Here is a 72,089-nt window from a genome sequence, read left to right on the forward strand (position 1 = left end):
AGTTTAGTATAAGAAATCTAGTTGTTAAGCAAGGAATAATGGTAATGTATATGTAAGGATCAAGATGCAAGTGAAGCATAGCAAGAATGAAGGAAAAGCAAGTATAAATGGGAAGAGACGTTCATGGCAAGGTGTTTGCAAGGTTGCAGCACCTTGGCCATGGTCTCATCAGTAAAAGAAGAAGGCAAGTGAGTAGAATAGAGAGCAAAAGAGAGAATCATACCTTAGAAGATGATAGTTGGAGAAAAGAGACAATGATTTTTGTAGAAGATCATCACCCAAGCCAAAGAGGAGCATAAGAGGAGCCTTCCCACGTTCTCAGGTGTTGAAATGAGTGAAATATCGTTCTAGGTTCGAGGTTTCACTTAAATATATGAAGGAATATCCAAAAAGCATCTTTTTCTCGATTCTGGGCAACTTTGGTTGATGGTCCTTGGTTGATGGTATCGACCAAAACCATTGACCAAAATAGGTAACAGGTTTCAGCAGAAAATCCAGAAATAGTTCAGCAACTTTGAACAGGGATTCGGAGAGCTATACAAGGTCAAATTGAGTGAGGTTTTCTCCAACAAGTCAATCAAGAAGTCTAGTTTCCAGAAATACCTTTGGATAAAGCATTTGAGGTCATTAGGTCCACCAACTAAGCTCACCTTCTTTGATGCGCAAGCAGGATTTGCCAGACACAGTTCAGCAACTTCGGACAGGGATTTGGAGGGCTATATGGGGTCAAATGGAGTGGGGTTTTCTCCTACAAGTCCATCAAGAAGTCTAGTTTCAGGAAATATATTTGGATTGAGCACAGGATTTCATTTGGTATTTCAACTAATTCACCCCTCTGCGGTGCGCAGATTCAAAACTAACACTGACAATGCCCTCAAGTGAGGGGCATCATCGTCAATGTCCACGGGCTTGGGTTCCGACACCAAATCAACAACCAAAAGGGTCCACAAGTATATTTTCCCCCAATTTGGGTCTTCGGACCTACAAACATAATAGGTCCCGGGCCGGGCCAAGGTAGGATAAGGCCAACCATTACAGATCTACCCTAAGGGAAAGGTCTGACATGGCTTCCTAAGGTTTTCAAAGATAATAATATTGAAATTAAAGTCCAACTTTTAAGGTCTAACATTGAACAAGTCTTTTTATATCCCAAAATAAATAGGGTGTCCGGGCTAGGTTTGGGCTGGATGTTACACTTATGATCTGTGAAGATAGCGATCTTCTCACCGTACTGGTAATGTCTCCAAATCTTCAAAGCAAAGACAATGCCGGCAAGCTCTAAATCATGAGTGGGGTAGTTCCGCCCAAAATCCTTAATTGCCGAGAGGCATATGCCACCACCTTACCATGTTGCATCAACACGCAACCCAAACCAATCTTGGAAGCATCAGTGTAGACTGTCAACCCACCGGAACTCTCATCAAGTATAGTCAAAACCGGGGCCCTTGTCAATCTAACTTTCAGTTCTTCAAAATTCTTCTCACAAGCTTTGGTCCACACAAACTTCTCTTCTTTTCTAGTTAGCTTAGTCATAGGAGCAGCCAACCTAGAAAAGTTCTCAATGAACCTTCTATAGTATCCCGCCAATCCAAGGAATCTTCTTATCTCCGTCACGGTCTTCAGTCTTTCCCAATCAGCAACTGTTTGCACCTTCTTAGGATCCACATGAATAACTTCGGCTAAAACAACATGGCCGAGAAATACTACCCTTGAGAGCCAAAACTCACACTTGCTAAACTTAGCATAGAGCTTCTTTTCTCTCAACCATTGCAATGTGAAATTTAAGTGTTTCACATTCTCTTCTTCATTCTTCGAGTAGATCAAGATGTCATCAATGAAAATGATTACAAAATATCGAGCACATCATGAAATACTCGGTTCATAAGATCCATGAACACGGCAGGAGCATTAGTTAAACCAAAAGGCATAACTCTACATTCATAATGTCCATACCTTGTTATAAATGTTGTCTTAAAGATATCACTTGACTTCACTTTCAATTGATGATATCCAAATCTCAAGTCAATCTTCGAGAACATAGCCGCGCCTTTCAACTGATCGAGAAGAACATCAATCCAGGGCAGCGGGTATCTATTCTTGATGGTCAACTTGTTCAACTCCCGGTAATCAATGCATAGACGCATGCTACCGTCCATCTTCTTCACAAACAAGACTGGAGCTCCCCAAGATGATACACTTGGTTGCACAAAACCCCTCTCTAAGAGCTCATTCATTTGTGTTTGCAACTCTTCTAACTCGATAGGTGCCATTCTATACGGAGCTTTAGATACCAGAGCCGCTACAGGAGTTAAGTCTATGGAAAACTCAATTTCTCTATTAGGGGGCAATCCTGACAGATCATCTGGAAACACATTAGCAAAATCAAAGCAACCCTGACTTCTTCAAGTCTCTTCCCTTCTTTGACCTTGCTTCAAGGTGAAGCACTTTCCACCAAAGCATGGACTTGCATTAAAGCGGTCAAAGTTTTCTTGCTAACTCTTCCCTTTTCTCCTTGGAACTGGAAAACTGAATTTCCTTCCTTTCGAAACTGAATCTTCTTTGAAGAGCACAAGATTACAGCATTGTAGGATGTCAACCAATCAATTCCCAATATTACATCAAAATCCTTCATATCAAACAACACTAGATTTGCCTTCAAGTTCTTTCCACAAATTAACACAGGACATTCTTCTAACACTTTATCTAGTTTAACAGCAGACCCAACAGGGGTACTAATCAACAAACAACAAGATAAACACCGGGGTGTTAGGTAGTCTTCAAAGCAAAAGTAGATGAGATGAACGAATGAGATGCACCCTTATCAAACAAAACAAATGCTGGAAATGAAGCAACTAACAATGTACCTATAACAACATCATGCCAAGTATCCTGTTCAACACCAGATATGTTGAATACTCTACCAGAGGGAGGGGCAGGGGCAGGAACAAGAGCACTTTTAACGACTGGAGCATAAGGTTGGGCAGATTTCTTCGGGCAAAAGCTAGCAAAATGGCCTGTCTGCTTGCAAAAGAAGTAGAATCTTTCTGTCCAATAGGGGCCACAAAAGTGGGAGGTCTTTGGATTGCAGGTCTAGGATTCATCATCCCAGGCCGAGGTGGATGCACAACTCCCGAAGGTCTAACTCCACTGGACTGACCATGCTGACCCACAGGGATAGAACTGGAACTCTTGCCAAAACTCCTTGGCTAGAAGGCAGGAGCAGGTCTAGCAAAGCGCCGATCAGTGCGGTCCACATAGCTAGGTTGCCTAGGCTTCCAGGGTCTCTGTACTCGAGCATTATTCGTCTCATTCTCTTCAAGCTTCTTCGAGTTTTGAACAACCTGAGCATAACCTTCCTGGGGTAAGACCATGAGATACGCCTTGATAGAAGGCCGCAGTCCCTTGAAAAACTTTTTCTCCTTTGCCTAGACGGACTTGCTGTATTTGGGGGCGAAGAAGAAAAGTTCTTCAAACCTCAGCTGATACTCTAGCACTGACAAAGAACCTTGCACTAATGCCATAACTCGTCCTCTTTGGCATCTTTTATAGCCTTAGGAAAATAATTCTTGCAAAAAATTCCTTAAACCTTTCACAGGAGACAACGTCGGCATTAAGATTTTCAAGAATGGGCCTGGTGGAGGTCCACCATGCATCAGCCTCGTGCTGAAGCTTCTGCTCGGCGAAAAGGACCTTTTGGGCTTCCGAACACTATAAGTGCTTGAAGGCCTTTTCTAACTCCCTCAGCCACTTATTAGGGAAAAGAGCATCTTTAGTCACGCCGGTGAATGACGGTACTTTGTAATTTTAGGAAGCTCTCCATCAGCTTGGTATGCGGGTTTCCATTGAACCTCTTCCTCTCCACATACAGGACTGCAACACCCAGATTCCCTTGGTCTCCAACACGGTTCTCTTCACGGAGAGTCATGAAGCCAGTCATCATCTGATTAAATTGAGCCTGTTGTTGCTGCATCATATTGGTCATGACGCTAGCAATATCTTTGAAACTTTCGATCTCGGGGACATTAGGAACCCCATTTGTAGTATGGCTATCCTCTTGAGTTTGCTGGTCGGCGCCCCCAGCAGGTGCTTTTGATCATTCGTTTTCAATCCAGATAAACAATGCAATGGAAGGATCAAGAACAACCAAAGAAGAACACTGAACTACCTTAATCATAGCAAGTGGTGAAGCATATGAGCCAGATGGCCCAGATGGAGGGACTGGTCCTTTAGGAAGAATTCGCACATGAACTAGTGGTGGAGTGCCTAGACTTGATGAGCCAGATGGCCCAGATGAATGGACTGGTCCTTTAGGAAGAATATGCACATGAATTGGTGGTGGAGTGCTTGGACTTGATGAGCTAGATGGCCCAGATGGAGGGACTGATCCTTTAGGAAGAATACACACGAACTGGTGGTGGAGTGCCTGGACTTGATGAGCCAGATGGCCCAGATGGAGGGACTGGTCCTTTAGGAAGAATACGCACACGAACTGGTGGCGGAGTGCTTGGACTTGATGAGTCAGATGGCCCAGATGGAGGGACTGGTCCTTTAGGAAGAATACGCACATGAACTGGTGGTGGAGTGCTTGGACTTGATGAGTCAGATGGCCCAGATGGAGGGACTGGTCCTTTAGGAAGAATACGCACATGAACTGGTGGTGGAGTGCTTGGACTTGATGAGCCAGATGGCCCAGATGGAGGGACTGGTCCTTTAGGAAGCATACGCACACGAACTGGTGGTGGAGTGTCTGAACTTGATGAGCCAGATGGCCCAGATGGAGGGACTGGTCCTTTAGGAAGAATACTCACACGAACTGGTGGTGGAGTGCCCACATCAGATGACCCAGTTGGAGGAATTGAAACTCCTTGGAACCTACTCTAGCTCCATTAACAGCAACACCTATGATGGCCGGTGATAGAAGGATGAACAACACCAAGAACTTCATTGCTAATGCAGGCATGTCTAGATAGTAATTGTCTCGTAGAAGGAAATGAATTTGTTGAGGCAAAGAAATTGAATTTATATATAGAGAACTAAGTGATGGTAGAAACCAATATAATCTTATATTTAGTTGTGAAAATCACAATTAGTTTTACTTTATTTTGGCATTCACTAACAAAGTACTCAAGAGAGATTATTTTAATGTAAGGAAGTTAATATCTTTTTAGGAGTAAGGAATTCTCATCCACCATGTAGTACCTACTTTAGTTTTCAGCTTTCTTACTAGAAAACAAATGATGATACATGTTATTGGACTTGATCCAAGCGACAAACTAAAAGAAGAAAAAATTACCTACATCAATAGAATAACAGTTACATTTACACAATTAGTAGGTTTACATTAAATTTCCAATTTTAATTACATTTTTTTATTGGAAAATTTCTACCTCTCCCTTGTATTTATTCTCTATTTTCTCTTACACAATTTGACAGTTACATCTTCATCCTCATCCGCATCATCCTCATCATCATCCTGGATTCTAATTTTATAAAAACATACGCAATGATGACTAATAGGGTTAGGACTTGTGTAAGGGTAAGGAGATAGAGGGCCATGTTGGAATCATGTATTAGGAGTAATGTTGCAAGCATTAATTACCTTCAACAACAGAACTGGAGAACCAACCTTTGGACCTCTATTCGTTTTTCTTTTTCTTTTTTATCCTTCATCCCAAGTCTTCTCCTAAGGAATTTCTCCAACAAGTAAGCAACGCAGCAACCGAAAGAGACTGGTACATGAAAAAGCGTAGATCTGGCTTGTGTGTATAGTAGTGCATATGGCAATAATTTTCACCTAATGATTTTTTTCCACTTCTAGAACCACAAGAAAGTTTGTGATCGTATCTCTACCTCAAGGCTTGCACTATGAGTATGTATGCAATAGGATAATAAAATTGACTTGAGAGCTAAGTTGCATCGAAAATCAAGAATATGGTAGATAAATTTGAGCAAGTTGCGAAGAGAAACAAAAACATTCAATCATTATGTACATATATGCTAAAGGAGTTAAGAAAGCATCTTCCCATTTCTTGTCCATTCATTTAGGGTCTGTTGGGTTACATGAATCTAGAGATTTCAAATCTCTGGATTCACAAATGGGATATTTATACCTGTTTGGTTGTGTGAATCCTTAGATTTATGCGTATGAGGTGAAATCCAGAGGTTTCATCCCTACTATAAAAGCATTAAATATTTAAACCATGACTCCATAAATGTTTTTTTATGATGAATTTAAATATTTCATTTCAAAGATTCAGGCTAACTAAACAGTTAATTTTATGAACCATGACTCCATAGATTTGAAATCTCTAGATTTTTGAAATCTCTAGACAAAATAGTTGAAGTTTTTTCTTCAACAAAATAGTGATGTATTCGCATGGTCTGCCGAAGACATGCCAGGAATTGATCGGGCTATCGCAGAGCATAAACTCTGGATAGTTCCAAAGGTGAAACCAGTAATCTAGAAAAGGAGAAATTTCTCCATTGAAAAATATGAGGCCTTTCGGGGTGAAGTCAAAACATTGAAGAATTTTGGTTTCATAGAACCAATTGAATGCCCAACTTGGTTAGCCAACGAGGTAATGGTCAAGAAGGAGAATGGGAAGTGGAGGATGTGTGCAGACTACACAGACCTCAACAAGGCTTGCCCTAAAGATTGCTATCTGTTGCCCTGGATTGATCTCTAGATAGATGCGACTGCAGGATATGAAACTTTGAGTTTCATGGATGCCTACTCAGGGTATAATCAGATCCTTATGAATAAGGATGATGAAAGGTTTACGGCTTTCATGACTAATCGTGAAAGCTTTTATTACAAAGTCATGCCATTTGGCTTGAAAAATGCAGGAGCTACATATCGAGGGGCTGTCAACAAGATTTTCAAGGACTTAATCGGGAAAAATGTTGAAGCTTATGTTGACGACATGCTAGTAAAGAGCTTTACAAGAGCAAATCACATTGCAGATTTAACTGAGATATTTTCAGTGTTACGAAAATACCAAATGAAGCTGAATCCGGAGAAATGTGCCTTCAGAGTCTCATCAGGCAAATTTTTGGGCTTCATGGTGTCACAAAGGGGTATTGAGGCTACTCCAGCCAAAATACAGGCTCTAATTGACATGGAAGCTCCAAAAATTGTTCGAGATGTACAATGCTTAACGGGGAGAATTGCCGCTTTAAATCGTTTCATCTCAAAATCTGGAGAAAAGTGTCTACCATTTTTCAAGGCACTTAAAGATCCGAGGGGCAGCAAGGAAGCGAAGTGGACTGAAGAGTGCCAGAAGGCTTTCGAGGAATTGAAGGAAACACTGGGACAACCACCACTTTTGTCCCGACAAGAGAAGGGGGAAATCTTACAGCTATATCTAGCAGCGTCCCTTTCAGCGGTCAGTGCAGTACTTGTTCGTGAGAAAGATAAGAAACAGTGGCCAATTTACTATGTAAGTCACGTGTTACTTGATGCGGAGACACGATATTCGCAGATCGAGAAGCAGGCTTTAGCTCTCATGATAGCAACCAGGAAGCTACGGCCATACTTTCAGGCTCATCCAATAGAGGTATTTACGACTTTCCCTCTTAGTAAAGTTCTTAATAAACCTGATTTGTCTGGAAGGATGGTGGCCTGGTCGGTCGAACTCAGTGAGTTCCAAGTGAGCTTTAAGCCCAGAACGGCAATCAAAGCTCAGGCGTTAGCTGATTTTGTAGTAGAAACTATTGCACCAGTGGAGACCTGTCACATCCTCCCAGCCGGTACCCTAACTGGCATACCCTAGAGTGTGATCCATAGCCCCGAAGATCAAGTATTGAGGAAATCATCCTCCCACATATACAATAACATAATCATAAACAAGAAATTATCAAGGTTTAATATTATAAATAAGGTTCAAAACAAGAAGTGAATAAACAATATAATCAGAGTGTGAAAAATGATACCAGATATCTGAAGATATCCAAAGAAGTAGAGAGAGGCGGAAACTCACTCCACAAAATACAACGGAACGCAGTATGTAAGTCTAAACGAAATAACAACTAAATCAAAGGAACTAAGAAAGATAACTAAACATAAGAGTTTTCTATCCTATAGATGACATCTTCAAAATAGTGGACTTCATCAATCCATTTGAGACGTTCCAATTCCACGTTGCCTTTAATCATGGTACGCAACTTGATCAACTGAGGGATCATCAGAGTAATCTTGATTGTCGCCAACACCTTGCGCGTAGTACGCTTCATTGGCTTGCGCTTCAGTGTATGATTCTTCATAGTAGTCAGTACCTGTAGGATAGTCTAACAAAACAGTGTACAAAAAGGAATGAGTTTCAAATAAACTCAGTAAGGTAGTTAATCCATAACAACATAAATAACATGTGGCGAAACATAACAAGATGCAATGTAGTATGAAAAAGATAATGTATGTATGGATCTAAACTCTATGTATGCTGGTCTTTATTGGCAGACATGCTTTATGTCATAGCACCATACTTCTATGGGTAGGTCACGCATACGGCTCCGTTTGGTAGTGGGTCCGGCATCCCTCTCGGACATTCCATGGTTGGGGGTTAAGTCAACTCTCTCTCACATCACCATTTGGTATAAATCCTGGCGCATGTCAGGGTAACAGCCTAGCCCAATGCAAGTCATCTACTCAGTTACATCAACTCAGGTCCCGATACTTCCATTCCTCCCCTCTCAGGATCCTTTCCGGTATCCTTTCCACTAGAGTCAGCGTATTCGACTCACTCAAATACAGACTCATCAACCCTATTGGTTATCCACATATGATAAATGGGAAGCTCTCATGTTCTCTCACGGATATAACTCACTGGTCTTAAGCACCCATGAGCCCAAGTCTAACCATATGCAACCCTCCAATACATGGCCCCCACAATGTGATTCCCGTCCTCTCACGGGTTGGTTACCGGTCTTGAGCGCCCGTGAATCCCCATTGTTGCCACGGGTCATTCGGTCTCAATACCCTTCCGATTTGGGTCTGATATAACGGGGACATCCTAGCCAAACACTGCTAGACAGCCCTAGGTATGACAATCAATAATTCGGGAAAGCGTCGATGGACAACCCCGGAAACATCCCATACTATTTCTGATAATGTCCAAGGACAGAAGTGTCAAAAGGACACCTCTCAATCCCAAATCATACCTAATCAGGCACAATATCAGATCAGACATGACATACACAGTCAACAGTTCATCATATACAAAAGAGAATATAAAGTCATGATCTAATCATTAACAACATGATAATAACCAATTCATATAAGTATGAATAATGAAAAAGATTACCTAAACAAGTGCTACTGTTCTCATAGTAGTAAATCAAAAGTAAAAGTATACAAACAGAAATTAAACTCATAGTTTCATAAAGATAGAAACCAGAGAGTATGTGATCTATGTAGTTAAGGAGATAACAGTCCTTACCTTCTAACTTGTAAAGGAACTTAGGGAAATCAAGCAAGACCTTGACTAAACCTAAGAAGAAAGTCCTAAACAAGTGTATACAACATGTTAGGAAAGATACACAGAAGGAAAGATCACAAATCAATCAAAACAGACCAAGAATGAGGTTGCTGTACTCATTGGTCTACTGCCTCAGTCGACCAATGAGTCGACCAACAGAGACAATAGCCTTGAAGAATCAGAATTTTTAGATTAAGAAACCGAATTTGGTGGTTCAAAAGGGTACAAAATAAGAGGGAAATTATAATGGTAGTATCCTAGTATATAGAGGACATCAAACTACCAACCAAATCAAGTTTCCAAGTTACAACCTAGGAACAAAAAGGTTAACCAAATTAGGTCAAATCATGGATCATGAAGAAAACATAGTATGATCAAGGGTAAATAATTAGAGGATGATAGGATACTAAGGAAAACACATTGATTGGCTATTAACAGGGTCAATTAACATATAACCAAGAATTAGGGTTTCACCCTTTTTGGCTCCCATGAAAAAGGTTGAGATCACAGGAGGGAGGGAATTAATGATTTGCCAATAACAACAAGAAAAACTAAAGAATATTAAATTTAGATCAACCTAAATATTACCCATGAGGTTTCCCTCACATGGGAGGTTACCGAAAGGTTTCCAGAATGATCATACAAGGGTTAGGGTTTCAAGAAATAATTGGCTAGGGTTTCAAGAATCTAACTGGTTAAGGTTGAGATCATGACGATGATCATAGATCTCAAGGAATCGAATGAGATCATGGAATAGATGGTTGCAAGAATGCAGCATCATCTTCCTGATCTCAATCAAGAACAGATTAAAGAAAAGAAAATCAGAGATAGAAAAGAAAAGAGATCATAAACATACCTTTGATGCAGGAGGATGAAGATCACTTGAGTTCTTGCGAGATATCAACCAAAGATGCAAGGGAATTGATTAGAAAGGGGTTCTAACTCGTTCCAGAGGCTTAGGAGGCAGATGAGGCGGAGTATTCCCGAGATTAAACTTAAATAGAGTAGCCACGACCTAATTTTCAAAAACAGAATCAATTGGTCGAGTGATTGGTCGACTGGTCCAATCGACCAATCAAAACAACAACTTCAAAACAGGGAATTGAAGGCTCAGATCAAGTCCAAACATCAAGGGGTTTTGCACACAGCTAAAGTGACATACTTAGTAGAGAGAAATGCCTTTGAACCAATACAGAGAGCACTCCAAGTCCATCAACTAATCCGATCTTCATCAGGGTACAATTTCCATAAATGGAACACTAACATCAACACTCAAGGATTTCACTCCAGCCATCAAGTCTTCTACTGGAATGGCCCAAAGCTGACTTCTTGCCTTACTTCGGGTTGCTGGACCTACAAACAACAGGGTGACAGAGTGGTGTCAGAGCCCCAGGTTCAATAAGACCCTAACCATGGAAGCGATGATGGAGCATTCCGAGTTACCGATCAAAAGGGTAACTCAACTAATCTTAGAGCTGAATAATAGATAACCGAGATAAGTGACTGAATAAATGAAACCTAACTGATTGTGGAATAAGACACAATAGTATAAGTGAAACAACTTGATCTCATTAATCACATAAAAAATTTTTTACAAGTCTGAAAGAAATTACATTTGGGAGAACATAAAAGGAAATTCCTAATGCTATCTATCTAGGTGATCTACTCCGACGATCTGTCTGATCCCTCCTCGATCTGAACTCATCCTCGAGTCGTGTAAACCTCTCACCTAAAGTGTGCATGTATGTCTGCATCCTCATCTGTCGAGCCTCAATCCTCTCGAGTATGGAATAAATCGAAGACTGATGAGAAGCCACACCTGGAGCCTCAGAAGTCTAGTGAGATGGACCTTCATCCTCAAAAAATCATGGAGCAAGAATCTCCTCATGCCCTTGATCATCATCCTGAGCTGGAGGATCACCATGATCATCATCGTCTCCATGCTCATCTACATCGTCATCCTCGGCATCCCCATCAATGTCGGCCTCATCATCTGATCTAACTGCATTACCAAGCCCCATCTTCCTGATCGACCATGCACAGAGGTCCTCACCTATCTCTGTATCAGGAATCATCAGTGTGTCCTCTAGATCCACCCGGAAGTACTGGAAGATGCGTGTCAAGACCCGACCAAAAGCTAAGTTCCTGACCCCGGGAAGGTCAACTCGGTCTATCCTGATATGCTGCATGATGTGAGCCAAGTCTATCTGCACGCCAGTGTAAATGCAATAGATGGCTAATGCCTCCATGATTGTCACCCTACTGTGATGCCCTGCCTTAGGAACAATGTTTTGCCCGACTAAGCGAGCGATAACTCGAGCAGATGGTAGCATAGAAGTGCCACTCCTGGGCATGTAGCAGTTCTCATCGTCCCACAGAGTCATGCATACTTCGTGTGTCTCGTGTGGAAGAAAAGCCTCCATGATGTCAATGCGAGGAGGAATCCACCAACGAAAGTCTGGTACGGACGGCACTCCCAAGATCGTAGCCAACTCGCTGGTGGTGAATATGATCTCAATGCCTCTGACCACAGAGCTGATGACAATCCGAGAACCCTCTTGCGGGTCATCCTCGAATCGGTAGGTCAGGTTACTATAGAAGTACCTGACAAGCTCTGGATAGACTGGATATGGTGTGGTGTACAAAGGTAGCCATCCCATCGCCTCTAACCTCTCCCGTATGCGAAAGGTCTCTAGCTCATCTAAGACTACCAACCGCCCGTACTCGATCGGTATGTCATAGAAGTAGCACTCAAATAGGAACCCTGCCTGAGGTGAAATAAAGAGGTCCTCCTCGGTAAGCTCCTGTCGTTGAGCATGCCCTATACCTCTGTCAGCCCTCCGTCCTCCTCTGGGCATGATGAACTTGTGGAGACAAGGAAGAAATTTCATTTTGATTAGTTCCCTTGTACATTTGTTAGATGAAGGGCATTTTCGTAATTTTTTGAGAAAATTAAAATTTTTGCGAAAATGCGATTCGAACGTACTAGCATGTGCATAAAACTTGGATAAACATGCTGGGATGTTTCGTTTGGTGAAAATCTAACATTTTGGCCTTGTGGAAGTGAAAATTCAGCAAGATATGTGAAGGAAATCCCTCTTTGGGCTATGTTTGAGATTTTTTCAAAAGTTGGAATTTCGGCAAACCGAATGTGGGAACACCTTCCCCATGGTAAATTAGTCATGTGAGACTTGGTTTCATGTCAAAATTCAATTTGGTTTAAAAATGAGACAAGTGTTTGCAAAGTTGGAAATATTGAGATGAATAGTGATTTTTGGAACCTAAGAATGTGAAATCTTGTGTTTCATGCTTAGTTTTGGTTGTAGAATGGTGGGAGCATGTTTCTAAACGTCCCTAGACATGACTCTAACCATTAGCACCAACCATTTTGCAGTTTTGAAGGAAAACTATATCTTGGTAAATGAAAACGCAAGAAAAGAGAAGAAGAGAATGAGACTTACTTGTGTTGTTGATCAATGCAAGCTTGCAGAGTGTTGGAAGTTTCAAATCACCCCTAAAACCCTTAGAGACCTTAAGAAGAAGTTTTCCCCAGAGCCAAGATTGAGATTGAAATGTTTTGAAATGAAACGAGTGGGCCATATATTCTATTTTTCGCAGGGATATTTTTGGTCGATACTATTGGTCGATGCCATCGACCAATAGGGAAAAATTTATGCTTTTGGGCTTTTTGTGGAAATCTGATTTGTGATTTGTTTCTTACCAATGTTGGACTATAATCTTGCTATGTTGATGAATTTAAGCATGTTTTGGGCATTCCTTGCTATTGATCAAATGATCTTAACAAGTTTGATTTTCGATGTTGTAATTTCCGATGTTTGCAGAATGGTGCTTCTAAGGAATCGTTTGATTGGTTCTGATAATTCCAGAGTTGAAGATGTGCCTGCTGGGACCCCAGACCAGCAAAGACAAGGAGAGCACCCCACCCCTAATGGAGTCTCCGATGCTCTTGAAATCGGAAGCTTCAAAGACATTGCTAGCATTATGAGCAACATGATGTAGCAACAGGCGGCACAGTTCAATCAAATGATGACCGGATTTTTGGCTATGCGAGAAGAGAACCGAGCAAGTGGTTCAAGAAACCCTGGCCGTGCAGCTCCGTATGTGGCGAGGTCCACTGAGATCCCGCATACCAAGCTGATGGAAAGTTTTCTTAAACTTCAAGTACCATCTTTTACCAGAATGACCAAGGACACCCTCTTTCCTAATAGATGGTTGAGAGAACTGGAGAAGGCATTTAGACACCTGCAGTGTTCAGATAATCAGAAGGTGTTGTTTGTAGAACAGAAGTTTCAACATGAAGCTGATGCATGGTGGACCTCCACCAGGCCTATTCTTGAGAACCTTCATGCTGGTGTGGTTACTTGGGAGTTGTTTAAGGAAGCATTCTGTAGAAACTATTTCCCTGAGTCAGTGAAAGATGCCAAGGAGGCAGAATTTATGGCATTGGTGCAACGTACCCTTTCTGTGCTGGAATACTAGCAGAAGTTTGAAGAACTCTATTTCTTCGCTCCTGATTCCTTGAGTTCCGATGTTGCCAAGGCGAAGAAATTCTTCAAAGGGCTGTGACCTTCGATCAAAGTCCACCTCACTGCCTTACCTCTTGGAGACTATGCTCAGGCCGTTGAGAATGCAAAGAAAATTGAGGAAACTGAGAAGGAGAATGCGCGAGCACAGAAACCTTGGCAATCCAGACCTTCTGGATTTGTTGATCGTACTGACCGTCGCTTTGTGAGGCCTACACCGTACCCCACTCCCACCTATCAGCCCCGGAGTGTTGGGCCGAGTCCCAGTGTTGTTCATGTAGGCCAGTATGGCCAGTCTAGTGGGACCCGACCTGCAGGAATTGTTCAACCTCCTCAACCTGGAACGGTGCACCCCAGGCCTCCATTTCAGAGACCTCCAGTGGCAGCCACCTCTGTTGGACCGAAGGATAATGTTTGCTTCTTTTGCAAACAGCCCGGCCATTTTGCCCGCCTCTGCCCTAAGAAGTCTGTTCAGCCTGGTGCTCTTGTTCAGAAGAATGTCCCTGCTCCTCCTGCCGGGCGAGTTTTCAGTATATCTGCTACTGACCAAGAAGCTTGTCATGATGTTGTTACAGATACATTGTTAGTCGCTTCTTTACCAACATTTGTATTGTTTGATACGGGTGCATCTCATTCATTCATTTCATCTACTTTTGCTGTGAAGACTAACCTAACACCCAGATGTTTGTCTAGTTATTTGTCAATTTGTACCCCTGTTGGGTCTGCTGTTAAACTAGATAAAGTGTTAGAAGAGTGTCCTGTTTGTATTTGTGGTTTGAACTTGAAGGCAAGGTTGGTGTTGTTCGATATGAGAGATTTCGACGTGATCTTGGGAATTGATTGGTTGACATCCTACAACGCTGTGATCTTGTGCTCCTCAAAGAAGATCCAATTCCGATTGGAGGGGAATTTAGTTTTGAGTTCCAAGGGAAGAAGGGAAGAGTGAGCAAGAAGACTTTGACCGCTTTAATGCAAGTCCCACTCCCTGGTGGAAGATGCTTCATCTGGAAGCATGGTCAAGGAAAAGAAAAGACTTGAAGATGTCAGTGTTGTTTGTAACTTTGCTGATGTGTTTCCAAACGATCTATCAGGACTACCCCCTGATAGAGAGGTTGAGTTCTCTATAGACTTAACTCCTGGAGCGTCTCCGGTGTCTAAGGCTCCTTACAGGATGGCGCCTACCGAGCTAGAGGAGTTGCAAACTCAGCTGAATAAACTCCTGGATAGAGGTTTTGTGCAGCCAAGTGTGTCACCCTAGGGAGCTCCGGTCTTGTTCGTTAAGAAGAAAGACGGTAGTATGCGCCTATGCATTGACTACCGAGAGTTGAACAAGTTAACGATCAAGAATAGATACCCGTTGCCTCGGATTGATGACCTGTTTGACCAGTTGAAGGGCGCGTCTGTGTTCTCGAAGATTGACTTGAGATCGGGGTATCACCAGTTGAAAGTGAAGTCAAGTGATATCTTTAAGACGACGTTTCGAACAAGGTATGGACACTATGAATTCAAAGTTATGCCTTTTGGTTTTAGAAATGCCCCTGCCGTGTTCATGGACCTCATGAACCGGGTATTTCATGATGTGCTCGATAAGTTTGTGATCGTGTTCATTGATGACATCTTGATTTACTCGAAGAATGAGGAAGAGCATGCGGAACATCCGAACTTCACTTTGCAAAGGTTGAGAGAAAAGAAACTCTATGCTAAGTTTAGCAAGTGTGACTTTTGGCTCTAAAAGGTAGTGTTTCTTGGCCATGTTGTTTCAGCCGAAGGTATTTGTGTTGACCCGGAGAAAGTGCAAACGGTTACCGATTGGAAAAGACAGAAGACCGTGACTGACATAAGAAGTTACCTTGGATTGGCAGGATACTATCGGAGATTTATCGAGAATTTTTCTAGGTTGGCTGCCCCTATGACTAAGCTAACTAGAAAGGAAGAGAAGTTCATTTGGACTGAAACTTGCGAGAAGAATTTTGAAGAGCTGAAGGTTAGATTGACAAGTGCCCCGGTTTTAACTATACCTGATAGTTCCGGTGGGTTGACAGTCTACACCGATGCTTCCATGATCGGATTGGGTTGCGTGTTGATGCAACACGGCAAAGTTGTGGCTTATGCCTCTCGGCAATTGAAAGCCTATGAGCGGAATTATCCCACTCACGACTTAGAGCTTGCCGCAGTTGTCTTTGCTTTAAAGATTTGGAGACATTACCTATACGGTGAGAGATCACTATCTTCACAGATCATAAGAGTTTGAAATACTTCGTCACCCAAAAAGAGCTAAATATGAGACAAAGAAGATGGTTGGAGTTGGTTTCTGACTATGATTGCGATATCCAATATCACCTAGGCAAAGCAAATGTGGTTGCGGATGCTCTTAGTAGGAAAGGTCAGAGGAAGGATTTGAACTTGTGTGGTTTGAGTCGACCTTTGTTGTTGTCAATGGAAAGGTTTGGCTTAGAAGTGGTTCCTGAGGGTTCGGATTGTATTCTTTATGCCATGACGACAAGATCCACCCTTAGAGACCGGATCGTTGCTTTGCAAAGTTCTGACCTTGAATTGAAAGAGAAGATTGAGAAGGTTGCCACAAATTCAGAAACGGACCCTGCTTTTAGTACATCTTTAGATGGTACTTTATTGTTTAGAGGTAGACTTTGTGTGCCTGCTGTTGATGAAATCAAGAAGGAAATATTGAAAGAAGCACACCAATCGATCTTTACAATACACCCTGGAAGTACCAAAATGTATAAAGACTTAAGGGAACATTTTTGGTGGAATAGTTTGAAAGCGGATGTTGAAGACTTTGTTGCCAAGTGCAAGACTTGTCAGCGTGTTAAAGCCGTTTGTCAACCTTCGTCCGGATTGCTTCAGCCCCTTCCTGTTCCTAGTTGGAAGTGGGAAGATATCTCCATGGACTTCGTGACTAGCTTGCCGCGGACAAGTAAAGGAAATGACACTGTGTGGGTGATTGTTGATAGGTTGACTAAATCAGCCCATTTCATTCCTATGAAGATCACTTACACTTTGGACAAGCTGGCTAGACTTTATGTGGACAACGTGGTTCGTCTGCACGGAGTGCCGGTGAGTATCGTCTCTGATCGTGATCCTAGGTTCACCTCAAGGTTTTGGAATGGATTGCAGAAAGCCTTGGGAACCCAATTGAATCTGAGTACAGCTCATCATCCACAGTCTGATGGACAATCTGAGCGGACAATTCAAATTTTAGAAGATATGCTTAGATCTTGTGTGGTGGATATGGGTGGAAATTGGGATGAACACTTAGCTTTAGTTGAGTTTGCCTATAACATTAGTTATCAATCAGCAATAGGCATGGCTCCTTTTAAAGCTTTGTACGGTAACACTTGTAGAACACCTTTGTATTGGACTGAGACAGGTGAAAGAAAAGTCTTAGGCCCGGAAATGATTGAAGCTACAAGTGCTATGGTTGAAATGATTAGAGAAAGGATTAAGTCTGCCCAGTCAAGATAGAAATCCTATGCCGACAAGAGAAGGACCGATCTGGAGTTTCCAATCGGAGAGAAAGTTTTCCTTAAAGTATCACCTATGAAAGGAGTGATCAGATTCAATGTGAGAGGAAAGCTTAGCCCCCGCTTCATCGGACCTTTTGAAATCTTGGAAAGGGTTGGATCTGTTGCTTATCGCTTGGCCTTGCTTCCATCTCTTGCTGGAGTTCACAATGTGTTCCATGTTTCGATGCTTCGGAAGTACATAGAGAACCCGGAACACATACTACAGCAAGCACCCGAAGGACTTAGCTCCGATCTTTCTTACGATGAAGGACCAGCCGAAATCCTAGATAAAAAGGACAAGCAGCTGCGGAATCGCACCATCCCTTTGGTGAATATTCGGTGGAAGAACCATACCCCGGAAGAAGCTTCATGGGAAAAGGAAGAAGAAATGAAGAGGTTTCCTCATATTTTTGGAAGCACGGGTACGCTTTCAATTTCGAGAACGAAATTCTTTTAAGGGAGGGAGAATGTAAAATCCAGCTTTTACCTAACCTTGATCCGACCCGGTCATTGTTGTGTTTGTAGGTCCGAAGACCCGAAGTGGTGGTAGGAGGGACTTATGGGCCCTACTGGTTGATGACGTAATGTCGGAACTCCAGTTTATGGACATTGATGATGCTGCTCCTTCCTTGAGCACATTAGCAGTGTTAAGTTAGAATCTGCGCACTGATGAAGAGTGAGACAGTTGAAATATCAAACGGACTCCTGTGCATAATCCGAAGGTACTCCCTAAAACTAGACCTCTTGAGTGAACTGTAGGAGAAAACCCCATGCAATTTGACCTTGTATAGCCCTCCAAGTCCGCACCTAAAGTTGCTGAACTATTCTGTAAAATTCTGCAGAAACATGTTTTGGTCGATACTATCGACCAAATGTATCGACCAACAAATTTGCTGAACCCAGATTTAAAGATTCTTGGAATATTCTTTTCTATTTATTTATTCTTCGAGACTGGAGCCCTATTCTCGCATTTTTAACATCTGGGAACGTGGGAGAGCCTCTCAAGAACTCCTCCTTGGTAGTGGTGAAGCATCTTCTTCATCAATCATTGCCAACCACTCATTCCTACTTGTTCCACTTTAAAGGTATGACTCTCTCTCCTAATCACTTTCTCACTCATCTTTTCTCTATTTCACTGCTGGGACCATGGCCAAGGTGCTGCAACCTTGCAAACACGTTGCCATGAACCTTCAAAACCCCATACAATGATGTTTTCACCGATATGACTATGATTGATTCACCTCATGATCATTAACTACACATTTCCATGATTTATTGCTTACCAACTTGCTTTATTTACCAAAACTGAGATGAAGCTTATGATTAACCTAATCTGTACCTTGCATATGAGTTCAATGTTACTTCTAAATGATTCCCTACCTAATCTCCCATGTTTTTCCCCCAATTTGCATTAAGATGTAGCCAATGCCATGATCTACAACTCTTAACCTTGATATGTCAATTTGGGGATTTCCAAATGGACCATTGGATTATGATGATTTCTTGATAATTAGTGCCCCTATGTTGTGCTTAGACTATCCTTCAAGTTTCGTGTTGATCCGAGACCCGGAAGACCAAATCTGGGTAAGAATCCAAAAATCCAGCTTGTTGTCCGAAAATTGATTTGGTCGATCAATAGAGTTGCTGTCACATCCCGCCCTAAATCCACCCAGGGGGTACCCTATCTGGGTTACTCGGGAGTGATCCACAACCCAACAGATCCAGTTTAGGAACGATCATATCCACTTATCACAATAATATAATCAAAAGCAAGAACAATTTATAGTATTCAAGTAATCTAATAATAAAAGTTAAGAAATGATCACAGAAGGATCACAACGAACATCAGAGTGCGGAATAACAAGTACCAAATCAAAAGACAACTGTGCGGAAGGTAGATCGAAATAAGGTAAAGGTTACAACCAAATCTCCAAAGAAGGAAAATAAAAAGGTAAGCAACTAAGTTACAGTTTCTTCTAACTTATACAATGTCTCCTCAATAACATAATCATAAGAAACTAAGCCAGGCCGGATCTACTCCTGACAAATATGAGTCTTGAACTGATAGCCTTCACCGATGTAGTCACCGTAGCCAAAGTGGTATGAGTCACCAACTTAGTCCTCAAAGTGTTGACAGTCACAGTCAACAGTAGGAGTACCTGCAGAAAAGTCTAACAAAATATGTTGCAAAAAGGATTTAGTTCAAAAGAACTCAGCAAGGAAAGTTATTCCATAATACATAAGCCATATGATATCAATCATGAAATGATGCAGATGATATGAGACATAAGATGCAAATATGATTCTAACTCTAAGTATGCTGGTCTCTATGGTAGACATGCTTTAAGTCATAGCACCATACTTCTTTAGGTAGTCTCAGTCACTCATCACCGGGGGGAAGTTGGGTCCTGCATCCCTCTCGGACAAATCCATGGTTGGGGGTTTCAGTCACCACTCTCTCACATCACCATTTGGTCTAAGTATTGGCGCATGTCAAAGTAAAGCCTAGCCCAATGCAAGTCATCTACTTAGTCATATCATGTCAGTTCCAGATACGTCCATTCCTCCCCTCTCGGGATCCTTTCCGGTATCCTTCACACTAGAGTCACGGATATTAGTCACCGGACTCATCAACCCTATTGGTCATCCACAATTAGTAGACGGGAAGCTCTCACGTCCCCTCACGGATCATTTCACCGGTCTTGAGCGCCCGTGAGCCCAAGTCTAGCCATTTGCAACCCTACCAATAAATGACCCCTTTCGGGTATCCGCAATGCAATTCATGTCCTCTCACGGAGTGGTTACCGGTCTTGAGCACCCACAAATCCACACTACTACCACGGGTCGTTCGGTCTCAATGCCCTTCCGATTCGGGTCTGATATGACAGGGGCATCCTAGCCATACATCTAGACGAGTCCTATGTATGTCATTCAATGATCCAGGAAAGCGTCGATGGGCATCTTCGGAAAACATCCCATACTATTCCCTCGGATGTCCAAGGACAGAAGTACCAGTAGGGCACTCCCCAATCCCAAATCATACCTAAGCAATCACATGCTTATTTCCATCCATTACATATCAACAATACATTATCATATTGAAAACATGTCATAACATCTCATAATACAATATATAAATAAATGACAAGAATAAGTAAACATGATAAATCAAGTAATTAAGCATGGTGTTACTGTCATAAGGTAACTACAGTAGTCATATGATGTCTAAAATCAATTAATAGGTTAAGTCTACTAAGTTACCAACAGCAGTGTAAAAGTCATACAGTCTATGTTATATGGCAATAACCGTCCTTACCTCAAATTGTGAAGAAGATGATCCGAAGTCACAAGAGAATGGTCCAACTATAGTCTTAAAACCCTAAACAAACATATATGAAGGATTAGAGAAGAAATCAAAACAATCGGAGATCGAACGGATCAAAAATCGGGCAAAAGTTTCGACAGCAACCTTGTTGGTCGATACATTGGGTCGATAGTATCGACCAATAGGCATCGACCAAAAGAATTTCGGACAGACAAGTGGCTTTTTGGGTTTTGGCTCAAAATTGGTCTTTCGGGTCTCGGATCGATACGAAACTTGGGGAACAGTTCAAACACAATATAGAGACACTAATTATCAAAGAATTAACATCATCCAATGGTCAAATTAGAAATCCCCAAATTGGCATATCAAGTTCAAGAGTTGTTAATCATGGCATTGGCTATTTCTTTGGGTTTTGGCTCAAAATTGGTCTTCCGGGTCTCGGATCGATACGAAACTTGGAAGGATGCTTAAGAATAGTAGCAGGAGACTACGTAGCAAGAATTAACATGATCCAATGGTCGAATTGAAAACCCCCAATTTGAGGTCCTAGGTTCAAACTTGCAAGAATCATGTTCTTCAATGAAATCAATTACAATTGCAAGAGAACTTAGGAATTTAATCAATAGAATGATGAGCAGCAGAATATAGACAATTACTAACATATAATCAGACCTAATTGAAAGAGAAAATCAGATTAAGAGATGAATTCATGTTGTAAAGAAGAGGAAAATCAAAATAAGAAAGCAAGAACATCATGTATGAGAATCATAGCATGGAAAGAATGAAGAGAGGTTTAATCAACCCAAGAGAGCTTGTAGAAGAGGTGGTTGCAAGGTTGCAGCACCTTCTCCACGAACTCAGTAGCAAGAACAAGATGAGGTAGAAGTAGATTAGAGAGAGAGTGAGAGATTACATACCTTGGAGAAGAGATTAGAGAAGAGAAACAATGATTCTTGTAGAAGATCATCACCCAAGCCAAGGAGGAGGCTTAGAGGAGCTTTCCCACGTTCTCAGATGTTGAAATGAGTGAAATAATGATTTAGGTTCGAGGTTTCACTTAAAAGGACAAAGGAATATCCAAACAGCATCTTTTTCACGATTCTGGGCTTGTTTTGGTCGATACCTTTGGTTGATAGTATCGACCAATAGTATCGACCAACAGCAGTTTCAACAGAATTCTCAGGAATAGTTCAGCAACTTCGAACAGGGATTCGGAAGGCTATACAAGGTCAAATTGAGTGAGGTTTTCTCCTACAAGTCAATAAAGAAGTCTAGTTTCCAGAAATACCTTTGGATCAAGCATGGGAGTTCATTAGATCTACCAACTAAGCTCACCTTCTTCGATGCGCAAGCAGGATTTGCCAGACATAGTTCAGCAACTTCGGACAGGGATTTGGAGGGCTATATGGGGTCAAATTGGGTGGAGTTTTCTCCTACAAGTCCATCAAGAAGTCTAGTTTCGGGAAATACTTTTGGATTGTGCACAGGTGTTCATTAGGTCTACCAACTAATTCACCCCTCTTCGGTGCGCAGATTCAAAACTAACACTGACAACGCTCTCAAGTGAGGGGCATCATCGTCAATGTCCATGGGCTTGGGCTCCGACACCAAATCATCAACCAAAAGGGTATACAAGGACTTTTCCCACCACTTCGGGTCATTGGATCAACAGACAATACAAATTCCGGGACGGGAGGGTAAGGATAAGGCCGGATATGGCCTCCTAAGGCTTTCAAGGATAACAACATTGAAATCAAGGTCCAACTTCAAGGTCTAACATTAAACAAGTCTTTCTTTATCCCAAAACAAATAGGGTATCCCGGGCTAGGTTTGGGCTGGATGTCACATTCTCACCCCCTTAAAATAATTTCGTCCTCGAAATTGGGAGAGTACTAGGATTCTAAGGAGATGGAGGACATTGCTTTTATCTTGACTTTTCTTCTCCCAAAATCTTCGGAAAACAATTAACAATAAAACTTTTGTAAGAAAACAAGGGATAAATCTAACATGCCTTGAAATCAAATCAAAAGTATGATAATGGCTTCATGAAGACTTCACAAGGATCATGGCAAAGACCAATATGAAGATCATAAAACCCTAAGAATGAAAGGAGATTGTCGAAGAGATGGTTGCAAGGATGCAGCATCTTCTTCATAGTCTCAATCACAAAGAATAAAACATAGTAAGAGTAAAGTAAGATCATGGCTTTATGAAGATTTCATAAGGATCATGGTAAAGATCAATATGAAGATCATAAAACCCAAAAAAAATGAAAAGAGATTGTAAAGAGATGGTTGCAAGGATGCAGCATCTTCTTCTAAATTTCAATCACAAAGGGTAAAACATAGTAAAAGTAGATCAATACAATACAAGAGAGATTACTAACCTTTGATTGAGGAACAGGGGATGAAAAGCTTGAAGTCTTGAAATAATTAGAAGGAATAACAAATCATGAAGATCACACTTGATTTCCCTTCGAAATCATCATGTGGGGAAAACACAAGGTTATAGGGTGTATGGAGGTCCACTCTAGAACAGCAGGGATTGGAGGATCAGTCATGGGAATTACTTAAGATCACCCTCCTATCAAAGGTTATAGAAGGCACAAGGAGAAATAGAAGGGAGAAATATCAGCTTCGAGGTAAACTTCTACCAATTAAAACTAGGCAACTTGTACGACAGAGAATAAATCGAACAATATATATGGTAGGTATGCATTTGGCACAGCAGGAAGGTTAGGATTATGTGGGATTTCACATTCTCACCCCCTTAAAATAATTTCGTCCTCGAAATTGAAAGCACACCTGGGCTTTCAAAAAGATGAGGAAACTTCTTCAGGGGTTTGATTGTTCCACCGCATCTTTACCAAGGGGACGGAAAGTACAATGAAAATAGGTTTAATAGGTAAAGAACAATGGACTCTTGGCTGACTTCTTAAATAGATGATAGGAACTCAAAACAAATGCTGATGTTAAGAATGCAAGAGATGCATAGGTGACAATTCGAGCGAAGACAAAAACAAAGGGTATGAATAACGATCTTGAAGTAAAGTTTTCTTCTCAAAAGGTTCAAGGGTTCCAAAGGTCTTCCATAAACATCACACTTCCAACAAGTCAACCACATTAAATCAGCTACACAGGTCATTAAAATCTGAACAATGCATCAAAATCCACTTTTTCCCAAAACTGCCAAAAACAGCAAAATCTGCGCCCTGCTGCCAAAACAGCCTAAAAGGGGCCACTTTCTCCATTTCAATCACTTCAAACACTTCTAACTTCGAGTCTGGTTCAGGGGAAAAGGTTCTCTAGGGTTCCTAAGGTTCCAAGACTTCAAGAGGCTTCAACAACTTCACACAGACTATCAAGATCAACAACACAAGAAAACCTTCATTCTTACCTTTCTTTCTCTTCAAATTTCATTACCAACAACATGATTTTCTTCAAAACTGAGAAATGCTTGCTAATATTGGTTAGAAACATGCCTAGGGGTGTTTAGAAACATGCTCCAACCAATTTCAACACAATTCCCAACTTCAACCACAAAGATTTCCCACACTTTGCACCAATTTCACTATTCACATTATAAAAATCCCAACTTTACAAACACTTGCTCCATTTTCAAACCAAAAGGAATTTTGACACCAAACCAATTCCTACATGACTGTTTCAACATGAGGAAGGTGCTCACACACTTCGTTTGGCCAAAATCCAACTTTCCAAAAATCACAAAACCTTGCCCAAAAGAGGATTCCTTCTTCTAAAGTTGCTGAATTTTCACCTCCACACTGCAAAATTGATAGATTTTCTTCAAACGAAACATCCCAGCATGTTTATCAAAGTCTTATGCACATGCTAGAATGTTTGAATCGCAATTTCGACAAAATTGAAATTTTTCGAAAAAATTACGAAAATGCCACTCTTCCATTCGAACAAGCACAAGAGCCAATCCAAATACAAAATTCTCTTGACTCAATAGGTTCACTATGCCTAGGGGAGGTAGGAGGGCTGATAGAGATCGGGGACACGTTCTACGGCTAGTAGTTCTATAGGAGGGATCTTCCACAACTTTCATCCTTGCTACAATTTTCCAATATCCAAGGGTTTAGATGGATCTTCTCCAAATAAATCTTCTTAACATGTTAAACCAACTCTTGTACACATGCTAACAAGTCCAAATCGCAGCTTCCATCGAAAACAACAAAAAAAAAAATTCAAAAATTTACCAAAATACCCTTCTTCACAAACTATTGCATACTTAACTTCCTTTACTCATGAAATGCAAATTTCAACTTGGCCCTTCAAATTCCCATCAAACCACCACGAAGAAAACACTTAAGGGTTAGGAGAGGTAGGAATGAGGATCAAAGTACAATTCCTACACCACAAGCAAAGGTAATACAATGGTAAGGAGGCAATGGTCCAGACTCCAATTGAGGTTCAGGTTCAAGATGAAGATGATGATGAGGACGAGGATAATGAGGATGAGACTCAGGATCAACAGGTTCAGGAAGATGAGGAGGAAACTATTCTAGCTTGATAATTTGAGGATGGAGGTCCATTGTATACAATTTTCGAGGCACCGGGTGTGGTTTCTCATTAGTCATTGATTTCTTTCACACTTGAGAGGATAAAGGCTCGATAGGAGAGGATAGAGTTCTTATATGTATACTTTGAGAAACAGTTTTGTATGACCGGAGGAGGAGTTCACAGCTAGGCGGGACCAGACAGATCATCGGATTCGATCACCTAGATATATGGTGCTAGGAGTTTCCTTTTATGCTTTCACAGATATATTCTCTTTCAGACTTGTAAAAATCTCTTATGTGATTAATGAAATTTAGTTTATTTCACTTATGTTATTGTACATTCTGCAATTCTTTTATTGCATTAGAAGTTGTAAATGTTTAGTTATGACTTATAACTCATGACAACTACTCACGACCATTACTCCCAATGACAACACCCGACTCAGACTCATACGATGACACACGACTCAGACTCATGACAACATACAACGACAACCCGACTCAGACTCATACGATGACACACGACTCAGACTCATGACAACATACGACGACAACCCGACTCACAACTGAGACTCACCGACAAGGATGACTCACGACGACAACTTTCAACTCAAGACTCGACTCACGACTCAACACACATACACAATACTTCAAACTGACAACTTAATTCTAACCATGACTACAACCCAAGTATAAGTCATAAACTTTGATTATTGTGTATTATTCATGCAAGATGTATTATGCTTCATTTATTCAAGTTTCTAATCCAAGTTTTCTATTATTCACTTCTAAGAAAGTTTGAGTCACTTCTAGATCTATGACTCAAAGATGCTTTCATTACTGTGTTCTATGGTTATGATCGTCCGAAAACTAGGGCTCTGATACCATCTGTCACATCCCGCCCTAAATCCACCCAGGGGGTACCCTATCTGGGTTACTCGGGAGTGATCCACAGCCCAACAGATCCAGTTTAGGAACGATCATATCCACTTATCACAATAATATAATCAAAAGCAAGAACAATTTATAGTATTCAAGTAATCTAATAATAAAAGTTAAGAAATGATCACAGAAGGATCACAACGAACATCAGAGTGCGGAATAACAAGTACCAAATCAAAAGACAACTGTGCGGAAGGTAGATTGAAATAAGGTAAAGGTTACAACCAAATCTCCAAAGAAGGAAAATAAAAAGGTAAGCAACTAAGTTACAGTTTCTTCTAACTTATACAATGTCTCCTCAATAACATAATCATAAGAAACTAAGCCAGGCCGGATCTACTCCTGACAAATATGAGTCTTGAACTGATAGCCTTCACCGATGTAGTAACCGTAGCCAAAGTGGTATGAGTCACCAACTTAGTCCTCAAAGTGTTGACCGTCACAGTCAACAGTAGGAGTACCTGCAGAAAAATCTAACAAAATATGTTGCAAAAAGGAGTGAGCTCAAAAGAACTCAGCAAGGAAAGTTATTCCATAATACATAAGCCATATGATATCAATCATGAAATGATGCAGATGATATGAGACATAAGATGCAAATATGATTCTAACTCTAAGTATGCTGGTCTCTATGGTAGACATGCTTTAAGTCATAGCACCATACTTCTTTAGGTAGTCTCAATCACTCATCACCGGGGGGAAGTTGGGTCCTGCATCCCTCTCGGACAAATCCATGGTTGGGGGTTTCAGTCACCACTCTCTCACATCACCATTTGGTCTAAGTATTGGCGCATGTCAAAGTAAAGCCTAGCCCAATGCAAGTCATCTACTTAGTCATATCATGTCAGTTCCAGATACGTCCATTCCTCCCCTCTCGGGATCCTTTCCGGTATCCTTCACACTAGAGTCACGGATATTAGTCACCGGACTCATCAACCCTATTGGTCATCCACAATTAGTAGACGGGAAGCTCTCACGTCCCCTCACGGATCATTTCACCGGTCTTGAGCGCCCGTGAGCCCAAGTCTAGCCATTTGCAACCCTACCAATAAATGGCCCCTTTCGGGTATCCGCAATGCAATTCATGTCCTCTCACGGAGTGGTTACCGGTCTTGAGCGCCCACAAATCCACACTAATACCACGGGTCGTTCGGTCTCAGTGCCCTTCCGATTCGGGTCTGATATGACAGGGGCATCCTAGCCATACATCTAGACGAGTCCTATGTATGTCATCCAATGATCCAGGAAAGCGTCGATGGGCATCTTCGGAGAACATCCCATACTATTCCCTCGGATGTCCAAGGACAGAAGTACCAGTAGGGCACTCCCCAATCCCAAATCATACCTAAGCAATCACATGCTTATTTCCATCCATTACATATCAACAATACATTATCATATTGAAAACATATCATAACATCTCATAATACAATATATAAATAAATGACAAGAATAAGTAAACATGATAAATCAAGTAATTAAGCATGGTGTTACTGTCATAAGGTAACTACAGTAGTCATATGATGTCTAAAATCAATTAATAGGTTAAGTCTACTAAGTTACCAACAGCAAGTGTAAAAGTCATACAATCTATGTTATATGGCAATAACCGTCCTTACCTCAAATTGTGAAGAAGATGATCCGAAGTCACAAGAGAATGGTCCAACTATAGTCTTAAAACCCTAAACAAACATATATGAAGGATTAGAGAAGAAATCAAAACAATCGGAGATCGAACGGATCAAAAGCTGGGCAAAAGTTTCGACAACAACCTTGTTGGTCGATACATTGGGTCGATAGTATCGACCAATAGGCATCGACCAAAAAAGAATTTCGGACAACAAGTGGCTTTTTGGGTTTTGGCTCAAAATTGGTCTTTCGGGTCTCGGATCGATACGAAACTTGGGGAACAGTTCAAACACAATATAGAGACACTAATTATCAAAGAATTAACATCATCCAATGGTCAAATTAGAAATCCCCAAATTGGCATATCAAGTTCAAGAGTTGTTAATCATGGCATTGGCTATTTCTTTGGGTTTTGGCTCAAAATTGGTCTTCCGGGTCTCGGATCGATACGAAACTTGGAGGGATGCTTAAGAATAGTAGCAGGAGACTACGTAGCAAGAATTAACATGATCCAATGGTCGAATTGAAAACCCCCAATTTGAGGTCCTAGGTTCAAACTTGCAAGAATCATGTTCTTCAATGAAATCAATTACAATTGCAAGAGAACTTAGGAATTTAATCAATAGAATGATGAGCAGCAGAATATAGACAATTACTAACATATAATCAGACCTAATTGAAAGAGAAAATCAGATTAATAGATGAATTCATGTTGTAAAGAAGAGGAAAATCAAAATAAGAAAGCAAGAACATCATGTATGAGAATCATAGCATGGAAAGAATGAAGAGAGGTTTAATCAACCCAAGAGAGCTTGTAGAAGAGGTGGTTGCAAGGTTGCAGCACCTTCTCCACGAACTCAGTAGCAAGAACAAGATGAGGTAGAAGTAGATTAGAGAGAGAGTGAGAGATTACATACCTTGGAGAAGAGATTAGAGAAGAGAAACAATGATTCTTGTAGAAGATCATCACCCAAGCCAAGGAGGAGGCTTAGAGGAGCTTTCCCACGTTCTCAGATGTTGAAATGAGTGAAATAATGATTTAGGTTCGAGGTTTCACTTAAAAGGACAAAGGAATATCCAAACAGCATCTTTTTCACGATTCTGGGCTTGTTTTGGTCGATACCTTTGGTTGATAGTATCGACCAATAGTATCGACCAACAGCAGTTTCAACAGAATTCTCAGGAATAGTTCAGCAACTTCGAACAGGGATTCGGAAGGCTATACAAGGTCAAATTGAGTGAGGTTTTCTCCTACAAGTCAATAAAGAAGTCTAGTTTCCAGAAATACCTTTGGATCAAGCATGGGAGTTCATTAGGTCTACCAACTAAGCTCACCTTCTTCGATGCGCAAGCAGGATTTGCCAGACATAGTTCAACAACTTCGGACAGGGATTTGGAGGGCTATATGGGGTCAAATTGGGTGGGTTTTTCTCCTACAAGTCCATCAAGAAGTCTAGTTTCGGGAAATACTTTTGGATTGTGCACAGGTGTTCATTAGGTCTACCAACTAATTCATCCCTCTTCGGTGCGCAGATTCAAAACTAACACTGACAACGCTCTCAAGTGAGGGGCATCATCGTCATTGTCCATGGGCTTGGGCTCCGACACCAAATCATCAACCAAAAGGGTATACAAGGACTTTTCCCACCACTTCGGGTCATTGGATCAACAGACAATACAAATTCCGGGACGGGTCAGGGTAAGGATAAGGCCGGATATGGCCTCCTAAGGCTTTCAAGGATAACAACATTGAAATCAAGGTCCAACTTCAAGGTCTAAAATTAAACAAGTCTTTTTTTATCCCAAAACAAATAGGGTATCCCGGGCTAGGTTTGGGCTGGATGTCACAGTTGCTGTCAGCAACTTTTGCCTAGTTCTGATTCGTTTGATCTCCAATTGTTCTGATTTCTTCTCTAACCTTTTATATATGCTTGTTTAGGACTTTAAGGCTATTTGAGCCACTTGCTTGTGATCTTGGACCATTCTCTTCTCCGATTCAAGGTAAGGATAGTTATCGATATAATTACCTAAGATATGGAATCTTGACTTGGTATCCCTAACTTAGTAAATATAGTTTCTATTTCATATTCTTATCATGTTAGACTTGCTACATATGTCTTTCAATAGTAGCTTTGTGTTTACATTATGTTATTTCAATGTCTTATCATGTTTATCAATTTCAATATATGATGACTTATGTCAATGTCATGAATTGAATGTTTATTATAATGTTGTATCTTGTGAACTGATATGATGAACTTGGGCATATGATTGCTTAAGTATAACTTGGGATTGAGGGGTACCCTACTGGTGCTTCTGTCCTTGGACATTGGAGGGAATAGTATGGGATGTTCTCCGAAGGTGTCCATCGACGCTTCCCGGGTTATTGAATGACATACATAGGACTTCTCTAGATGTATGGCTAGGATGTCCCTATCATATCAAACCCGACTCGAAAGGGCATTGAGACCGAACAACCCGTGGTAGTAGTGTGGATTTGTGGGCGCTCAAGACCGGTATCCACTCTGTGAGAGAACATAAATTGAATTACGGTTACCCGAAAGGGGCCATTTATTGGTAGGGTTGCAAATGGCTAGACTTGGGCTCACGGGCACTCAAGACCGGTGAAATGATCCGTGAGAGGGACGTGAGAGCCTCCCGTTTACCATTTGTGGATGACCAACAGGGTTGATGAGTCCGGTGAGTAATATTCGTGACTCTAGTGTGAAGGATACCGGAAAGGATCCCGAGAGGGGAGGAATGGACGTATCTGGAACTAACATGATATGATTAAGTAGATGACTTGCATTGGGCTAGGCTATACCTTGACATGCGCCAATACTTAGACCAAACGGTGATGTGAGAGAGTGGTGACCGAAACCCCCAACCATGGATTTGTTCGAGAGGGATGCAGGACCCAATTCCCCACGGTGATGAGTGACTGAGACTGCCTAAAGAAGTATGGTGCTATGACTTAAAGCATGTCTACCATAGATGACCAGCATACTTAGAATAAAATCATATTGCATTATATGCCTCATATCATCTGCATCATGTTATGATTATCTTGTGGTTTATGTGTGGTGGAATAACTTCCTTGCTGAGTTCTTTTGAACTCATTCCTTTTCTGTTGCAATATTTTGTTAGGCTATTCTACAGGTGATTACTCTGACGGCACACTCCCTGAGACGGACTCGGATACCTGATACTACTATCCGGAGACTAGCTACATTGAAGACTTCGGTGACCGTACCGAAGAAGATCACCCGGCGTACCAGTGTTAGCCCGGGAGTTGTATGGGAGCAGTCATGTTGGATCTCCATGGTCCTTACCTTTGAAGAGGACATATCTATTGTGGAGGAGACTTAAGAGTAGTTAGCCCCCTTTTTTTTGTGACAATTAAACTTAGAAGAATTGTAATAACTTTAACTTATCTTCATAACTTGAGACTTGTACTTACCTAAATTTTGACCTCACTCCCGCTTGGTGAAGGAGTGGATTCCGCCCACTGCCTTCTTAATTTATCTGATTTGATATTTATTTTCGTACTCTGATTATCCTTGATATCTCATTCCTGAATTCTATTTTATTGATTGTAGCTTAATATTGATTGTTCATGATTGTGTTATTGTCGATGTGGCTGATGTGGTCTCTGAACTATGGATCTTCGGGGCTGTGGAACACATCCCGGGTATGCCAGATAGGGTACCGGCTGGGTGGATGTGACACAGTTGATCAAGTTGCGTACCACGATTAAAGACAACGTGGAGGTGGAACGTCTCAAATGGATTGATGAAGTCCACTATTTTGGAGATGTCATCTATAGGATAGAAAACTCTTATGTTTAGTTATCTTACTTAGTTCCTTTGATTTAGTTGTTATTTCTTTTAGACTTACTGTCACATCCACCCAGCCGGTACCCCATTTGGAATACCCGGGATGTGATCCACAGTCCAAGGATCAATGATCTGAGGTCCATGCCTCCCACATACACGGTAACATAATCATGAACAGTAATAATCAATGGTAAAAACAACTAATATCGAGTATGATGAATAAGACAAGATTAACTAAATCAGAGTGCGGAATATAGATAATAAATAAGGTATGATCAAAATCCTAAAGGGTGAGAAGGTATGGTAGTCACCCTCTCAGAGCAGCGGAAAAGTATTAAATCAAGTTAGCTACATATCCAAGTATCACCGGAATAATTCAAAGACAAGTTAATTACAAAATCCGAGGTTCCACCAATACACCAGGGGAGTGGGGCACTTTGCTAGGGTTTCTTCTATACTAATGGTAGTCTCCTCAACAGTACGGATGAAGTAAACCCAGCGCTGCCACTCTCGCACAACTGTGGGGCTAACCCTGGTGCGAATAATAATCCTCCTCGGCTACAATATACGAATCCTCACCGACGCCACTACCCGGAGGGTAGTATGTGGAATCATAGTCCGCCTCATAGGAGGTGCCATCGTAATCTTAGGTACCTGGAATGTAATCTAAAACATTTGCACAAAAGGAATGAGTTCGAAGAACTCAGCAAGGAAGTTATTCCATAATTAGAAATCATACACATTCAGAACATATAATAATGCAATGTGATATGGAACATATGATGCAGATATGAGCCTAACTCTATGAATGCTGGTCTCTAAGGTAGACATGCTTTAAGTCATAGCACCGTACTTCTCTGGGTCGTCAGTCACTCTCCCATTTCCATATCTTGAGAATGCCCGGGGAAGATCGGTAAAGTCATCAAAAACCATGGTAAGGGGAATCGGTCACCGCTCTCTCACATCACCATTTGGTCAAGTACTGGCGCATGTCACAGTAAAGCCTAGCCCAATGCAAGTCATCTACTCAGTCGGTCAAGTAAGATTCAGATACGTCCATTCCTCGCCCCCGGCGATCCTTTCCGGTATCCTTCACACTAGAGTCAGCGAAATCCCGGATTTCGGACTCATCAACCCTATTGGTCATCCACATATAGTAAACGGGAAGCTCTCACGTCCTCTCACGGGTTGGTTACCGGTCTTGAGCGCCCGCGAGCCCAAGTCTATCCATATGCAACTCTACCAATAAATGGCCCCTTTCAGGTATCCGTAGCATGGTTTATGTCCCCTACCGGATTGGCTACCGGCCTAGAGCGCCCATCCAACCATACACGACCACGGGTTGTTCAGTCTCAATGCCCTTCTCAATGCCCTTCCGATTTGGGTCTGACACGACAAGGATGAACCTAGCCACACAACTAGACACTCCTATGTATGTCATCCAATAACTCGGGAAAGTGTCGATAGGCACCATCGGAGAACATCCCATACTATTCCCTCCGATGCCCAAGGACAGAAGTGTCAGTAGGACACCCTCCAATCCCAAGTCATACGTAAGCAATCACACATCAGATCTCATCATTTCTCATGCATATTCATAATAGTACTCAAATCATGATATTGAAACGAATCATTATAAACATAAGCAAATCAAAATGATAGAGTAACACAACAAATGTATAAAGATTTAAATGTTACTATTCTAACACATATGTATCAGTGTCATAATGATTGAAAGAAATTTAGGGATTTCATTCTTTGAACAAAGCATAGTTCAATATTTGATGACTTATATGTTTATGGATATAACCATCCTTACCTTGGATGAGTTGATGATGAATTGAGAATACCAAGAATAGTCCAATAGAAGTGTTAAGGCCCTAAACAAACATCAATAATAAGTTAGAAAAGAAGTCAGGAAGATCGGATGTCATTTGAGTCAAAACTGACCATGGTTGCTATCAGCAACAACTTTGGTCGATGGTTTTGGTCGATGGTATCGACCAAAATGATCGACCAAAATAATCCTCGGGCAGATAGTGGATTTTGGGGATTTTGGTCCGAAATGAGTCTTCCGGTGTTAGGATCAATCTGAAACTTGGAGGCATACTTAACAACAGTAGTAGGACACTATAAAGCAAGGAATTTACCCAATCCAATGGTCTAATTAAAAAGCCCCAATTTGAGCTATCATGTTCAAGTGATAAACATAATGGCATGAGTTGGAATTGATTGCATTGATGAGGAATAGCATGCAATAGCTAGAGGGACTAATAGAAATTCGTTTGGAGTCATATGGCAATGTTAAACATGGACATAATATACTCTATAGCTCAGTTTGATATCAAATGGTATGATGTTAATAGGTAAATCATGGAATACATATGCTGGGCATGAGATATAAGCATTAGCATCAATGAATGGCTAAGGGAATCATGGATTGAGCATGAGTAGGCACTTGGAGTGGTGGTTGCAAGGTTGCAGCACCATTCCAAATGTCCCATCAGCAAGATGACAATAGAAAAGAGTAGGAAATGGTAGGGTAGAGAGTAGAATGAAGAGTCATACCTTAGTGTAGAAGATGAAGGCAAGAATCAATGATAAACTAAGTGTCTTTGATGAGATACCCTTCACACTAACCAAGGAGCTGCTTTGGGAAGCTCTCCCCACATTCCCAGGTGAGAAAAATGATTGCAAAAGGCTCAAGGCTCGAGGTCATATTAAATAGAAAAGGAATATTCCATGGAATCATTAACTTGCGATCGGGGACATTTTGGTCGATGGTATCGACCAAAATGATCGACCAAAATGTTTTCAGCAGAAAACTCAGGTTTAGAACAGCAACTTCAAGTAGGGATTTGAAAGGCTATACAAGGTCAAATTGAGTGAGATTTTCTTCCACAATTCAATCAAGAAGTCTAGTTTCGGGGAATACCTTCGGATTGTGCACAGGAGGTCATTTGGTACATCAACCATATTAATCTTCTCCGATGCGCAGACTTTCCTTAAACACTGACAATGCATTTAAGCAAGGGGTATCATTGTCAATGTCCATGGACTCGGTCTCCAAATCATGATCATCAATCAGGATGGTCCATAGATCTCTTCTTCCACCGCTTCGGGTCCTCGGACCTGAATACAACAGTGGATCCGGGTCAGGGTCAAGGTTAGAATAGGGTTGGATATTACACTTACATACTGCGTTCCGTTGTATTTGGTGGAGTGAGTTTCCGCCTCTCTCTACTTCCTTTAATATCTTTGGATATCTGGTATCATTTTCCGCACTCTGATTATATTGTTTATTCACTTCTTGTTTTGAACCTTATTTATAATATTAAACCTTAATTATTTCTTGTTTATGATTATGTTATTGTATATGTAGGAGGATGATTTCCTTGATACTTGATCTTAAGGGCTGTGGATCACACTCTCGGGTATGCCAGTTAGGGTCCGGCTGGGAGGATGTGACATAATGTACTGTGGGCTTATCAAACTACGGTTCGAACACCCACAGGATAAACTCCATTCAAGTTAGCATATGGGTCCGAAGCGTTGGCACCTGTGGAGATAATGGTGGGAACATGACGGGACAGAGAGTTCGAAGAAAAAGCGAACGAGCAAGGACTGCTTGATAGTCTTGATTTGTTGGACAAAGTTCGGGCAAAGGCAATAGCACGAACTCAACATTATCAAAGAAGGATAGCGTCACATTATAATACCCGAGTAAAGAATCGTTGGTACTTAGCAGGAGATTTGGTGTTGAGAAATACCTTAGCTTCAGATCCACGCCACCAAAGAAAATTGGACCCTTCCTAGGAAGGACCTTATATGGTTGTAAAACCAGTCGGTTCAGGAGCTTACAAGCTGAAGAACATCAACACCCAGAAAGAGTTGGATCGTTCATGCAATGCTAGGCATCTCAAAATTTTTTATCCTTGATGATGATTTCAATTTTGTTCGTGATTTAACCAATTTCAACTCAATCAATGCAATTATTGGTTTTCAACAAATTATCTTTTAATTGGGGGGCATCATACACCACATTCAAGAACAAGATCCAACTACAAGGCATCGGATGAAAATCCGTGTGGGTCCTTCAACACTTATTGAATTTTTTTGGAATTTCTTAAGTCAAGGCATCGGATGAAAATCCGAGTGAGTTCCTTCTGCAAGGCATCGGTTTGAAACCCGAGTAAGTTCCTTCAAGACTTATTGAATTTTCGAAATATCCTTATGTAAAGGCATCGGTTTAAAACCCGAGTGAGTTCCTTCTACAAGGCATCGGTTTAAAACCCGAGTGAGTTCCTTCTCAGACTTATTGTATTTCTCCAGAAATCCTTAAGTAAAGTCATCAGTTTAAAACCCGAGTGAGTTCCTTCTCAAACTTATTGTATTTCTCCGAAAATCCTTAAGTAAAGGCATCGGTTTAAAACCCGAGTGAGTTCCTTCTCAGACTTATTGTATTTCTCCGGAAATCTTTAAGTAAAGGCATTGTGACTAGCAAAGTTCAAGATGAAGTTAATTTCTTATTTCTTCAAAAGACCGAAAGAGGCCAACCTTTATATCAAACATACACATGAGATTACAAGAGTTGGGATACAATCTTCGGTCAAAAAAGAAAGTCATCACCGGTGATCATTAAGAAATCATACAAGATCAGCACAACTTTGCTAGAACAAACACAAGAGTCAATTCAATAAAAGAAGAGGAGAAACGGGGATTACAAAAGCATTTCAGTATGTACAAAATCCTCTACAATTTCATACTCTTTGTCCAGCTTGTCCAGAGGAAGTATGGTCCTTGACCAAACTTGCATTCAAGGTGAGCTCTTCATAATTGAATCCTTCCAATCGAGAATAAACAGGAGAATCCTCAAGATAATGCATAATATCCGGATCAGAAGGCGGAGGATCAGTCTTATTTTTGGTCCAGTCAGGAGAAGGAAGACCCAGGTTGGTAAACACTTCAGGATGGCAAACAGCACTGTAGGGAGTCATATCAAAATGAGGATCTTTCCTTAGTATTGATTCCCATACTTCGTTCTCACCATCCCGGTACGCCTGCAAGTTATAAGCATTCAGCATGTCAACAAAGGGCTTACTGTGTAAATACTTGAAGATGCAGGCTCTGCGAACGTCAGTTGGAAGGGATTCGGGCAATGGAATGACAGTTTGCCTTTGAGGTAATGCTTCAGATCCTTTGTGTCACATCCTCCCAGCCGGTACCCTAAGTGGCATACCCGAGAGTGTGATCCACAGCCCTAAAGATCAAGTTTAGGAACGATCATATCCATTTCGCACAATAACATAATCAAAAGCAGGAACAAATCATAATGTTCAAGTAATTTATAATAAAATTCAAGAAAGGATCTCAGAAGGATCACTATAGAATATCAGAGTGCGGAATAACAAGATACCAAATCAAAAGACAACTGTAGAGTATAGCGGAAATATACCCTACAAACACATGCGGAAGGTAGATCGAAATCTAAATAAAGCTCTAAGCTAATACAAGTAAAGTAAAAGATAAGTCTAGAAGAATGTAGAGAAAACTATTCCACATCTTCAGTCAGCTCTTCTTCTCCTTCAGTCTTCATCTTCTTCACCTTGTGCTTCCTCATACGTACCGTCAAAGAAATCCGAACCTGTAGAGAAGTCTAACAACAGATTGTACAAAAAAAGGAATGAGTTTCGAAAGAAACTCAGTAAGGCAAGTTAATCCATAACAACATAAATAACATGGAAGCAAACCATAACAAGATGCAATGCAATATGAAACAAGTAATGTATGTATGCATCTAAACTCTATGTATGCTGGTCTCTATGGCAGACATGCTTTAAGTCATAGCACCGTACTTCTTTGGGAAGGTCCGCTCACACCCTCAACCATTTAAGATATCTTGGGTTCCTTCAACCATTTAAGATATCTTGGGCAGCCGGTTGGTAATGGGTCCTGCATCCCTCAGGACAAACCATGGCAGGGGGTTAAGTCAACACACTCTCTCACAACCATTTGGCATAAGTATCGGCGCATGTCAGGTAAAAACTGTCACATCCTCCCAGCCGGTACCCTAACTGGCATACCCGAGAGTGTGATCCACAGCCCGAAGATCAGGTATCGAGTAATCAACCTCCCACATAAACAATAACACAATCATGAACAATAATAATCGATGTGAGAAAGATAAACCATAGATCCAAATAAGGAAAGAATGAATCATATATAAATCAGAGTACTAAATATAATCAGAGTGTCTAAATCAGATAAGTAAAGTGAGGCGAAATCCCACTCTACAACCAGCGGAAAAGTAGTTCTAAAAGAGAAGAAACAAGATAGAATCTAATCCCAATAGCAGGTACAAAAGGTAACTAAATTGTTCTCAATCTTATAGACAATATCCCTATAAGTATGAATCTCATAAATGGCACAAGGGCGCTTCCACTCTATGATCGGACTAAGCATCGTACGGAGCATAACCACTCGCGGGATCTTCAGTGTAATTGTCGTAACCGCAATCACTTTCCTGGAGATATGCCTCTTCTCCTTGCGCTTCTTCATACGAGCAAATCATGATACTCGGGAACCCAGTAGAATAGTCTAACAAACATTGTACAAAAAGGAATGAGTTTCAAAGAAACTCGATAAAGCGATTAAATCCATAATAACATAAATGGCAGGATTACAAAACAAACATAAATGCAATATGGTATGAGACAAACAATGAATGTATGAATCTAACTCTATGTATGCTGGTCTCTATTGGAAGACATGCTTTAAGTCATAGCACTGTGCTTCTTTAGGAAAGTCTCATTCACTCATCATCAGTTGGTAATGGGTCCGGCATCCCTCGGGACATTCCATGGCTGGCGGTATAGGTCACCACTCACTCACAACACCACTGGTCTAAGTATCGGCGCATGTCAGCGTAAAGCCTAGCCAAATGTAAGTCTTCTACTTATTTATATCAAGTCAGATCCAGATACGTCCATTCATCGTCCCTGACGATCCTTTCCGGTATCCTTCACACTAGAGTCCTCATAGTCCCTGACTACGGACTCATCAACCCTATTGGTTATCCACATATGGTAAACGGGAAGCTCTCACGTCCCCTCACAAGTTGGTTACCGGTCTTTAGCGCCCGTGAGCCCAAGTCTATCCATATGCAACCCTACCAATAAATGGCCCCAACAATGTGATTCCTGTCCTCTCACGGGTTGGTTACCGGTCTTGAGTGCCCATGAATCTCCATTGCTACCACGGGTCGTTCGGTCTCAATACCCCTCCGATTAGGGTCTGACATAACGGGACATCCTAGCCAAACACTACTAGACAGTCCTAAATATATTCCCGTAGTAGTCCAAGGACAAAAGTGTCAAAAGGACACCTCTCCTTTCCAAACCATACCTAAGCATACACAAGCATCAATTCATAACATCACATATATGGTAACTTCATATATGGAAAGAAATCAATAATTACAATCAACTTGTATATAACTGGTAAGTAAATCATACATGAGTCAATTTAATATAAACAAGTAATGCTACTGATATCAAGACAGTACCATAGTAGTATAACATTATAAGAATCTAATTAAAGAAATAAATTAACAAGATTCAAATATAGAAACTAAGATATGCAATTTATGTTGTTAAAGAAGTAACCATCCTTACCTTTTATAATTTGCAAAGGAATCCTAAGAAATCAAGTAAGATCTTGACAAACTTGAGAAGAAGGTCCTAAACAAGTGTATACAACATATTAGGAAAGATCCCTAATAGAAAAGATATCAAAACATCCAAAATAGACCAAATCTGGAGTTGATGTACTCATTGGTCGATTGGATTGGTCTACTGTCCCAGTCGACCAATCAGTCGACCAATGGAGACAGTGGCCTACAAAATCAGAGTTTTAAGAATAAAGAACCGAATTTGGTGGTTCAAAAGGGTACTAAACAAGGGGTAAACTACATTGGTAGTATCCTAACATATAGAGGACCTCAAAACACTAATCGAATCAAGTTTTCAAGTTACAAATTAGGAAACAAAAAGTTACCATAATTAGATCAATCATGGTTCTTGAAGAATTCAAGATAGAAATCATAGACAAGAATAATAGGAGAATGAATCATTGATTCAGATAAAGATATCATGGAAGGCATACTTAGATCTTCAAGAAAATAGACCTAAGAGCATAAATCTAAATAAGGAAACGAAACCTACCATAGATGTAACTGTCATGATTCATGAAGAAAGCATGGTATGGTAGAAGAGAAACAACTAGAGATTGATAGATCATGGATCATGTAAAGAAAACACAGCAATTGACTACTAACATGATCAATATAGTAGATCTAAGAAGATCACAATTTAAATCAAAAGATGAACAAAGACAAGATCAAGATTTGATCATGATTCCTTCAAAAGCTTGCAATGATCATGGTTAAGATCATTGCATTAGCCATTAATCCTTAGAAAGATCATGAGAGACAAGTCCAGAGATGTTTGCAACAAAGAATGCAGCATCTCCTCTACTGTCTCAACTCAAAAGGAAAGAAAAACAGAGATGGAGAAGAAGAAGAGAGTGTAGACATACCTTTGATGCAAGAGGAAGAGTTTTGACGAAGATCCGTCAAGATAAACACCAAGGACGCAAGGGAGATGACTTGCAGAGGTCTTTGGTTCGTTCCAAAGAGTTTGGAGAGAGAAAAACGAAGTAGACTCGAGACTGGACTTAAATAGAGCAAGCAAGACCTAATTACCAAAGACAGAACCCATTGGTCGAGTGGATTGGTCGACTTGTCCAGTCGACCAATGAGTCGACCAATCATTTCAGCAACTCCTAAACAGGGAATTGAAGGCCCAGATCAAATCCAATCTTAAAGGGGTTTTGCACACATATCAAGTGACTTACCTAATAGGTAGAAATGCCTTCAAACCATGATAGAGAGCACTCCAAGTCCATCAACTTATCTTATCTTCATCAAGATTCAGTTTCCATAAATAGAACCTCATCATCAACACTCATGGATTCAAAGCCAGACACCAAGTCCTCCACTGGGATGGCCCAAAGCTGACTTCTTACTTTACTTCGGGTCACTGGACCTACAAATAACAAAGTTTCCGGGTCAAGGTTAGGGCTGGGTTTCACATTCTCCCCCCCTTAAAGAAATTTCGTCCTCGAAATTGAAAGCGTACCTGTGCTTCCAAAGAGGTGAGGAAACTTCTCCTTCATATCTTCTTCCTTCTCCCAAGAAGCTTCTTCAGGGGTATGGTTCTTCCACCAAATCTTCACCAAACGGATGGTGCGATTCCGCAGCTGCTTGTCCTTCTTATCTAAGATTTCGGCCGGCTCTTCATCGTAGGTCAAATCAGCACTAAGTCCTTCAGGTGCTTGCTGCAAAATGTGTTCCGGATTCTCTATGTATTTTCGGAGCATCGAAATATGAAACACATTGTGAACACCAGCAAGAGGCGGAGGTAATGCTAATCGATACGCAACAGGTCCAACCTTTTCCAAAATCTCGAAAGGTCCAATGAAACGAGGGCTAAGCTTTCCCTTAACATTGAATCTCATCACACCCTTCATTGGTGAAACCTTCAGGAAAACTTTCTCTCCAACTTGAAATTCCAAATCGGTCCTCCTCTTATCAGCATAAGATTTCTGTCTTGATTGGGCAGACTTAATCCTTTCTCTTATCATATCTACCATAGCACTCGTAGCTTCAATCATCTCGGGACCTAAGACTTTTCTTTCACTGTCTCGATCCAGTACACAAAGGTGTCCTACAAATACTGCCATACAAAGCCTTGATTGGAGCCATGCCTATTGTTGCTTGATAACTGTTGTTATAGGCAAACTCAACCAAAGCTAGGTGTTCATCCCAATTACCACCCATATCCACCACACAAGATCTGAGCATGTCTTCCAATGTCTGAATTGTCCGCTCAGATTGTCCATCAGACTGTGGATGATGAGCTGTACTCAAGTTCAATTGGGTTCCCAAGGCCTTCTGCAAACTATTCCAAAACCTTGAAGTGAACCTAGGATCACGATCAGAAATAATACTCAATGGCACGCCATGCAGGCGAACCACATTATCCACGTAAAGCCTTGCTAGCTTATCCAGAGTATGAGTGATCTTCATAGGAATGAAGTGGGCTGATTTGGTCAACCTATCAACAATCACCCACACGGTGTCATTGCCTTTACTAGTCCGAGGCAAGCTAGTCACAAAGTCCATAGAGATATCCTCCAGATGGGGGTTGACGAACGGCTTTCATACGTTGGCAAGTCTCACACTTGGCAACAAAATTTTCGACATCAGCCTTCAAACCAATCCACCAAAAATGTTCCTTCAAGTCCTTGTACATCTTGGTGCTTCCCGAGTGTATAGTAAAGACTGACTGATGTGCTTCCTTCAGTATTTCCTTTTTAAATTCTTCGTTTGCAGGCACGCACAATCTTCCTCTAAACAATAAAGCACCATCCATGGATATACCAAAGTCGGGGTCCGACTCAGGATTCGAAGGCCAGATCTTGCCGTTTTGGCAGAAAGAATAAAATCAGAATTCTTAGGGACAATTTCCAAATCAAAGCTCCCAATAAAAGACCACAATGGTAAACTCAAAGCATTCAAATCCAAAGTCTTCTTCTGGTTCTTCCTACTAAGAGCATCAGCAACAACGTTTGACTTCCCAGGGTGATACTGAATATCACAATCATAATCAGAGACTAGTTCCAACCATCTCCTTTGTCTCATGTTCAACTCCTTTTGGGTAAAGAAGTATTTCAAACTCTTATGATCCGTGAAAATGGCAATCTTCTCACCGTAGAGGTAATGTCTCCAAATCTTTGAAGCAAAGACAACAGCGGCAAGTTCTAGATCGTGAGTGGGGTAATTCCACTCATAATCTTTCAATTGCCGAGAAGCATAGGTTACGACCTTGCCATGTTGCATCAGTACGCAACCCAATCCAATCTTTGACGCATCGGTAAAAACTGTCATACCACCGGAACTATCAGGTATAGTCAAAACCGGGGCACTTGTCAATCTATCTTTCAACTCTTGGAAATTTTTCTCATAGGCGTCAGACCAAACAAACTTCTCTTCTTTCCTTGTTAACTTAGTCATAGGAGCAGCCAACCGAGAAAAGTTCTCAATAAACCTTCTGTAGTAACCCGCCAATCCAAGAAAACTTCTTATTTCCGTTACCGACTTCGGTCTTTCCCAATCAGCCACAACTTGGACTTTTTCAAGATCGACATGAATACCTTCAGCTGAAACCACATGGCCAAGGAATACTACTCTCTTAAGCCAGAAATCACACTTGCTAAACTTGGCGTACAACTTCTTTCCTCGCAATCTTTGCAAAGTGAGACTTAGATGGCTCGCATGCTCTTCTTCGCTCTTCGAATAGATCAAGATGTCGTCGATGAAAACAATCACAAACTTATCAAGCACATCGTGAAATACTCGGTTCATGAGGTCCATGAACACCGCAGGAGCATTGGTCAATCCGAAAGGCATGACCCTAAACTCATAGTGGCCATACCGTGTTCGAAAAGCTGTCTTGAAGATATCACTAGACTTCACTTTAAATTGGTGATATCCGGATCTTAAGTCAATCTTTGAGAACACAACTGCACCTTTTAACTGATCGAAGAGATCATCAATTCTGGGCAGCGGGTATCTATTCTTGATAGTTAGCTTATTCAACTCACGGTAGTCGATGCACACGCGCATACTACCGTCTTTCTTCTTGACAAACAAGACCGGAGCTCCCCAAGGTGATACACTAGGTTGTACGAAACCTCTATCAATGAGCTCATTCAACTGGTTTTGCAACTCTTTCAACTCAGTAGGAGCCATCCTATACGGAGCTTTAGATACCGGAGCGGCACCAGGGACGAGATCAATAGAAAACTCGACATCCCCGTCTGGAGGCACTCCCGATAGATCATCGGGGAAGACATCAACAAAGTCACGGACAACCCCGACTTCATCGACTCTTTTCTCCACTTTACCCTTGCCTTCGGATGAAGCATCATCCACTAGGGCATAGACTTGCATCGGTCACGAGACAAGACACCTTCTTACAAACCCTTCTTTTCTCACCATGAAATTCTAAGACCGGACTTCCACAAATATGGAACTGAATCTTCTTTGAGGAACAAACAAACACAGCTTTGTGGGCTGTTAACCAATCAATTCCCAAAATAACATCGAAGTCCTTCATATCAAGAAGTACAAAATTGGCTTCCAAGTTCTTCTCACCAATCAACACAGGACATTTAGATAACCCCTTATCTAGTTTCACAACAGGACCAGTAGGTGTACTAATCAATAAACAACTAGACAACTTCTCAGGGATTAGGTCAGTCTTCTTGATGAATGCAGATGACATGAATGAATGAGATGCACCCGTATCAAATAAGACAAATGTAGAAATAGAAGCAACTAACAATGTACTTGTAATCACTTCATGGCTTGGATCCTGCTCAGCACTGGAAATACTGAACACTCTACCAGAGGGAGGAGTAGGAGCACTCTTCACCACTGGAGCAGGCTGCTGGACAGGCCGCTTCGGACAGGCACGAGCGAAATGACCATCTTGCTTGCAGGAAAAGCAAACAGGATTGCTGGGTCCAACTGGGGTAGCTGCATCAATGGGCTTCTGAACAAAAGGCCTAGGATTCACATTCACAAGCCTAGCACTTGCACTCACTGGTGGTCAGTTCCCGCCATACTGTCTAAACTAGCCGGGCTGCTGAAAACCTGAGTTCTGACCTACACTCCTAGGCTGAAAAGTAGGAGTGGGGTAGGGTGTAGGTCTCACAAAACGCTGATCATTACGATCCACCAACCCAGGGTTCCTTGGCTACCAGGGCCTTTGCATACATGCATTTTCCTTCTCTGTTTCTTCCAACTTCTTCGAGTTCTGCACCACTTGAGCATAGCTCACTATAGGCTGGACTGTGAGGTAAGCTTTTGTGAAACCCAGCCCTAACCTTGACCCGGAAACCTTGTTGTTTGTAGGTCCGATGACCCGAAGTAAAGTAAGAAGTCAGCTTTGGGCCATCCCAGTAGAGGACTTGGTGTCTGGCTTTGAATCCATGAAGGTTGATGATGAGATTCTATTTATGGAAACAGAATCCTGATGAAGATCTAATTAGTTGATGGACTTGGAGTGCTCTCTATCTTGGTTTGAAGGCATTTCTACCTACTAGGTAAGTCACTTGACTTGTGTGCAAAACCCCTTTAGGATTGGATTTGATCTGGACCTTCAATTCCCTGTTTTGGTCTTCTTTGTCGGCATTGGTCGTTCGATTGGTCGATCGGGCCGATCGACCAATCCACTCGACCAATGGGTGCTTGTCTTTGGCAATTAGGTTGATTCTTGCTCTATTTAAGTCTAACCTCGAGTCCACTTCGTATTTGCTGCCTCCAAACCCTCTGGAGCAGACCAAAGACCTCTGCAAGTCATCTCTCTTGCATCCTTGGAGTTTTCTTGGCGGATCTTCGTCGGAACTCTTCTTTTTGCATCAAAAGGTATGTCTACTCTCTCTTCTTCTCCTCCATCTTTGTTTTTCTTTCCTTTTTGAGTTGAGACAGTAGAAGAGATGCTGCATTCTCTGTTGCAAACATCTCTGAACATGTTCTCATGATCATCCTAAGGATTTAAGGCTAGAACAATGATCTTAACCATGATCATTGCAAGCTTTTGAAGGATTCATGATCAAACCATGATTTAATCTCTGTTAATCTTCTAATCTGAATTCTGATCTCTTTGGATCTTCTTTCATTGATCATGTTAGTGGTTAATGGTTGTGTTTTCTTTCCATGATCCATAATCCATAGAATTCTAGTTGTTCTCTTCTACCTTACTATGTGTTCTTCATGATGCATGATAGTTACATATATGGTAGGTTTTATTTCCTTATTTAGATTTATGCTTCTAAGCCTTATTCCATGAAGACCTATGTATGTTTTCATGTTTTCATTACCGAAAGCAATGATCCATCCTCCTATAGTTCTTGTCCTTGTTTTCTATTTCAAAATTCATCAAGATCCATGTTGATTTATTTATGGTAACTTTTTGTTTCCTAATTTGGATCTTGATACCTTGATTTGATTAGTGTTTTGAGGTCCCCTTTATGTTAGAATACTACTGATATAGTCTACCCCTTGATTAGTACCCTTTTGAACCACCAAATTCGGATTTCATATCTTAAAACTCTGATTTTATAAGCTACATCTGCATTGGTCGACTGATTGGTCGATCGGACCACTCGACCAATCCACTCGACCAATGAGTACAGCAACTCCAGATTTGGTCCGTTTCGGATATTTTGATATATATTCCGCTAGGGATCTTTCCTAATATGTTGTATATACTTGTTTAGGACCTTCTTCTCAAGTTTGCCAAGATCTTACTTGATTTCTTAGGATTCTTTGCGAGTTATAAAAGGTAAGGATGGTTATTTCCTTAATTACATAGATAGCATGAATCTAGTTTCTATATTTGAATATCATTAATATGTTTCCTAAATTAGATTCTTACAATGATATACTACTGTTGCATAACTTTGATTACGGTAGCATTACTTATTCATATTGAATTGATTCATGTATGATTTACTTACCAATGTTATACAAGTGATTGTAAATATTGATTTCTTTCCATATATGGAGTTACCATATATGTGATGATATGAATTGATGCATGTGTATGCTTACGTATGGTTTGGAAAGGAGAGGTGTCCTTTTGACACTTCCGTCCTTGGACTACTACGGGAATATTATGGGATGTTTCCGGAGATGCCCTCTGGACACCTTCCTAAACTGTTGGATGACATATATAGGATTGTCTAGTAGTGTTTGGCTAGGATGTCCTGTTATGTCGGACCCTAATCGGAGGGGTATTGAGACCGAACGACCCGTGGTAGCAATGGGGATTCATGGGCGCTCAAGACCGGTAACCAACCCGTGAGAGGACAGGAATCACATTGTGGGGGCCATTTATTGGTAGGGTTGCATATGGTTAGACTTGGGCTCACGGGCGCTTAAGACCGGTAACCAACCCGTGAGAGGACGTGAGAGCTTCCCGTTTACCATATGTGGATGATCAATAGGGTTGGTGAGTCCGTAGTCGGGGACTATGAGGACTCTAGTGTGAAGGATACCGGAAAGGATCGTCGGGGACGAGGAATGGAAGTATCTGGATCTGACTTGATGTAACCAAGTAGAAGACTTGCATTTGGCTAGGTTTTACCCCGACATGCGCCAGTACTTATACCAAATGGTTGTGAGAGAGTGTGTTGACTTAACCCCCTGCCAAGGTTTGTCCCGAGGGATGAAGGACCCATTACCAATCGGCTGCTCAAGACCGGTGAAATGATCCGTGAGAGAATCCAAGATATCTTAAATGGTTGAGGATGTGAGTGGACTTTCCTAAAGAAGTACGGTGCTACGACTTAAAGCATGTCCGCCAATAGAGACCAGCATACATAGAGTTAGATTCATTCATTCATTGTTTGTCTCATATCATATTGCATTTATGATTGTTCCGGAATCCTGCCATTTGTGTTATTATGGATTTTAATCGCCTTCTTGAGTTTCTTTGAAACTCATTCCTTTATTGTACAATGTTGTTAGACTATCCTGCAGTGCTTGAGTACTATGACGGTTCCTATGAGGAAGCGCAAGGCGAAGAGACATATCTCCGGGGAAGGTGATTGCGGTTACCACAATTACTCGAAGATCCCACGGGTGGTTATGCTCCGTACGATGCTTAGTCCGACCATTGAGTGGAAGCGTCCTTGTGCTATTTATGAGATCTACACCTACAAGGATGTCGTCTACAAAGTGGAGAATAATTTAGTTACCCAATGTACTTGCTACTTGGGATTAGCTTTTATCTAGTTTATTCTTTAGAGCTACTTTTCCATTTGGATGTAAAGTGGGATTTTTGCTTCACTTTACTTATCTGTTTGATACTACGATTATGTCTATTATTCCGATTCGTTTATGATTCATTCTTTCATTATTGGATCTATGATTTATCTTCCGCACTCATGTTATGATTGTTCATGATTATGTTATTGTTTATGTGGGAGGTTGATCACTCGATACCTGATCTTCGGGCTGTGGATCACACTCTCGGGTATGCCGGATAGGGTACCGGCTGGGAGGGCGTGATGATTGGTATCGAGCCCAAGGTTCGAGGAGATCCTAACCACAAAAGACAACAACTGAACATTCTGAGTCATTAATCTGAAATGACTCTTCTACTCTTAGAAGTGAATAATAGAACACGAATTAGAAACTTGAACTTTGAGGCATAACGAACATTTCCGAATAACATACCATAATTTTACTTGAACAAATGTCACTAATGCAAGGAAAAGAAAAGTGCATAACATACAATAATTAAAGAGAAACAAAATGAACTTCATTAATTTCAAAAGTTTTTACAATGATTACATCTGAAATGCATAAATGGAAAATCCTAAGGTACGGTCTATCTAGGTGATCTACTCGATCTCTATATGCTCACGAACTCCTCTCGCTAGGCTGAGTCACCCGATGCTCTATCCTCGTCTGTCGAGACTCCATCCTCTCGTACATCTGCTCTGTCCGACCTCCATCCTCTCTAGCATGGAAGTCATCGATCTCATCTGTGCACCAAGATCTGAAGTCTCCGGAACCGCATGTGAAGGGCCGCCCGCCTCGAAGTGTGATGAAGGAAACTCGTGATGCACGGGCTCAGCCTCGCGCATATCGTATCATCTCCGGCCTGATCATCACTATCGGGACCGATATCCTCTCCTCCATCCTCCGATCCCTGATCCTCATCCTCCGATTCATCATCATCCTCACCCTCTGGGACCGGGAGGTCTCTCTAACCGATGTAGTCTCATCCGTCGAATGGTCCGAGTCCCAATGGGGTATCCCCGTGATCTAGTGTCCATCGGAGTATCCTCGAAACTCACCCCGAAATGCCCGAAGATCAAAGTCGAAGCCTCCCATAGCAAAGGTTCCGCATGCTAGGCCGCAGAACTAAGTCCGGCATGACCTGCTGAATGATGTAGGAGAGATCGATCTCGAAGCCCATGTAGATGCGGTAAATGACCAAGGCCTCCATCAACGTGACCCGATGGTGATGTCCGGCTTTCGGCATGATGTTTCGGCCGACTATGCAACCGATAATACGTGCAGAACCCGTTATCCGTCCGCTAGTCCACGGTGTGAAGCATCGGCGGCTATCCCATAGCGTAGAGCATATCTCGCGAAGCTCGTACGGCATCGGATGGCTGTCCCGGATCTGCTCCTGCGGTATCCACACACACTGCTTGTGGATAGTAAGGGACCTGCAAGATCTCGGCCGGTGTCCGGGTAGAGAAGCGAATCCGAGTCTGAAGGACCACTGCTCCCGAGGACAAGTCCGAGTGGATGTCCCCGGCCCCGAGCCTCCTCTGTGTAAGTAAGGTTGCTGAAGAACAACCTCACTAGCTCCGGGTATACCGGCAAATCCTCGGTGAAGAGGTGAGTCCACCTTTGTAAAGTGTCGAACCTCTGCCGGATCCTAAAGGCTACGAGCTGGCGTAAGTGAAGTAGACGCCCCATCTCGATGTTACAATAGCTGAAGTAGGCCTCGTACAGAAACTCGGCCTGAGGTGTGTCAAATAGGTCCGGTCTCCTAACCTCCTCTCTAGGCTCGAAAGGAACCTGACCTTTGCCCCTAAGAGCACCTACGATGCGACCTCGACCTCTACCTCCTCCTCGTCCTCCCCCTGCATGATGTATCGTGGAAGAGACAAGAGACATTTCCAATTATTGCTATTTCAAGATTTGAGCCAAAAGGGTATTTTCGTAATTTTTCGGAAAATTTCAAATTTGGGGGAAATTTGATTTGAACATACTAGCATGTGCACAATACTTGGAATTTCATGTCTATGAAGTTGTTTTGATGAAAATCGATCGAAAACATAGATTAAAGCGAAAAATTCAGCAAGAAGGCAATTTGGGGATTTTGCAATTTAGGTCAAAATTGGATTTTTGAAAAGTTGAAATTGGTTAAATCAAATTGTATGGACCTATCTACAATGTCATCTTGAGCATGTAGCATTTGATCTCGTGCGAAAATTTCAAGCGGTTTGAGAGAAAACGAAATTTTTCTAAAGATATCGATTTCGGTATAAAACTTTGCGAGATGAGCACCAAATGTGTTAAAACTTGTTGTCTATGCATGTCATTGTGTTTAAAACCTAGGGAATATGTTTCTAAGCATTCCTAAGCATGATTTCTAGCATTGGATACAAGTAAAGCATGGTTTTATTGAAATGCAAGCATGAGAAGATGAAAATGGAAGAAAGAATGAGAGATTTACCTTGTTTATGAAGATGGTGTGTTGTGGTGTTGTTGTTGAAGCACTAAATCACCTCAAGAACACTTGTGGGAACTCTTGGATATTTTCCCTAGAGCTCTCTCACCTTTGGAAGAAGTTAGAATGAGGTTGGAATGTGGAAATGAGGCTTATAATGCGAATTTTCGCATTACGTCTTCATTGGTCGACCGATTGGTCGTCGGGGTCACTCGACCAACCACTCGACCAATGGTCACGGTGACCTCATTTGCTGTTGAATTTTTGGAAAATGTGATTTTTGCCTTATGGAATATTGTTTGATGACTATATGGATATTTTTGAGCATGATTTAAGTTTTCAAATCATTTGGACTTGTGGTTTATGTTGAATCTTCGAAATTCGGTATTTTGATGTTCTCGGTTTTGCGAGAATGGTTACTACGAGAAGTGGGCGTGGTGAATCCGGTGGTCATGGAGGTGGTGAAATACCTCGGGGAGGTGGTGAAGTACCTCATGGAGGTGGTGAGATACCAAATGCTGATCGGGGTACTCATGAGATCCCTGGTGCCCCGAATGTTGGAAGTTTCGGAGATATTGCCAATATTATGGGCAATATGATGCGAGCGACAAGCGGCTCAATTCAACCGGATGTTGGTGGGTTTCATGACTCTGCATAATGAGACCCGGGCTGGTGCTAATGTGAATCCTCATGCCGCGATCCTGAATGCGGGAGGTTTAGCTGGAACTCCTCATACTACTTTGATGGAGAGTTTTCCGAAGATGCAAGTACCCACTTTTCTTGGAGTTACCAAGGACCCCTTGTTTCCTAACAAGTGGCTTCGTGAGTTGGAGAAGGCTTTCCGGCATCTGCAATGCTCGGAAGCTCGGAAGATTTTGTTTGCTTTGAGCGAAGTTGCAACAAGAAGCTGATGCATGGTGGATTTCCACTCGTCTGTTTTGGAAGGTTTGCATGCGGGAGTTGTAACTTGGGAGTTATTCAAAGAGGCTTTTTGTATGAACTACTTTCCCGAGGCGGTGAAGGATGCAAAGGAAGCTGAGTTTATGATTCGACTCAAGGAACTTTGTACTGTGTTGGAGTACCAACGAAGTTCGAGGAGCTTCATTTCTTTGCTCCAGATTCTTTGAAGGAAGACCTCGCCAAAGCAAAGAAGTTCTTCAAAGGACTGCCCACTGCCATTAAAGCTTATCTCACGATCCGGCCTATAGTGAGCTATGCTCAAGTGGTGCGAGAACTCGAAGAAGTTGGAAGAAACGAGAGAAGGAAAGTGCTCGTGTGCAAAAGCCTTGGCGATCAAGGAATTCTGGTTTGGTGGATCGCAATGACCGTCGTTATGTGAGACCTACACCCTACCCCACTCCTACCTTTCGGGCTAAGAGTGTAGGTCGGGAACACGGGTTTTTAGCAGCCCGGCCGGTTTAAACGATATGGCGGAAACCGACCACCAGCAAATGCAAGTGCAAGTGCAAGTGCGAGTGCAAGGCCTGTTGCTCGAAGCCCTCTGTTGCAGCCACCCCTGTTGGATCCAGCAATCCTGTTTGCTTCTCTGCAAGCAAGCTGGTCATTTTGCTCGTGCTCGTCCAGAAGCGGCCTGCCCAGACAGCTTGCCCCCATGGTGAAGAGTGCTCCTGCTCCTCCCTCTGGTAGAGTTTTCGGTATTTCCGATCTTGAAGCGGGATCCAAGCCATGATGTGATTACGGGTACATTGTTAGTCGCTTCTATTTCGCATTTGTCTTATTTGATACGGGTGCATCTCATTCGTTCATGTCATCTGCATTCATCAAGAAGACTAACCTAATCCCCGAGAAGTTGTCTAGTTGTTTATTGATTAGTACACCTCTTGGTCTGTTGTGAAACTAGATAAGGGGTTATCTAAATGTCCTCGTGTTGATTGGTGAGAAGAACTTGGAAGCCAATTTTGTGATTCTTGACATGAAGGACTTCGATGTTATTTTGGGAATTGATTGGTTGACAGCCACACAAAGCTGTGTTCCTTTGTTCCTCAAAGAAGATTCAGTTCCATATTTGTGGAAGTCCGGTCTTTGAATTTCAAGGTGAAAAGAGAAGGGTTTGTAAGAAGGTCTTGTCTGCCTGCGATGCAAGTCTATGCCCTAGTGGATGATGCTTCATCCGAAGGCAAGGGTATAGTGGAGAAAAGAGTCGACGAAGTCGAGTTGTCTGCGACTTTGTTGATGTCTTCCCCGATGACCTATCGGGAGTGCCTCCGGACGAGAGATGTCGAATTCTCTATTGATCTCGTCCACTGGTGCCGCTCCGGTATCTAAAGCTCCGTATAGGATGGCTCCTCCTGAGTTGAAAGAGTTGCAAAATCAGTTGAATGAGCTCATTGATAGAGGTTTCGTACAGCCTAGTGTGTCACCTTGGGGAGCTCCGGTCTTGTTCGTCAAGAAGAAAGACGGTAGTATGCGCTTGTGCATCGACTACCGTGAGTTGAATAAGTTGACTATCAAGAATAGATATCCGCTGCCCGAATCGATGATCTCTTCGATCAGTTGAAGGGTGCAGTTGTGTTCTCGAAGATTGACTTAAGGTCCGGATATCACCAATTGAAAGTGAAGTCTAGTGATATCTTCAAGACAGCTTTCCGAACGCGGTATGGTCACTACGAGTTTAGAGTCATGCCCTTCGGATTGACCAATGCTCTGCGGTGTTCATGGACCTCATGAACCGAGTATTTCATGATGTGCTTGATAAGTTTGTGATTGTTTTCATTGATGACATCTTGATCTATTCGAAGAGCGAAGAAGAGCATGCGAGTCATCTAAGTTTCACTTTGCAAAGGTTGCGGGAAAAGAAGTTGTTTGCTAAGTTTAGCAAGTGTGATTTCGGCTTAAGAGAGTGGTTTTCCTTGGTCATGTAGTTTCAGCCGAAGGTATTCGTGTCGATCCCGAAAAGGTCCAAGCTGTGGCTGATTGGGAGAGACCGAAGTCGATAACGGAAATAAGAAGTTTTCTTGGATTGGCGGGTTACTACCGAAGGTTTATTGAGAACTTTTCTCGGTTGGCTGCTCCTATGACTAAGTTGACCAGGAAAGAAGAGAAGTTTGTTTGGTCTGACGCCTTTGAGAAGAATTTCCAAGAGTTGAAAGATAGATTGACAAGTGCCCCGGTTTTGACTATACCTGATAGTTCCGGTGGTATGACGATTTATACCGATGCGTCAAAGATTGGTTTGGGTTGTGTACTGATGCAACATGGCAAGGTCGTAGCCTATGCTTCTCGGCAATTGAAGGATTATGAGCGGAATTACCCCACTCACGATCTAGAACTTGCCGCCGTTGTCTTTGCTTTGAAGATTTGGAGACATTATCTTTACGGTGAGAAGATTGCCATTTTCACGGATCATAAGAGTTTGAAATATTTCTTTACCCAAAAGGAGTTGAACATGAGACAAAGGAGATGGTTGGAACTCGTCTCCGATTATGATTGTGATATTCGGTATCATCCTGGGAAAGCAAATGTTGTTGCTGATGCTCTTAGTAGGAAGAACCAGAAGAAGACTTTGGATTTGAATGCTTTGAGTTTACCATTGTGGTCTTCTATTGAGAGTTTTGATTTGGAAATCGTCCTCGAGAATTCTGATTTTATTCTTTACGCCATGACGGCAAGATCTGGTCTTAGAGATAAGATTGTTGCTGCGGAGAGTTCGATCAAGAGTTTTTGACCAAAGTTGAGAAGATTTCTTCGAATCTCGAGTCGGACCCCTACTTTGGTATATCCATGGATGGTGCTTTAATGTTTAGAGGAAGACTGTGTGTGCACCCAAACGAAGAAGTTAAGAAAGAAATATTGAAGGAAGCACACCGGTCGGTCTTTCTTTATACACCCGGAAGCACCAAGATGTACAAGGACTTGAAGGAACATTTTTGGTGGATTGGTCTAAAGGCGGATGTTGATGATTTTGTTGCCAAGTGTGAGACATGCCAGCGTGTGAAAGCCGTTCGACAACCTCCATCTGGATTACTTCAACCCCTTCCTATTCCTAGTTGGAAGTGGGAAGATATCTCCATGGACTTTGTGACTAGCTTGCCTTGGACAAGTAAAGGCAATGACACTGGTGTGGGTGATTGTTGATAGGTTGACCAAATCAGCCCATTTCATTCCTATGAAGATCACTCATACTGGGGATAAGCTAGCCGGGCTTTATGTGGATAATGTGGTTCGTCTGCATGGTGTGCCATTGAGTATTGTCTCGGATCGTGATCCTAGGTTCACCTCAAGGTTTTGGAATAGTTTGCAGAAGGCCTTGGGAACCCAATTGAACTTGAGTACAGCTCATCATCCACGGTCGATGGACAATCGAGCGGACAATTCGGACATTGGAAGACATGCTCGGATCTTGTGTGATGGATATGGGTGGTAATTGGGATGAACACCTAGCTTTGGTTGAGTTTGCCTATAACAACGGTTATCAAGCAACAATAGGCATGGCTCCATTCAAGGCTTTGTATGGTAGTACTTGTAGGACACCTTTGTCTTGGACTCGAGACAGTTGAAAGAAAAGTCTTAGGTCCTCGAGATGATTGAAGCTACAAGTGCTATGGTAGATATGATAAGAGAAAGGATTAAGTCTGCTTGATCGAGACAGGAATCTTATGCTGATAAGAGAAGGACCGATTTGGAATTTCAAGTTGGAGAGAAAGTCTTTCCGAAGGTCTCACCAATGAAGGGTGTGATGAGATTCAATGTTAAGGGAAAGCTTAGCCCTCGTTACATTGGACCTTTCGAGATTTTGGAAAAGGTTGGACCTGTTGCGTATCGATTAGCATTACCTCCGTCTCTTGCTGGTGTGCACAATGTGTTCCATGTTTCGATGCTCCGAAAATACATAGAGAATCCGGAACACATTTTGCAAGCAAGCACTGAAGGACTTAGTGCTGATTTGACCTATGATGAAGAACCGGCCGAAATCCTGGATAGGAAGGACAAGCAGCTGCGAATCGCGCCATTCCTTTGGTGAAGATTCGGTGGAAGAACCATACCCCTGAAGAAGCTTCTTGGGAGAAGGAAGAAGACATGAAGGAGAAGTTTCCTTACCTCTTTGGAAGCACAGTACGCTTTCAATTTCGGGGACGAAATTTCTTTAAGGGGGGAGAATGTGAAACCCAGCCCTAACCTTGACCCGGAAACCTTGTTGTTTGTAGGTCCGATGACCCGAAGTAAAGTAAGAAGTCAGCTTTGGGCCATCCCAAGAGAGGACTTGGTGTCCGGCTTTGAATCCATGAAGGTTGATGATGAGATTCTATTTATGGAAACAGAATCCTGATGAAGATCTAATTAGTTGATGGACTTGGAGTGCTCTCTATCTTGGTTTGAAGGCATTTCTACCTACTAGGTAAGTCACTTGACTTGTGTGCAAAACCCCTTTAGGATTGGATTTGATCTGGACCTTCAATTCCCTCGTTTTGGTCTTCTTTGTCGGCATTGGTCGACCGATTGGTCGATCGGGCCGATCGACCAATCCACTCGACCAATGGGTGCTTGTCTTTGGCAATTAGGTTGATTCTTGCTCTATTTAAGTCTAACCTCGAGTCCACTTCGTATTTGCTGCCTCCAAACCCTCTGGAACGAACCAAAGACCTCTCGCAAGTCATCTCTCTTGCATCCTTGGAGTTTTCTTGGCGGATCTTCGTCGGAACTCTTCTTTTTGCATCAAAAGGTATGTCTACTCTCTCTTCTTCTCCTCCATCTTTGTTTTTCTTTCCTTTTTGAGTTGAGACAGTAGAAGAGATGCTGCATTCTCTGTTGCAAACATCTCCGAACATGTTCTCATGATCATCCTAAGGATTTAAGGCTAGAACAATGATCTTAACCATGATCATTGCAAGCTTTTGAAGGATTCATGATCAAACCATGATTTAATCTCTGTTAATCTTCTAATCTGAATTCTGATCTCTTTGGATCTTCTTTCATTGATCATGTTAGTGGTTAATGGTTGTGTTTTCTTTCCATGATCCATAATCCATAGAATTCTAGTTGTTCTCTTCTACCTTACTATGTGTTCTTCATGATGCATGATAGTTACATATATGGTAGGTTTTATTTCCTTATTTAGATTTATGCTTCTAAGCCTTATTCCATGAAGACCTATGTATGTTTTCATGTTTTCATTATCGAAAGCAATGATCCATCCTCCTATAGTTCTTGTCCTTGTTTTCTATTTCAAAATTCATCAAGATCCATGTTGATTTATTTATGGTAACTTTTTGTTTCCTAATTTGGATCTTGATACCTTGATTTGATTAGTGTTTTGAGGTCCCCTTTATGTTAGAATACTACTGATATAGTCTACCCCTTGATTAGTACCCTTTTGAACCACCAAATTCGGATTTCATATCTTAAAACTCTGATTTTATAAGCTATCGTCATCGCATTGGTCGACTGATTGGTCGACTGGACCACTCGACCAATCCACTCGACCAATGAGTACAGCAACTCCAGATTTGGTCTGTTTCGGATATTTTGATATATATTCTGCTAGGGATCTTTCCTAATATGTTGTATATACTTGTTTAGGACCTTCTTCTCAAGTTTGCCAAGATCTTACTTGATTTCTTAGGATTCTTTGCGAGTTATAAAAGGTAAGGATGGTTATTTCCTTAATTACATAGATAGCATGAATCTAGTTTCTATATTTGAATATCATTAATATGTTTCCTAAATTAGATTCTTACAATGATATACTACTGTTGCATAACTTTGATTACAGTAGCATTACTTATTCATATTGAATTGATTCATGTATGATTTACTTACCAATGTTATACAAGTGATTGTAAATATTGATTTCTTTCCATATATGGAGTTACCATATATGTGATGATATGAATTGATGCATGTGTATGCTTACGTATGGTTTGGAAAGGAGAGGTGTCCTTTTGACACTTCTGTCCTTGGACTACTACGGGAATATTATGGGATGTTTCCGGAGATGCCCTCTGGACACCTTCCTAAACCTGTTGGATGACATATATAGGATTGTCTAGTAGTGTTTGGCTAGGATGTCCTGTTATGTCGGACCCTAATCGGAGGGGTATTGAGACCGAACGACCCGTGGTAGCAATGGGGATTCATGGGCGCTCAAGACCGGTAACCAACCCGTGAGAGGACAGGAATCACATTGTGGGGGCCATTTATTGGTAGGGTTGCATATGGTTAGACTTGGGCTCACGGGCGCTTAAGACCGGTAACCAACCCGTGAGAGGACGTGAGAGCTTCCCGTTTACCATATGTGGATGATCAATAGGGTTGGTGAGTCCGTAGTCAGGGACTATGAGGACTCTAGTGTGAAGGATACCGAAAAGGATCGTCGGGGACGAGGAATGGAAGTATCTGGATCTGACTTGATGTAACCAAGTAGAAGACTTGCATTTGGCTAGGTTTTACCCTGACATGCGCCAGTACTTATACCAAATGGTTGTGAGAGAGTGTGTTGACTTAACCCCCTGCCAAGGTTTGTCCCGAGGGATGAAGGACCCATTACCAATCGGCTGCTCAAGACCGGTGAAATGATCCGTGAGAGAATCCAAGATATCTTAAATGGTTGAGGATCCGAGTGGACTTTCCTAAAGAAGTACGGTGCTACGACTTAAAGCATGTCTGCCAATAGAGACCAGCATACATAGAGTTAGATTCATTCATTCATTGTTTGTCTCATATCATATTGCATTTATGATTGTTCTGGAATCCTGCCATTTGTGTTATTATGGATTTTAACTGCCTTACTGAGTTTCTTTGAAACTCATTCCTTTATTGTACAATGTTGTTAGACTATCCTGCAGGTACTGAGTACTATGACGGTTCCTATGAGGAAGCGCAAGGCGAAGAGACATATCTCCAGGAAGGTGATTGCGGTTACCACAATTACTCTGAAGATCCCACGGGTGGTTATGCTCCGTACGATGCTTAGTCCGACCATTGAGTGGAAGCGTCCTTGTGCTATTTATGAGATCTACACCTACAAGGATGTCGTCTACAAAGTGGAGAATAATTTAGTTACCCAATGTACTTGCTACTGGGATTAGCTTTTATCTAGTTTATTCTTTAGAGCTACTTTTCCGCTGGATGTAAAGTGGGATTTTTGCTTCACTTTACTTATTTGTTTGATACTCTGATTATGTCTATTATTCCGATTTGTTTATGATTCATTCTTTCATTATTGGATCTATGATTTATCTTCCGCACTCATGTTATGATTGTTCATGATTATGTTATTGTTTATGTGGGAGGTTGATCACTCGATACCTGATCTTCGGGCTGTGGATCACACTCTCGGGTATGCCAGATAGGGTACCGGCTGGGAGGGCGTGACAGCTTTAATGGCAGGGTGCAGTCCTTTGAAGAACTTCATCGCTTTGGCGAGATCGACCTTTAGAGAATCTGGAGCAAAGAAATGAAGCTCCTCAAACTTCTGTTGGTACTCCAACACAGACAAAGATCCTTGTGTGAGAACCATAAACTCAGCTTCCTTCGCATCTTTCACCGCCTCGGGGAAATAATTCAAGCAAAAAGCTTCTTTGAACAACTCCCAAGTTACAACTCCTGCATGCAAACCTTCCAAAACAGGCCGAGTGGAGGTCCACCATGCATCAGCTTCTTGTTGCAACTTCGCTCAAAGAAACAGAATCTTCTGAGCTTCCGAGCATTGCAGATGTCGGAAAGCCTTCTCCAACTCACGAAGCCACTTGTTAGGAAACAAGGGATCCTTGGTAACTCCAGTGAAAGTGGGTACTTGCATCTTCAGAAAACTCTCCATCAGGCGAGTATGAGGAGTTCCAGCTAAACCTCCGGCATTCAGGACTGCTGCATAAGGATTCACATTAGCACCAGTTCGAGTCTCATTATGCAGAGTCATGAAACCCACCAACATCCGGTTGAACTGAGCTGCTTGTTGCTGCATCATATTGCCCATAATATTGGCAATATCACGAAAGCTTCCAACATTCGGGGCACCGGGTATCTCATGGGTACCCTGATCAACATTAGGTATTTCACCATCTCCATGAGGTATTTCACCACCTCCCTGACCACTGGATTCACCACGCCCACTTCTCAGAGTAACCATTCTGCAAAAACTGAGAACATCAAAATACCGAATTTCGAAGTTTCAACATAAACCACAAGTCCAAATGATTTGAAAACTTAAATCATGCTTAAATATATCCATATAGTCATCAAACAATAATCCATAAGGCAAAAATCACATTTTCCAAAAATTCAGCAGAAAATGAGGTCTCTGTGTCCATTGGTCGAGTGATTGGTCGACTGACCCAGTCGACCAATCAAAACAGAATACGAAAATTCGCATTATAAGCCTCATTTCCACATTCCAACTTCATTTTATCCTCTTTCAAAGGTGAGAGAGCTCTAGGGAAAGTCTCCAAAGGTTCTTCCAAGTGCTCTTGAGGTGTTTTGGTGCTTCAACAACAACACTTCAACACACAACCATCACAAACAAGGTAAATCTTTCATTTTTTCTTCCATTTTCATCTTCTCATGCTTGCATTTCAACAAAACCATGTTTTGCTTGTATCCAATGCTAGAAATCATGCTTAGGAATACCTAAAACATATTCCTTAGGTTTCAAACACAATGCCATGCATAGACAACAAGTTCTAACATATTGGTGTTCATCTCGCAACGTTTTCGTACCGAAATTGTTAACTTTAGAAAATTTTCGTTTTCTCACAAACCGCTTGAAATTTCCGCACGAAATCAAATGCTACATGCTCAAGATGATATTGTAGATAGGTCCATAAAATTTGAATTAACCAATTTCAACTTTTCAAAAATCCAATTTTGACCTAAATTGCAAAATCCCCAAATTTTCCTTCTTGCTGAATTTTTCGCTTTAATTCAAGTTTTCGATCGATTTTCTTCAAAAAAACTTCATAGACATGAAATTCCAAGTATTGCACACATGCTAGTATGTTCAAATCAAATTTTCCCCAAATTTGAAATTTTTCAAAAAATTATGAAAATACCCTTTTGGCTTAAATCTTAAAGTAGCACTAACTGGAAATGTCTCTTGTCTCTTTCACAGATACACACTATGCAGAGGGGAGGGCGAGGATGAGGTAGAGGTCGTGGTCGTATTGTAGGGGCACTTAGGGGCAGAGGTCAGGTTCCTTCATAGCCTAGACAGGAGGTTCGGAGACCGGACATGTTCGACACACCTCAGGCCGAGTTTTTGTACGAGGCCTACTTCGATTCTTCGCAACATCGAGCTGGGACGTCCGCTTCACCTACGCCAGCTCGAGTCTTTAGGATTCGGCGAGAGATTCGACACGTTGCGGTGGACACATCTCTTCACCGAGGATCTGCCGGTATACCCGGAGCTAGTGAGGTTGTTCTTCAGCAACCTTACTTACACAGAGGAGGCTCGAGGTCAAGGACATCCACTTAGACTTGTCCTCAGGAGCAGGGTCTTACGAACTCAGATTCGCTTTTCCACCCGATCACTGGCTAAGATCTTGCAGGTTCCTTACTATCAACAGCAGTGTGTGTGGATACCTGCGGGAGCAGATTTGGATAGCTATCTGATGCCGTATGAGCTACGCGAGATATGCTCCACACTATGGGATAGTCGTCGATGCTTCACTCCGTGGACCAGCGGACGGATGACAGATTCAGCACAGATTATCGGTCGCATAGTCGGCCGAAACATTATGCCGAAAGCCGGACATCACCATCGGGTCACAGTGATGGAGGCCTTAGTCATTTACCGCATCTACATGGGCTTCGAGATCGATCTCTCTTACATCATTCAGCAGGTCATGCTGGACTTGGTTCTGCGGCCTAGCATGCGGGAACCTTTGCTATGGGAGGCAGGTGTAGGAAGTCAGGCCCTGGAAGGGTTTGGAGGCCGGTGACCTTGATCTTCAGGCATTTCGGGGTGAGTTTCGAGGATACACCAGTGGACACTGGTTCACAGGGATATGTCATCGGGACTCGGACCATTCGTCAGATGAGACGGCAGCAGAGATCGAGAGTCTCCCGGGTCCGGAGGGTGAGGATGATGAGGAGGCAGAGGATGAGGATCAGGAGTCAGAGGATGGAGGAGAGGATATCGGTCCTGATAGTGATGATCAGGTCGGAGACGATACAAAGATGCACGAGGCTGGGCCAGTGCATCACGAGTTTCCTTCATCGCTCTTCGAGGCAGGTGGCCCCTCTCATGCAGTTCCAGAGACTTCAGATCTTGGGGCACAGATGAGATCGATGACTTCCATGCTAGAGAGGATGGAGGTCAAACAGGAGCAGATGTATGAGAGGATGGAGTCACGACAGGATAGGATAGAGCATCAGGTGACTCAGCTAGCGGAGGAGTTCAGAGCATACAGAGATCAGAGGAGATCATCTAGATAGACTGTACCCTAGGGTTTTCATTTATGCATTTTAGATGTAATCGTTGTAAAATTTTTTGAAATTAATGAAGTTCATTTTGTTTCACTTAATTATTGTATATTATGCACCTTTCTTTTATTTGCATTAGTGACATTTGTGTAAGTATAATTATTGTATGTTATTCGGAAATGTTCTGTTATGCTTCATAGGTTAAGTTTCTAATCCAAGTGTTCTATTATTCACTTCTAAGAGTAGAGGAGTCATTTATGATCTATGATTCAGGAATGTTCAGTTATTGTCTTTTGTGGTTAGGATTTCCTCGAACCTTGGGCTCTGATACCAATATGTCACATCCTCCCAGCCGGTACCCTAACTGGCATACCCGAGAGTGTGATCCACAGCCCAAAGATCAGGTATCGAGTAATCAACCTCCCACATAAACAATAACATAATCATGAACAATAATAATCGATGTGCGAAAGATAAACCATAGATCCAAATAAGGAAAGAATGAATCATATATAAATCAGAGTACTAAATATAATCAGAGTGTCTAAATCAGATAAGTAAAGTGAGGCGAAATCCCACTCTACAACCAGCGGAAAAGTAGTTCTAAAAGAGAAGAAACAGGATAGAATCTAATCCCAATAGCAGGTACAAAAGGTAACTAAATTGTTCTCAATCTTATAGACAATATCCCTATAAATATGAATCTCATAAATGGCACAAGGGCGCTTCCACTCTATGGTCGGACTAAGCATCGTACGGAGCATAACCACTCACGGGATCTTCAGTGTAATTGTCGTAACCGCAATCACTTTCCTGGAGATATGCCTCTTCTCCTTGCGCTTCTTCATACGAGCAGTCATGATACTCAGAACCTGTAGTATAGTCTAACAAACATTGTACAAAAAGGAATGAGTTTCAAAGAAACTCAGTAAAGCAGTTAAATCCATAATAACATATATGCCAGGATTACAAAACAAACATAAATGCAATATTGTATGAGACAAACAATGAATGTATGAATCTAACTCTATGTATGCTGGTCTCTATTGGTAGACATGCTTTAAGTCATAGCACCGTACTTCTTTAGGAAAGTCTCATTCACTCATCATCAGTTGGTAATGGGTCCGGCATCCCTCGGGACATTCCATGGCTGGGGATATAGGTCACCACTCTCTCACATCACCATTGGTCTAAGTACCGGCGCATGTCAGGGTAAAGCCTAGCCAAATGCAAGTCTTCTACTTAGTTATATCAAGTCAGATCCAGATACGTCCATTCCTCGTCCCTGACGATCCTTTCCGGTATCCTTCACACTAGAGTCCTCATAGTCCCTGACTACGGACTCATCAACCCTATTGGTTATCCACATATGGTAAACGGGAAGCTCTCACGTCCCCTCACGGGTTGGTTACCGGTCTTGAGCGCCCGTGAGCCCTAGTCTATCCATATGCAACCCTACCAATAAATGGCCCCCACAATGTGATTCCTGTCCTCTCACGGGTTGGTTACCGGTCTTGAGCGCCCATGAATCCCCATTGCTACCACGGGTCGTTCGGTCTCAATACCCCTCCGATTAGGGTCTGACATAACGGGACATCCTAGCCAAACACTACTAGACAGTCCTAAATATGTCATCCAACAGTTTAGGAAGGTGTCCAGAGGGCATCTCCGGAAACATCCCATAATATTCCCATAGTAGTCCAAGGACAGAAGTGTCAAAAGGACACCTCTCCTTTCCAAACCATACTTAAGCATACACAAGCATCAATTCATAACATCACATATATGGAAAGAAATCAATAATTACAATCAACTTGTATATAACTGGTAAGTAAATCATACATGAGTCAATTTAATATAAACAAGTAATGCTACTGATATCAAGACAGTACCACAGTAGTATAACATTATAAGAATCTAATTAAAGAATTAAATTAACAAGATTCAAATATAGAAACTAAGATATGCAATTTATGTTGTTAAAGAAGTAACTACATTAGTAGTATCCTAACATATAGGGGATCTCAAAACACTAATCAAATCAAGTTACAAATTAGGAAACAAAAAGTTACCATAATTAGATCAATCATGGTTCTTGAAGAATTCAAGATAGAAATCATAGACAAGAACAATAGGAGAATGAATCATTGATTCAAATAAAGATATCATGGAAGGCATACTTAGATCTTCAAGAAAATAGACCTAAGAGCATAAATCTAAATAAGGAAACAAAACCTACCATAGATGTAACTGTCATGATTCATGAATAAAGCATGGTATGGTAGAAGAGAAACAACTAGAGATTGATAGATCATGGATCATGTAAAGAAAACACAGCAATTGACTACTAACATGATCAATATAGTAGATCTAAGAAGATCACAATTTAAATCAAAAGATGAACAAAGACAAGATCATGATTTGATCATGATTCCTTCAAAAGCTTGCAATGATCATGGTTAAGATCATTGCATTAGCCATTAATCCTTAGGAAGATCATGAGAGACAAGTCCAGAGATGTTTGCAACAAAGAATGCAGCATCTCCTCTACTGTCTCAACTCAAAAGGAAAGAAAAACAGAGATGGAGAAGAAGAAGAGAGTGTAGACATACCTTTGATGTAAGAGGAAGAGTTTTGACGAATATCCGTCAAGATAAACACCAAGGACGCAAGGGAGATGACTTGCAGAGGTCTTTGGTTCGTTCCAAAGAGTCTGGAGGTAGAAAATACGAAGTAGACTCGAGATTGGACTTAAATAGAGCAAGCAAGACCTAATTACCAAAGACAGAACCCATTGGTCGAGTGGATTGGTCGACTGGTTCAGTCGACCAATGAGTCGACCAATCAGTTCAGCAAGTCCTAAACAGGGAATTGAAGGCCCAGATCAAATCCAATCCTAAAGGGGTTTTGCACACATATCAAGTGACTTACCTATTAGGTAGAAATGCCTTCAAACCATGATAGAGAGCACTCCAAGTCCATCAACTAATCCGATCTTCATCAAGATTCAGTTTCCATAAATAGAACCTCATCATCAACACTCATGGATTCAAAGCCAGACACCAAGTCCTCCACTCAGATGGCCCAAAGCTGACTTCTTACTTTACTTCGGGTCACTGGACTTACAAATAACAAAGTTTCTAGGTCAAGGTTAGGGCTGGGTTTCATAAAAACCTAGCCCAATGCAAGTCATCTACTCAGTTACATCAACTCAGGTCCAGATACTTCTATTCATCGCCCCGGGCGATCCTTTTCGGTATCCTTTCCACTAGAGTCACAGATATTACTCACCGGACTCATCAACCCTATTGGTTATCCACACATGGTAAACGGGAAGCTCTCATGTCCTCTCACGGATATAACTCACCGGTCTTGAGCGCCCATGAGCCCAAGTCTAACCATATGCAACCCTCCAATAAATGGCCCCCACAATGTGATTCCCGTCCTCTCACGGATATAACTCACCGGTCTTGAGTGCCCGTGAATCCCCATTGCTGCCATGGGTCGTTCGGTCTCAATGCCCTTCTGAATCGGGTTTGATATAACGGGGACATCCTAGCCCAACACTGCTAGACAGCCCTAGTATGACATCCATTGATTTGGGAAAGCGTCGATGGGCATCTTCGGAGAACATCCCATACTATTCCCTCTAATGTCCAAGGACAGAAGCGTCAGAAGGACACTTCCCAATCCCAAACCAAACTTAAACAAACACATTCAGATCAGTCATGACATACACAACCAGTAGTTCATCATATAAAAGAGAATGTAAAAGCAAAATCAGATTAAGCAGTAATAAGTAATTCATATAACATGAATAATGAAAAAGATGATATAAACAAGTGCTACTGTTCTCACAGTAGGATATCAGAATTAAAGTACAACAAGAGTAGGTAATCTCATAGTTTAACAAAGTAGAAACTAGAGAACAAGTAATCTATGCAGTTAAGCAAATGTCCCACGATTCCAGAATGGCTGAGAACAAAGGGTTGAAAAAAGGAAAGCGAACCCCGCTTTCTAGTGCATCTATGTATAGGGAAAATTCGCCTGGAAGGGTCGAATCAACCCTCTCATCAGGATTGGGAGCCCTAATATGATAAGAAGAAGGAAAATCAAAACCTTGGATTGCCGAAAGAAGGGTTTCCTCCTTGTAAGAGGAGGGAACAAAACCAGGTCCGCCATTAGACCTGGAAGTTTGTTTTGACTGCCTAGAAGACTCGGCAGCCACCCTAGGAGTCTTGGAAGATCCAGACTCAAGAAAGGTAGAAGGAGTTTCGGCATTTCTTTCTAAACTTTTATGGGAAACTTCAGCAAATTCACGCCAGAGGGCAGTTAGGGTTTTATTATCACTATCCAACTTGCTCGAAGGAAGGGAAGCAAAAGCTTCGTTACCACTACTATTACTGACACTAGGTACTAGGGAAGAAGAAACCCCCTCCATTACTAGTTTCAATAAGGTACCACAAAAAAAAAAAAAAAAAAAAAAAAAAAAAAAAAAAAAAAAAAAAAAAAAAAAAAAAAAAAAAAAAATATAATCAACTAAAACCCAACAACCCCCCCCCACCCCCCATTCTACCTAAAACAAAAAAAAAAAAAAAAAACAAATTTAAATTTTTTCATAACCCCCTATTTTGAAAAAAAGTACAACGCAAGTGTACGTTGTCGTAACAAGTAATATAATGATAAAAGATCGATCCCTCGAAGACTATAGATTAAGTACCAAATTAATTATACCAATTTTATTTGAACAAATAATAAGGAAGATAATTATTCTAGACTATATTGCAAATTGAAAATTAAATTGAGATTTATTAATTGCTAAAGACCTAGGGGTCAGATCTCAACATAACTAAGCATTCCCACCCTTTTCTCCCTCTTTATAATTTGAGAAATATTTTACTGGTTGATAGTCGAGATTCCCTTTCCTATCTATTAGTCTCTCTCGAGTACTAATAGAAATTCCCTCAATTGCTAACCCACTATATTTCTATGTGGGTTACAACAACTGAGAAATCATTAAATTCTGTGGATTCCCATGTAACAACTACACAAACCATGTAAGTATATCTCTATCCTACATGTAATTCATGGCTTTTACTCCAATGAACTAAACACATAAATCCCCTCTCAGTTCATTATGATTAACAAATCAGTTGATTAGTGGCTAATTAATCAAAAGCATGAAGAATAGAAGTAAAAACTCAATTAAGGGAAACAATATTCAAAATTATATTGATGAAGTCAAGAGTGGGAATTCAAAGATAGGCTACATCTGATCCCTAGAAAAACTAAATTAGTTCATACTCGAAACTAAAAACATTACAGAGGAGTTCAAGAACATTGAAAGAAGATCAAGAAAAACTTATTCCCAAGCTTCAGATCTCCAAAGCCAACCAACGTCTCCTGGTTTGATCTCTCCGCTCCTCCAAAGCTCCCAAAAACGTCCTCCCCCTCTTCCTGGAGTTTGATCTCCTTTTATAGATTAATTAAACTCAGAGTTTGAATCAAACTCAGAGTTCTTATCTGACTTAACCAAGGAGTGTTTTGACGTATGAATCGGACTAACATAGAGATCTCCAATGCATAATCCCACCGTTGGATTTGAAGACCAAGAAGTCCTGAAGCTCTCCTCCAAAAATCAGCTCGATCGGACACCATATGACCATCCGATGAAGATCTTGATCAAAACTGGACAGAGACACTCAAAATCGGGATTCTTCTATCCTTCTTATTTGAATTGGATTCTTCTTCCTCTTTTCCCTTCTTTGATCAAATCCTAAATAGGAAATAAAACGTAGAAGCATGCAAGGACTCATTCTCTTTATGTTTTTGACTTGAGGTAGGACTCTTGCAATAATACCCAGATTTGATTGATAATTTCCTACATGTAAAAGTAATAAATCTTTATTAGAATTTGTTAGGAAATATATAAAATCACCAAAATTATAGAAATTAAAGGAAAGGGTGCAACATATTCATTTTCATATCATATTAGGGTAAATTGATATAAACAATTGTAAATACATGGAAATATAGTTAATTAATCATATAAAATAATATGCATGAAATCAACTTATCAAATTACCCCCAACTTTAACATTTGCTAGTCCTCGAGCAAATATCAGGATCAGACAAACTCTCATTTTGATTAAATATTCAATCTTAGTCAAGTTCAACCATAATTCAAAGAATGTATAAAATAAGCTAAATAAGAGATGAGTAGATAGATCAGAAAAATCAAAAGTTTGACCCGTGTGTGTGTGTATACCTTAACCAATCAAGTGGATGCATGTTTGATATCCCAAATTCAACCGACAACTCCCTAGTTTCAAGGTCAATTCTTATATGTCCAACCTATCATCCCTCTCTCCACTAATGAAGAGTAATTACTTATCCAAGGTCAAGAGGACTTGTGAAGGTGGAAGAAATGTAGACTAGAGCTGAAATACATATATGGAGATGATAACATTGAAGCACCAATTTTCTTTTCTTTTCTTTTCTTCCTTTTGCAAAAAGAAATAGCAATTTCATACTTTTTTTTTTCTTTTTTCAAGGTGATAACACATCTCCCAAGAAGCAGTCCAAGACATATCCTACACCCGTAACATGGCTCTCAAATTACTATCTATCCAAGCGTTGCGGTGGCCTTTGTCCCTAAGCCCCAATTGTGCAATGTTAACCCAGTGAGAATCCAAAAGGCTCACTCAGTGGTATTAACTACGGAGACCCGCAACTACAAAGAAGATCTACTCACAATGCTTTTAACCCTCACCATGCTTTTAACAATCCATATCACCTTCGGTCTATTCAAGGGATCACACGACTTGGGAGAGTCACCAATGAGATCTAACATATAAACCATATACATCTCCATGAAGTGAAATATTGTATAGTAGAAGTGAAACAGATTAGAAGAGAATATATGTATTTTCAAAAATTTAAATGAAAGAAGAATGGCCTCTATCATATCCCTAAACAAGTGGCACTCATGAATTTCGCCTCAAGAGGAAATCTTGGTGGATTCTAATATGTTGACTGAACAAGAAAATTGCAATCTCATTTGAAAATCCTTAAATGCAATAACTCAATAGCAAGGTTTAGTGCTCAAAGGGTGGGTTGCATAGTCAAGGTTAAAGTGATTCACATACTCATCTGATATTTAGCAAACTCATCATTTCAAAGAATTATAGATGAACACAACTAAAACATGAAATACTAAATAAGATCTAGAGATTTAATGTCATAACTTCCTTCTATTTTACTCTACTAACTAGACAAGTAAGCTTCAACCACTGATAAAAAGTTTTGAAATGATTTGAAAAATTCTGCTTTTGAAAAGAAATTTCAACATAGTGAGTCTCAACCCATAGACAGGAATCTTAGCATCCACCCCCAACTTTAAAATGAGCATTGTCCTCAATGCAGCGAAAAAATGAAAATATTAAATGCATGCAATGGGAAAGAAATGTAATAAGATGTGAAGTAAGGTGAAGGAGACTCCCTTGATTCATAGCCTTAAGAGTGATGTAGTCCAAATCCGCCCTCTTCTTTTCATTCTCCTAAAACAACAAATTATGGAAAAAGAAACAAAAAACATCGAATCTAAAAAAGTTAACAATTAAAAAAATCAAATAAGTAGTAAAGAAAAACTTTGGGTTGCCTCCCAAACAGCGCTTGCATCATAGTTCGCAGCCGAACTACCCCCAACTTTAGGTCAAAGAAAAGAGTGACTTCTGGGGGTCGAAGCCACTTCCAAAGTAGTGATTAAGTTACTAGCCATGGTCCTCGGTAGGAAATTTGTCAACATATATAGGTGATAAAGCTTCTAACTGCATCTCACATTCGAAAATTCCTTTATTTTCTGCATTTGTCACACCTACCAAACAAACTTCAACTGAATCAACTGGATAGCTTATTTGAAATACCTCCTTTGTACACCTCTCAATAGAATCAATTCTGAAGCAGTTATCTGATTCATTTGGAAACTTGATGGCTTTGAATACATTGAATGTGATCTTTTCATCTTGTACTCTCATAGTAAGTTCACCTGTTTGAAGATCAATCAAGGTCCTCCCAGTCGCCAAGAATGGCCTACCAAGAATAATGGGTATGTCTTGATCTTCTTCTACATCCAATACTAAGAAATCCGCTGGAAATATAAACTTGTCCACTTTAACCAAGACGTCTTCAATGATTCCCCTTGGATATTTAATTGACCTATTTGCCATTTGAAGTGACACTGTAGTCGGTTTAGCTTCTCCAAGGCCTAGTTTCCTGAAAATAGATAGAGGCATTAAATTAATACTAGCACCAATATCACATAAAGCCTTATTAAAATGAAAATTTCCTATAGTGCATGGTATTGTAAAACTCCCTGGATCTTTTAGCTTAGGTGGAAGCGTCATCTGTAGAATAGCACTGCATTCCTCTGTCAGTGCCACAGTCTCATAATCTTCAAGTTTCCTCTTGTTAGCAAGAATGTCTCTCATAAACTTGACATAACTCGGCATTTGTTCCAAAACATCTGCAAAAGGAATATTAATATGCAATTTTTTAAATACATCAAGAAAATTAGAAAATTGCTTATCTAGTTTCTGCTTCCTGAACCGCTGAGGATATGGAATGGGTGGATTATAAGGTGGTGGATTGTCTGGAAACAATTTGGAATTTGGCTTCTCCTCCTCCTTAACGTATTCCTCTGCATCTTTTTTTTCATCATGAACCACCTCAGAAGAGGGTTCAGTTACTGCGATTTTCTTGAAAGGTTCCTCTAATACTTTTCCACTTCGAAGCTCAATAGCATTTGCATACTCTCTAGGATTTGTCTCAGTATTACTAGGCAGTGATCCTTTTTGCCTTTGATTCATCCCATGGGCGATTTGCCCCATTTGTACTTCCAAATTTTTAATGGATGCAAAAAGATTCTGATTGGTGGTCTCTTGATTCTGCATAAATTGTGAAGAAACTGTAGCCATTTTCTCAATAGCATCTTCCAATGGAGTCTTCTTCTGAAATGATTGAGCTTGTTGATTTTCAGGTTGTCTTTCAATATCTTGATTGTTTTTCCATCCAAAATTTGGATGGTTTCTCCACCCTGGATTGTATGTGTTTGAATATAGATTGTTCTGTCGGTTAAAGCTCCCCACATATTTTGCTTGCTCTATCTGATTTTGCTCAAAAGGATTAGCCATCTGACATTCATTGCTATAATGTGTTCCCTCACAATAGTTGCATATTACAGCTGGAGGTTTGGTGCCTTGAGTTGCTAACAACCCTACTTGCTTTGTTAATGCTTCAAGTTGGACAGCCACGGTAGTCATGGGATCAATTTCATTCCTCTGCAAAACTCTTCTTGGGCAACTCTATCCCTTGGCCTTTGATATGCATTTGAGGCCATAACATCCAAAAGATCAAAAATTTCTGTTGGATCCTTGTTCATGATTGATCCTCCTGCTGCAGCATCTACTAATGTTCTTGTGGAATTAGATAGACCATCATAAAAAATCTGAATTTGCCTCCATTGCTCTATTCCGTGGTGTGGACATTTCCTTAGCAAGTCCTTGAATCTTTCCCATGCGTCAAATAGTGTTTCCGAATCATACTGCAAAAAAATAGAAATATCTGTTAATAAACTAGCAGTCTTAGATGGTGGAAAGAATTTTACCAAAAATTTTTGAGCCATTTGATCCCATGTAGTGATGGATCCTGGTTGTAGAGAATGCAACCAACTCTTAGCGTTGTCCCTTAATGAGAAAGGGAACAATCTCAATCTTATGGCATCATCAGTAACGCCATTGCTCTTAAATGTGTCGCAAATGTCCAAGAACCCATCAATGTGAAGATTTGGGTCTTCACTAAGCAATCCAGAAAATTGATTATTTTGCACCATTGTAATGATAGCTGGCTTGATTTCAAAATTGTTAGCTGCTACAAGTGGACGCCTTATAGCTATCCTATTATCTCTCACAGTTGGCGCAACATATTCTCCCAAAGTCTTGCGCCTTGGTGCTTCAACTTCAAGCGGTGGTGGATTATTTTCAGGATCCATAGCTCTAGAAGTGGAAGATGAATTTGTTCTATCTTTTTTTGCTTTTGAGTTCCTTCGACAAGTTGCTTCAATTTCAGGATCAAAAGGAAGTAAATTATCGTTTCCTCTCCTTCTCATGCAAAATCAGTAGGACCTGAAAGAACTCCAATTTGCAACTATAAAATAAAATAAAATAAAATAATAGAAAAGAAGAAAATGAAAAATAAAAGAATTCAAATTAAAACTAGCAATAATTGATATTAATATTAATCTAATAGTCCCCGGCAACGGCGCCAAAAACTTGTTGTGAAAAAGTACAACGCAAGTGTACGTTGTCGTAACAAGTAATATAATGATAAAAGATCGATCCCTCGAAGACTATAGATTAAGTACCAAAATAATTATACCAATTTTATTTGAACAAATAATAAGGAAGATAATTATTCTAGACTATATTGCAAATTGAAAATTAAATTGAGATTTATTAATTGCTAAAGACCTA

The 72,089-nt window shown here is 41.1% G+C and overlaps 1 protein-coding gene, 1 non-coding gene and 1 pseudogene across 2 annotated transcripts; 2 read left to right on the forward strand and 1 right to left on the reverse strand.

Annotated features, from left to right (window-relative positions):
• Nucleotides 1-11,903: 11,903 nt before the first annotated feature.
• LOC149029078 (uncharacterized) lies at nucleotides 11,904-55,320 on the forward strand (annotated as a pseudogene).
• A 14,012-nt stretch (nucleotides 55,321-69,332) lies between these two features.
• LOC149029079 (uncharacterized) lies at nucleotides 69,333-70,880 on the reverse strand. The gene is made up of 2 exons (XM_089142013.1): nucleotides 69,932-70,880; nucleotides 69,333-69,826 (listed from the first exon to the last, which is right to left on the reverse strand). Exons 1-2 carry the CDS (start codon nucleotides 70,878-70,880, stop codon nucleotides 69,333-69,335), a joined length of 1,443 nt encoding a protein of 480 aa, XP_088998139.1.
• Nucleotides 70,881-71,087: 207 nt separating this feature from the next.
• Nucleotides 71,088-71,189, forward strand: LOC149029080 (small nucleolar RNA R71). Its single transcript, XR_016171296.1, has one exon. It is a non-coding gene; the product is annotated as a small nucleolar RNA R71 (small nucleolar RNA).
• Nucleotides 71,190-72,089: the final 900 nt, after the last annotated feature.

Source organism: Hakea prostrata, chromosome 1, assembly GCF_041222555.1.
Source record: "Hakea prostrata isolate BN-2017 chromosome 1, UWA_Hpros_2, whole genome shotgun sequence".
NCBI lineage: Eukaryota > Viridiplantae > Streptophyta > Magnoliopsida > Proteales > Proteaceae > Hakea > Hakea prostrata.

Bases quoted from the DNA above. Each gene is read 5' to 3' on its own strand.
- LOC149029079 (XM_089142013.1), bottom strand. From the start codon at position 70,880: ATGACTACCGTGGCTGTCCAACTTGAAGCATTAACAAAGCAAGTAGGG. The intron at 69,827-69,931 runs GTTTTACAATAC...TCAGGAAACTAG, and splicing joins TAAGCTAAAAGATCCAGGGA to GCCTTGGAGAAGCTAAACCG.